The sequence below is a fragment of the Condylura cristata genome, unplaced genomic scaffold (genome assembly GCF_000260355.1).
Source record: "Condylura cristata isolate star-nosed mole 26May11 unplaced genomic scaffold, ConCri1.0 scaffold00014, whole genome shotgun sequence".
NCBI classification, from domain to species: domain Eukaryota; kingdom Metazoa; phylum Chordata; class Mammalia; order Eulipotyphla; family Talpidae; genus Condylura; species Condylura cristata.
This window is the reverse complement of record NW_004567115.1, coordinates 26,935,922-27,001,091: the sequence shown is the minus strand read 5'-3', so window position 1 is coordinate 27,001,091 and position 65,170 is coordinate 26,935,922. Positions and strand designations below refer to the sequence as shown.

Here is a 65,170-nt window from a genome sequence, read left to right as displayed (position 1 = left end):
CAGATCGATGAAGCACACTGCTAAGGGGAGCAGCGGGCGGGGCAGGAGAGGTCTGCCACTCCATGTGTATCTCCTCCAGGGCAGGGATAGAACTCATGCGGAAATGGCTTTAGCTTCTCAGTGCTGTGTTTTAACCCGCTGCACCACCAGGGAGGGCCAATAGTGATATTTTTTTCCCTGTTGCTATACATTCTCCATGCACTTTCTGGAACAGAGACTGGGTTCAGTACAGGTTGTGGTGTATCTCCCCATGTCTACTAGCAACCATGTGGACAATTTAAGAGTAGAGATCATTTTTTTCAGCCATGAACAGTTTTGTTGTTTTTAAAAAAGGAGTCGTATTTATCATATTATTTTCTCAAAGAAAAGAAAACATCAGAGACAATATAATTTCATTTTCTTCTTTTCTCAAAGTACCCACTAACTTTAAACATCTAGAAGATTTTTTCTATCCTTCTCTTTGACACATTAAATAAATTTACATTGGGGATGTCATTAGCTTGAGCTTGTTCGAAAGGGGAGTTACATTTAGAAATGTATTACATTTTTCATATATGCCCTGCACATAAAAATTGGAATATTCTACAAAAGTAAATTTTATCATCAATATAAGGGACATGTGTAGAATGAAGTACTGAAGTGTGTGCATGCTTTTGTCTGTAATTTTAATGTAACCCAGTAATACTTTTCTTTAACAGCAGCCTATAGTTATTGTGTAACTTCATTTTTCGAAAAATTATGGCTTAGCAGCTTTGGAAGTTGGAAGTGGCTAAATGATGTGTTGTTGTTGTTTATGCATTATTTATTTATGCATGCAGGAACTGGGGTACAGGCCAGAGGTGTGAGGGGGTGAAAGTACTCACCAGAGACAAAGTGAGGAACAGAACAGGTGAATTACAAAGAAATACACTACTGCGGGGAGCAGCAGGCAGGACAGGAGAGGTTTGCCACACCACGTGGGTCATTTCCCTGGTTGGGATCGAACTCTTGCTGCAGAGGCTGTTGGTAGTTTCACGGTGCTGTGCTTATCCCCTGCTGTGCCACCAGGGAGGGCCCTGGCCAAATGATATTCTGACTATATCATTACGAAGAAGTTTAACTAACAGTTCTAGATAAATAGTGTACTCCAAGGTTCACAGTTTCTTTTCAGTTTTGCATTCAATCTATTTGCAAACATGAATTTTAAAATAGATGTTTAGAAAAAAAAAGGAAAAATGGAATCACTTTAATCCTTTAAGTTTCTTTCCTAAACTACAATGTTTTTGTAGCAAACAATTCAAGACTATGAAAACATGTCCTTGTCCTTCCACTTTATTTGGTTTTTTGTTTGTTTGTTTGTTTTCTTCTTTATTTTTAGGCTTCAATGCTTTTTATTCTTTTTTTTTTTTAAAGGAAAGTCGCAAGCCCTTCCTGCCTTTCCTTTTTCTTTTCTTTTATTTCTTTCTTTTTTTTTTTTTTTTTAGATTTTTAGAGAGGTAGAGGGGCAGAGAGAGGATTCACTAGAGACAGTGGGGAGCAGAACAGGCAGGTGTACTGAAATACACTGCTGAGGGGAGCAGTGGGTGAGACAGGAGAGGTCTGCTGCGCCGTGTGGGTCACCTCTGGAGCTGGGGATCGAACATAAACTGAAGTGGCGACAGCCAGCTTGCAGGGCTGCGTTCTAACCCACTGCGCCACCAGGGAGGGCCCACTTTTTATTCTTTAATAAAATTACTTCCTCTTAAAATTTCATATTGTACCCCAACCATACTTAATGACAAATTTTAACATTAGAGAAGAACACTTGATTAAATTTATTGGAAGCTCTCTTAATTCCTTGCAGAATGGAACTGGGATTTCCAAAGCAGGTTATCTATCTATCTATTGATCTATCTTTCTATCTATCTATCCATCTATCCATCTATCTATCTGCCTGCCTGCCTGCCTAGCTATCTATCATCTCTCTAGTGTGTGTGTGTGTTTGTGTGTGTGTGTGTGTATGGATATATGCCACAGTAAACAAAACAGGACACAATTTTTGGTCCAGTTCAATTTGCCATTGTTATATAAATATGACCTTAAAATTAGAAGCTTTGAAGTAATTTGATTTTCTGTTTAACATGAGAGCTACCATAATCCTGACTTTTAGCTCCTTGACATTTAAAATGCTTCTTTACAAAGAAAGGAAGGGCCACTGGTGCTGGTTAACCCAGCAGGAACCTGGCAGTGTAACCAAAGGCTCTAAAGCCTCATCTCCCCATGATGCTGGGGCTTGTTGAGCTCTTCAACCTTCACTATCATCTTGCTTTCATCATCTCACTGTTTTTTATATAATATAATGTCCATACATTATATTGATGTAGTAGATAATTTCCTCAGTCAAATGAACACCCATGTCCACTGCTAAGGATATATAGAATTAGCCAATATGAGCACTGCGTTTGACAGATTGTGTTCTGATTTGGGTAAGTGATTCAGAGTTTGCACTTACAAGCCCTAACTAAGGTTCCAGAGGTGAATATTGCTGTTGATCTCAAACATTCACTTCACCCCAGAGGCTAGGCTCAGAATCAACGCGACAGCCCCATCATGCTTGCCTGAGATGAGTTGGGGTTAGACGTGACACTTTTTAAAATTATAATTATTTTTTATTATATGTATATTAATAATATTTAATTATTTTTAAATTATACATCATCCTGCATTTGGAAAATTTTGTCATCTCAGTTGTAATCCTTGTGGACTTCCTACCACTGCTTCACCCAAGTGCCATTGGAAGAGCACATGGATTATGGTGATAGGTGTGGCACATTTATTTCTTTTTTTTAAGATTTATTTATTTGTGCATACAGAACTGGGGTACAAACCAGAGGTGCAGGGTCAATGGGAGGATTCACCAGAGACTGAGTGGGGAGCAGAAAAGGCAGATGGACGAAGTACACTGTGAGGGGAGTAACAGGCGGGTCAGGGGAGGTCTGCCGCACCATGTGGGTCAGCTCGCTGGCTGGGGGTAGAGCTGCTGCTGCTGGTAGAGCTTCGGAGAGCTTCATAATGCTGTGCTTTAACCTGTTGCACACCAGGGGGAGTACACCTTTTAGAAGAGACCAAGTCTCATTTAGTCCTCTATTACCCTTTAGGTTTTGTTTTCTTTTTATTGAAAATGTCTTCATTTCAGCATTTTTGAAAAATAGTTTTATTGAGTTCACCATACTAGGTTGACTTGTTTCCCTTAGGCATTGTGAAGATACTGTTGTAGCACCTTCTCAATTGTGTTGTTGCTATAAATAAATTTATGTCAGTGGATGTCATGCAGTGCTTGTCTTTCTGTCTGACTTATCTCAGATATTATGAGATAATAGATAAAGTTCCATCTGTGTTGTTGCAAATGGTAGTCTATCTTCCTTTCTCCTGACTGAATACTACTCCATTGTATATATATATATGCTACTCTTTTTAAATCCCTTCATCTGTTGATGGGTTTTAAAACACTTCCCATAACTTGACGATTGAGATCATCTCATGATAGCTATAGAAGTGAATATATTTATTTGAAATCCTATCTTCACCTTTTTTTTTTTTTTTTTGCATATACCCAGAAGGAGAATTTGGGTCAAATGGTAGCTCTATATTTATTTTTTTGAGGAAACTCCATATTGCTTTTCACAGAAGTGGAAAAAATTATGTTCTCACCAATTGATTTTTCTTTCTTTCTTTCATCTTTGTGGATACCCTTTCCTGCAAATCCACCCAAGCGTTAAAAAGATTATTAAGCTTTCTAGTACTCTTAATGTGTCATACAGTTAGAAATAAATACTCTGCAATTTCCTCTTATTGATTTTTAAAAACATGGTCACATTTTGAAGAGCAGTAGTGTTAGCCTCCTGATTAACCTTTATTGAGAATAATAAGATCCAAACCCTTCGCTAAGTCATCTTATCCAAGGCACATCTGATTTCACTGATAGTGTGGCTCTAGTCCTGCCATTACAGAGGGAGAAACAGGGTTATTTTCAACATCTGAAATGACTTTTTGGAGAGGAAATTGTGTTTGTGACAGGAGTACCAGTTTGGAGGAGTTAGTGGATTACTTTTATTATGTTCAGGATATGCCTGTGCTGGTAATGGTTTCTATGGAGTGAGGATGATGAGCACTAACATGAAGGGCACTAGAAAAAAAAACAGTGTATTAGGTTGTGAAAGACCCAGACTTGACCTCAGAACAAGTAGGTGTTTTACACACTTATGAATTAGACGTTATTATCTCAACTCGTTACTTAGAAAATAGAAGTTGGCCATTTAGAATACTTTGACCAAGTTGAGCTAGTGAAATTAATGATGTATTTCTGAACCACATTTGAAAAAAAAAAAAAGTGAAGTTGGAAAACCATAGGCCAAGGGAAATTTTATCAACAATCCAAAGTTGATTCATCCTTCTTTTTTATTTTTTTAAAAGATTTATTTATTTATGCATACAGAACTGTGGTATAGGTCAGAGGTGCAGGGGCGGTGAGAGGATTCACTAGAGACAGAGTGGGGAGCAGAACAAGCAGATTGACGAAACACACTGCTGAGGGGAGCAGTGGTCGAGACAGGAGGGGTCTGCTGTGACATGTGGGTCACTCCCTTAGCTGGGGATTGAACCCGTGCGGAGGTGGCTGCAGCCAGCTTTGTAGTGCTGTGCTTTAACCTGTTGCACCACCAGGGAGGTCCCTGATTCTTCCTTCTACCTAGTCTTTTCCTTGAAAGGGCAGTCTGATAATTTCTGGAAGAAACTGAGTAGATCAAATTTACTACTAGTTATGTGAATTCTTCCTTGAACTTCAACCTGTTTTAATTTTCAAACATATTAGTCACTAAAATGCCCTCCCTATAAATCAGTATTTGAGGATGGGTAGCAAGAGAATTCCTGTTTAAGTGCTTGGTGAAAATTAGTATCTCTGGAGTTTAAGATCCTGAACTTTGCATTAATTAAAAGAATCTCCAAATGAATCTTGCACTTCTGAAACTTGAAGAATTGTCTAATTCTTAACATATGTGTAAATAAGGATTGCTATTCTTTATCTCAATAGCCTTTCCAATTCCTTACATGTAAATATGTTTTGTAAATACTTTAAAATGTAAATTGGACGTAAGTATATAGCACCAAACCTATAACAATATGTTCGGCTGAATCATACAAAATTGGTATTTTTGCAAGTGAAAATTATTGAATAGCAGCAATTTCTTTTGGTTCAACCTCACGTTTGTTAGTGCTCATAGAAATTAGCTTTTACAGATGAATTTCAGAGCCCATATAGCAACTTCAGAACAAATGGTATCTACCAGTTTTTTGTGAGGTCCACATTTGTGAGGACATGCCTGTCCCAGAAATGTCTAACTCTATAATATCACAGAAACACACTACAGATACACTGTGTGGAAATCTCACAGCTCTCTGGAGGAACTCCTCAGATATGCCGGGCCTGACCATCTGCATCAGGATCAGTTCCAGAGCTTTAAAAAAAAAAAATACGGGTTCTCAGGTCTCACTCTGGACCTACTATTTCTTAGGATGGGACCTGGAATCTGACCTTTTAAGATCGACTCTCACCCTTGATTCAGGTACTCACTAAAATTTGAGATCTATTAAGTAGAAAACAACGTATAGGTGACTTTTTAGATTTTCTTCCTTGAAAGAACAAGAAATCTGTATCATTTTATGTGAAAGCTGTCATACTTTCTTGGCCTCCCCCAGGTCCCCAAAATCTATTGTGTATATAAAAATACTGATCTCTGGGAAAAGTAAATCAATGTACATTTACAGTAAGACCCCAGGTGCTACATTTACATACATTTCTAATTAAATTCTCCCTGTGATCCTGTGAGATGTGGTATGTGTGAATGGTGGCCCCTCCAGTGATATATCCATGTCCTATCCTTGCCTACCATGGATGTTTGTTGGAGATCAGCTCCAACTATTGAGGTATCTGGAGACAAGACAGGCAGGACCCTAAGGTGGGAAGGCATTGGCGAGCGGAGATTCTTAAAAAGGGGAGAAGGAGAAAAAGGGGAAAGAGGGGTGAGGAAGACACGGGATTCAGAGTTGGGTGCAAGACTTTCTGCTCTGCCTTCAGCGGAGGTTTATTTTATACATTAGGAGCAAGCAGTGGGATGACATCAGCACAGGAACTGGGCTGAGAGATTACAATCATCTTTTTTTCTAAGAACAGTTTAGGGTCGTATTGCCCTTTAGCTGAGATATAACATTCTAAAGTCAATTAAGGTTAAAAACAGGTACATAGGTGCACAAAGTTTATGACTAATATTACTACAGTGGAGATCAACTAAGATAGAAGTCCCTTAAACCTTAGCTACTACTTAATGGGTTTTTGTTTTTCTACCTGAGTCATCCTGGGAGGCAGAAGAGGAAATTCCTTGCTAATCAAATCTCTGAATAGGAGACATAGGTGAATTTCCTTATCTGAAGACTACATGGTAGAATCCTGGAAGACTAGCCAGAAGACTTCTGTGGATTCTTTTAAGGTATAGCAGGTGGAAAACTTGACTAGTTTAAAAACATTCAACCTGGATGAATTTCTACATCTAAAGGCCAGACAGTAGGAAGTTTGAGTAATTCTTTAGAAACTGAATAGAAGGCTAGGTGAGATGATAGAATGATAAGATTTGGGTTTTCCTCCATCCAGCAGTGAGAGAGACTTTGCAAAAACAGCCCTTTTGCTTTTATTTATCAGTCAGTAGTGAAGTCACTTGACTTCAGGGGAATTTTTCACCCTGGTGCTTGCTTGTCAGGGCAGATAGGCCTTATGCGGCTGAGGCAATGCAATTGTAAGCTGAAAGTTGCTCAGAATATTTTGATATTACGATTATACAAAAAAGGGAGGTCATAACATAAGTTAGCATGGAAAGTCTGATTTTTCAGAGCAATTCCCCTCCATCCGTACCGACAGAGGTTGCATAGCTTGTGTCAGATGTTCCCTTTGGAAAAGGGTCTTTGCAGAGGTGATCAAATTAAGGATCCCAAGATGAGTTCATCCTGGATTTCCTTGGGGGGCCTAAAATGAATGACTTATAAGAGACAGAAGAGGAGGAAGCAGAGGCATAAAGACGGTGATGTAGTAAGAGAGGCTGAGTTTTGAGTGGTGCTGCCACGTGCCAAGGATACCTAGAGCCAAGGATACCTAGAGCAGCTGCAAGAAGCAGGGAACAATTCTCTTTTGGAAACTTCAGGGAAAGCATGGCCTTGCTGATACACTGATTTTAGACTTCCAACCTGTAGACTGTAAAGGAATAATTATTGCATTAAGCCACTGTGCTTCTGACAATTTGTTGTAGCAGCTCTAGGAAACTAGTGCAGGAGGAATATTGTTATTCCCACTCACAGAGATCAGGGTCAAGTGTAGTGGAATAATTTTATTACAGTAACTGCTGGGTTCTAGGATAAGGGTAAGCTTGAGTTGATTCCTCTTTTTAGGGGATTTATCATTTTAGCACTTATTTTTATACCTCGAAGAGATAGAAGCTCTGGTATAATTGCTGCTCATTTAGTGAAGTAAAAGGGTTGGAAGGAAGTTTGAGAATTCCCAAAAGTCTGTGTAAGAGACATTCTTGCTGGACAAGCTAGGCCCCCCTCCCCCTTCCCAGGACTTAACCAAGCGATGCTCATGGCACAAGCAGCAGCAGCATCTGAAAGACCTGGATGTGGCTGTCAGTGGTTGCTCCCTCCACATCCCCGATCCCTGCTGGGAACATGCCTGATATCAGGCTGTGCCCTGAGGAGAGTAACCTCCTGGGTTTTGAATTCTGTCTTGTATTATTTCTGCTCTTTCAACTGTCTTTACAAATAAGCCTTGGTCCCTCCGCTTATGTGAGGACTTCATGGTAAATAATAACTAATTTAGTGCCACCACTACCAATTTCAATACAGTCCTCTAAAAAGAGAGTGAGTTTAAAGTTAAAGCATTAACTCTTGATAGACCTAGCTTGGAGTCTTAACTCAGTCTTTTACCAGTTGTGACAACCCTTTAAGTAAGTTACTTAACCTCCCTGCTGGTTGGTGTCCTCTCACTTATAAAACTGAGTCTCACTTCATAGGATTGCTGTGAGGAAGTGCTGAGACACAGCTACCATTGTTATTCAATAGCGTAACAGTTCAACACAGTTTAGCTCTCCCTCTTCACCCATCTCTGGTCTTAAGATTCTTCCCTTTCCTTAAAATGTATGAAGTTGAAAGTTGGACATTGTAAGGATTACTTTGAGCCGCTCTTATATTTGTGGAATAGTCCTCTGTGGTTGAAAATTAGCATTTAAATTGAACACTTACCTAACTGCTGTTTTATTTTTTCTGGTGGGAAATGTCAAGTGGGATGGATGTGAAAGGCTCCTGAGTAGGGATAGTGAACTTGTGAGTGTGATGGTGTTGTTTTTTTTAAAGCAAAATTAAGCATATGGGATCATTAAATTATTGATGATGTTTTGCTACAGAAGATTTATAAATAATACATGTGTGAAGGGTTATTTCCTTTACATTTCTTTAGGGCCAACAAAAGAGCTTCCACCTTTTGAGGTTAAAGAGAACTGACAGTTGGAGAAAGGTCAGCAAAATGTTCATTCATGCAGTTTCTGGGCCACAACCCCCTCAAACTTCAAATAAGAACAAAACCAACTTTATATAACCATATCAAAGCATGTCTCTTATTTTTAGAGCAGAAAGAGGCAGTGAATTTAATTTAAAAACTAGGAGAAAAAGATTAAAATAATATTAATAATCTATAAATTTCATGTTAAATAGTATCACTTTTCCCCCTCAGGAACATCTCCAAATAAAAGTAAGCGTCTGTACATTAAAACAAAAACAGAGCCCAACGCTTAAACTCAGAATCCTGACTATTTTCTGGCACAAAATTCAATGAATTTTTGTTATTTTAAAAAGAGGTAGACTGAAAATAGTTACTGGGGAGATTATGAAGCTAGCAATAGATACCTTCACCCATGGTTGGCTCCCCTACATATAAGTCCAATTTTGTTTGAAATGCCTACGTGGATGAGGGTGAGACAAAGGAGACGTAGTTTTCATCATGTTTATGACCTTGAAGAAAGTCAGAATTTATTGCTTGTTCCTTTTTCTTTTAGAGCTAAAAGGAGAATCTGTTCTCTGAGGTATTTTTTTCCCCAGATTATACATATTAGTGAGATCAGATGGTATTTGTTATTTATTTCTGTCTGGTTTATTTCACTTAGCTCTGTTCATGTTTCATAAAATGGGAAGTTTTGCTTCTTTCTCATGGCTGATTACTTAATATATTAATATGTATAGTTTTCTTTACATATTACATATGTATAGGTTTTCTTTATTCATCCATTGGTAGTTTCCTTATCTTGGCTATTGTAAATAATGTTGCAATAAACATGAGGGTACAGAGATATTGTTTTTGTTTTCTTCAGGAAGAGTGGCCAGAGGGGAAGATTGCTGGATCCTGTAGCCAATTCTATTTTTTTTTTTAATATGGAACACTTCATGGATTTGCATGCCATTCTTGTGCATACTAATCTTCTCTGTATGGTTCCAGTTTTAGTATGTGCACTGCTGAAGTAAATGCTACTTTTTTTAATATTTTGAGGAACCAGTTTAAATTCCCACCAGCAGTACACAGTAACTTCCTTTTCTCTTCCTCCTCACCAACACTTGTTATTTCTTGTCATTTTGATAAAAGTCATTTTAACAGGTGTGAGGGGATATCACATTGTGGATTTGATTTGCATTTCCCTGGTGATAGTGATGCTGAACACCTTTTCTTGTGCAGTCATCTTCTTGAGATAAATGTGTGTTTACTCCCTCATTGAATTATGTGGTAGTTCTATTTTTAATTTTCTGAGGAAGCACCATTTTCCATCATGGCTATCCTAATTTCCATGCCAAACAACAATATGTGAGGGTTTCCTTTTCTCCATATCCTCACAACATTTGTTATCTCTTATCGGTTTGATATTAGCCAACCTACTATGTGTGAGGTGATATCTCATTGAAGCTTTGATTTGCATTTCTCTAATGATTAGTGTTGCCAAAACTATCCTCTATGCCTGTTGTCCATTTGTACATCTTCTTTGGAAAATGTCTACTCAGGTCCTTTGCCTATTTTCTGATTGGATTCTTTAGGATTTTTTTTGGTTTGTTTATTTTACTGTTGAGTTGTATGCATTTTGGCTGTTAACCCCCTTCAGATCTATGGCTTGCAAAAATGTCTCCCATTCCATAGATTGTCTTTTCACTTTGTTAACTGTCTTACTCTTTAACAAACTACAAGATCTGACAGAAGGCCTAATTCATCTTATTGACACTCAACTTATAGGGAAGAGAGAAAATGTAAGAAAACCAATGGGTGTCAAGGATGTTTAAACATAAATACAGACATCCAGATGGTGTCCTGTGTTCAACATTTGGTCCTGTCTTGAAGACATCCGATCTCGGGTCCTCAGGGGTGATCACTGAGCTGGGAGAGACTAAGAACTGGCAAATCTGCCTTTGGATAAAAAACAAATTAGGTCCTCCCTGGTGGCCAAAGGGTTAGAACGCAGCATTGCAAGCTAGTCGCAGCAGATCTCCCCTAATTCATCCACTGCTCCCCTCAGCAGTGTACTTTGTAGATGTACCTGTTCTGCTCTCCATTCTGTTCTGGTGGATCCTCTCACTGCCCCTGCACCTCTGGCTTGTACCCCAGTTCTGTATGCATAGATAAATAAATCTTAAAACACACACACGCACACAAAATCCTGCTTTCTCTCGGCCATACGTAGGAAAACAGGAATGAAGATTTATTTTAGAAAGTTTTCCAACAGCAAGGTTAAGTCTTGATTGACTAGAGAATTTAGAGACTGAGAGTGCATTATTTGCGACCTCGCGTAAGTCTGTCTGCAGTTGAAGCTCGGGGAATGCGTGTTATTCCCCTAAGGGTTATGGCTGAGATTGCGCTGCCCAAAGATGTACGAAGCCAGGGCAGTGTTTTCCTCCTCCCTGAGTCCTGCTGCCTTACAGTCCCTCACTGCTGTTCTTCACTGTCTTGCAGGACAAGAGGTCTAGGGTGACAGGAAATGTGACGGCTCACCTGACACTGTTTTATTGCCTGAGTCCTTCTATTTGCCCTTTATTATGTTGGCCTCCGTCTCTGATGTTGGGAAAAGCCGCGTTCTGTTTGGTGATGTTTTATTTCACAGAACACACACACGGATTGCAGTGGGGCTTGAGGAAGGAAAGGTTTGATGTGTGTGGCTGTCTAGTAGCTCTCCTTTGCACAAGCCTTTGACTACAAAAAGAAATCGAAGTGTGTTAATCATGCTGATCAGCAAGGGCCAGGGGTTCCTTCACCTTGGTGTGTGTCTCTGGTTGTATATTTTCATACCTGTCGTGAAAGGTAGGCTTTTGTTGCTGCTTTATTGCATATTCCTTTTTTAACTACAGGTGTTTATTTTTCTATGTGTGCTTGACTGAATAGCGATGAAATGTTCTATAGGGAAATATGGAGAATTAATGCTGTTAAAACTGTGAATTAATCTGTTTTATTGGTTATGTTTAACATGAAAGGGGGTATTTGGGGAGGAGGGTGGGGAAGACAATGAGACAATAAAACATGTAAGCCATGTTTTATTTCCCTAATTAAAATATGGCAGTAATAATAATGATGTCGTTTTCTTAATAATAATGATGTCGTTTTCTATCCATCTCTGCTATGAATATATTCAGCTTATTTTTTTTGTATTCATTTTTAATGTTGTTTCAAATCTGTGATTTACTTGTTAGTTGATGTTATTACTTAATCTATGAAATCTTCCACTGGTAGGTAATCATCTTTGATTCAGGGACCAGGTCACATTGCTATGCTGAAATGTGTGCTAAGAGTAAGATCATTCATTTTAAAAGTTAAGACATAGACGCACATAACCATTGTCCTGCTGAACAAAAGCCTTTTGTGTGCTGTCAACCTTGCAGGGGACTCAAGAATCATGGAAGGTTTATCTAAATAATCTCAAAGGGGAGAAATGAAGAATTTGTTTCTACTGTCTATTTAAGCTTTAATACTGTCATTATTTAATTCTGATGACAAGAAAACTATTTTATTTTTGAAACTGTTCTTTCCTGCTGATATCTCTGCATTTCAGTGTTTCCAAATGTATGTGTCAAACAACTTTTTATTCAATAATAAATAGTTATCCTTTCAATCATTTTAGTTTTAAGTTTTTAATACCTTGGAATTTTTCTTTCAGGGTGTAAACTCTGAAAATTTTGCAGAATAGTATTGCAGGTGTCAAATTTGAATTCTATAAGGGACAGTGAAGAGGAGAGTATTATGAAATGAGTTATGTCAACTTATGTCAAATATTTCTTGGAAAAATACAAAAAAATATATTAAATTGTTGCCTAAAATCTAATGGCCAGAAGTGCTAATTGCTTTAAGAACTAATTTGGAATTGCATATTGGATTAAAAAAAAAAAGTTAAGGAAATTTGCCTTCAAAACCTTGAACTCTCATAAATCTCTAAAATAATTACCATCACTAGAGGGGGAGTGAGAACAAAGTGGGGAGACTGCCCAGTGGGTACTTTGAAGGTGATGGGGTGATAACTTTCATTTGAAGAGATATGACCCTATTCTCCTAAATCATGTACAATGTTGCCTCAGTAAAGAACAAAATGGAATTTCAAAGTTGATTTTAAAAAGGTATATGATGGCCCTCCCTGATGGCACAGCAGTTTAAAGCCCAGCACTGAGAATCTAAAGCCGCTTCCGCATGAGTTCGATTCCCGCCTGCCCTGGAGGTGACCACATGGCGCGGCAGACCTCTCCTGACCTGCTTGCTGCTCCCCTCAGCAGTGCACTTCGTTGATCTGCCTGTTCTGCTCCCCACTCTGTCTCCGGTGAAGCCTCTCGCCGCCCCTGAGCCTCTGGCCTGTACCCCAGTTTTGTATGCACAAATAAATAAATCTTTATAAAAAAAAAAAAGTATATGGCTCTTAGGACAGCATGAAATTACTAGTTATTTCAATTTGCTAGGTGAAGCCTTCTCTTCCTCAATGCAGAAACGGAGGTCAGTTGAATCCCTATTTTGATAAACAAGGGCAGGACTTTCCCCTAATTAATGGATCAGAAAGTTACATTCAGAGATTGAAGCAAACACCTCCCACAAGCCCTTTCATTTGTGGTGTCTTAGACTTTAAAAGGCTAATCATTTATACAATCTGAAGAGAAATGAGAGGGTTTGTGTCTTAGACTTTAAAAAGTGCCCTTACCAACACTTTTTTATTTGCTGTCACAGCAGTGAGAGACTCAGGCACTAATGCATTTATCTCCATTGCCAAAGTGAACAGAGGAGGCTCAGGGAAGCCACATGAAATGGGCACCTGTGGAATTGTGCATGGGTGACCACAGTGAAGGGCAGAGTGTTCAGTGGGCTTGATGCCACACAGTCCATGTCATCCAGTGATGGAAGCTGCCAGAACCTCCCACCTACTCCACCCTCTCTATTTCTCTAACTCTTGCCTCTGTTTGACGACACAGGTTGCGCATCAGAGGAGAGACTCTTTCACAAACTCTTTTCCCATTATAACCAGTTCATCAGGCCTGTGGAAAATGTTTCAGATCCCGTCACAGTGCATTTTGAATTGGCCATCACACAGCTGGCCAATGTGGTGAGTACCTAGCTTGCCTTGTGCACCTCAGAAGTCCAACTCAGAGGGGTCAGAGTAATTCCCTAACACTCGCATTTATTGCACTGGGTAATTAAGGGAATTAAAAAATGCAAAGAATCGATCTAAGTACTGGTTCTTCAGGTCATTGCCTGGGAAAGGAGACACTTGCCCCACTGGTGCTGTGATTATCCATGATAAGGCTTTGCTTTTCTGGAAATGCATTCAGAACTACTTTATGAAGCAGGCGAAGGGAGAATACAGAAGGAGCTAGCCTCATGGTGTGCCTATTATGCAACCCCACATGGCCTGCGCTGAGTGGGTACCAACTGCATTTTACAGCTTTGGAGACAGAAGCTCAGTTAAGCAACTTTCCCAAAGTCATGCAGTTACAAGTGGTAGAACTGTGTCTGCACAAGCTTATGCTGTTTTCACTGCATCAAAAAAGCACTACTCTAAATTTTCTATGTTATATAAGAAAGACAAAAATTATATTTTTCATATAGAATTTCATTTAGCCCTGAAGAAAACAGATGGGAATTTGGAAGTCTTTTTAAAATTTATTTCTACCATGTTCAAGAGCAAGTTGGACTAGAAGTCTTTTGTTTGAATGATCTTCATGCCCTGGTTGATGGGAATGGAGCTAGTGGGGCCTGGTACTCTGATAGAACAGGGTGCTGGGGTCCGTAGCAAGGGAGGGAGGGAGCAGGCCTGGTTAAGGCAGCATGAATAACTCAGATATGGCTCTTTTCGGTTGTGATTCTTGTTAAAAGATCTTTGTGGCCATCCCTGGTGGCACAGCGGGTTAAAGCACTGCACTGAGAAGCTAAAGCCACTTCCGCATGAGTTCGATTCCCGCCTGCCCCGGAGGAGACCACATGGCGTGGCAGACCTCTCCTGACCCCCCCGCTGCTCCCCTCAGCAGTGTACTTCGTCGATCTGCCTGTTCTGCTCCCCACTCTGTCTCTGGTGAAGCCTCTCACCGCCCCTGAGCCTCTGGCCTGTACCCCAGTTCTGTATGTACAAATAAATAAATCTTTAAAAAAAAAAAAAAGATCTTTGTATATAATAGCAAGTACCTTTAAAAAAAAAAAAAGATTTCTTTATTTATGCCAGAGGTGCATGGGGTAAGAGGATTCACCAGAGACAGAGTGGGGAGCAGAACAGGTGGACTGACTGAAATACACTGCTGAGGGGAGCAGCAGGTGAGACAGAAGAGGTCTGCTGTGCCATGTGGATCAACTCCCTGGCTGGGGATTGATCTTCTGTTTCAGTGGCTGAAGACAGCTTCATAGTGCTGTGCTTAACCTCTTGCGCCATCAGGGAGGCCCTAATAGCAAGTACTTTTGAGGCTAAAAATATTCTTTCTTCTTCCCAGGATGAAGTAAACCAGATCATGGAAACTAATCTATGGCTACGTCACGTACGTGTCTCCATCACTTGTGCTCCTTTTTGGGCCCGTCACTGTGTATCAGCCTAACAATGTAGAATGGATAAAGTGACCAGAATTTCCTCTTGCTCTCTCTAATTTATGACCAAGCATAAAATATTATCTGTCTTCAAAGCTAAAATTAAACTGGTAATGGCTGGCTTGATGCAAGCATCACAGGTGCAGTAATCTAGTGACAATAGCATCTGCCCTTTATGGCTTCTGCTCTCAAGTCTTCTTATTTCTATCTACAACTTGAACTCTAGAGTCTGATGCTTGCCCACTCTTTGATGTGATAGCCTTAGTTTTATAGAAGTCAGCAGGTGAGTGTAAGAATGGGTGCAGATTTCTACTAGCTAGCTTTACCAGTTGTAACATATAGTTCTTTCTTCCTGTTCTAACTTTTGCAGATTTTGTGACAAACTTATCACTATGCACTGGAACTAATTAAAAAAAAAAAGATTATTTATGCATACCTGAACTGGGGTACAGGCTAGAGGTGGAGGGGTGAGAAGACTCACCAGAGTCAGAGTGGGGAGCATAACAGGTAGATTTACTGAAATACCTGCTGAGGGGGGCAGTGGGCCAGACAAGAGAGAGGGTCAACTTTCTGCCAGGTATCAAAGTCTTTGCTGTAGTGGCTGCAGATAGCTTCATAATGTTGCATTTTTAACCCCTTGGGCCACCAGGGAGGCCCTGGAACTATTTTTTAATATTAAAAAGGAGTTGCTGCTCATTTCCATATAGTCTGTGGACCACAGAAGTTGAGTTAGCCTTAGACAGCTAATTAGTAATTGATAGAATTTAATATCTACCAGACAATTCATATTTGCTAAATTCAGCTCAGCTAAGTAAGCCACTCTTCCTCACAGATTTAATCGCTGAACTTTTAATAAAAACAGATACATTCCTTAAGTAAGAATTACTCCTTTTTTCCAAGAAACTTCTCAACCAACTAGATTTAACATTGGAAGAAAGTTATTAAGACATTTTTAGAAACTGCTTTCTATTTCCTCTAGATCTGGAATGATTATAAATTGCGCTGGGACCCAGTGGAATATGACGGCATCGAGATGCTTCGTGTTCCTGCAGACAAGATCTGGAAGCCTGACATTGTTCTCTATAACAAGTATTTGGGTGTCTGACAGCCTTTGTCTCTTTCCAAAGCTGCCTCTGGTAAACCTGCTGACCAATAATAACGGGGGAGGGTACTGCCGCTAATGGTGTCTGCTTTCCTTGCAGTGCTGTTGGTGACTTCCAAGTCGAAAGCAAGACAAAAGCTCTTCTGAAATACAATGGCATGATAACCTGGACTCCACCAGCTATATTTAAAAGTTCCTGTCTTATGGACGTCACCTTTTTCCCTTTTGATCATCAAAATTGTTCCCTGAAATTTGGATCCTGGACATATGACAAAGCTAAAATTGATCTTTTGATTATTGGATCTAAAGTAGATATGAATGATTTTTGGGAAAACAGTGAATGGGAAATTGTTGATGCTTCTGGCTACAAGCATGACATAAAATACAACTGTTGTGAAGAGATGTACACGGATATAACTTATTATTTTTACATCAGAAGACTGCCAATGTTTTATACCATTAATCGGATTATCCCGTGTCTTTTTATTTCATTCCTAACTGTACTGGTCTTTTATCTTCCTTCAGATTGTGGTGAAAAAGTGACGCTTTGCATTTCTGTTCTGCTTTCTCTGACTGTGTTTTTGCTGGTGATCACAGAAACCATCCCGTCGACGTCACTAGTGATCCCCCTGGTTGGGGAGTACTTACTGTTCACCATGATCTTCATCACTCTGTCCATCGTGGTGACTGTGTTTGTGTTGAACATACACTACCGCACCCCCACAACACACACTATGCCCAAGTGGGTGAAGGTGGCTTTCCTCCAATTGTTACCCCAGATCCTGATGATGAGGAGACCTCTGGACAAACTGAGGGAGACAGGTACTGATAAAAAAGCCAAAGGTATTTCCAGTAAACCAGCTAAAGTCAAGTTTGACCATGGTAGAGAGCCCACATTTCTTAAAGAATGCTACTATCATAAGTCAACTGAGCTTGCCACCAGCAAGAGAAGGTTAAGTCATCAGTCTTTACAATGGGTGACAGAAAATGCAGAGCACTCACCGGAAATCGATGATGTCATTAACAGTGTTCAATTCATAGCAGAAAACATAAAGAATCAAAATGAAACCAAGAAGGTAAATGCATGTCTCTACTGACCTGTCTCCCAGCTTCAGGCCTAGAGCGCTGTATAGGCTGGTCAGAGCTTCTGACTGAGGTGTGTTTACAAGAGGGTGGGGTCGCTTTAGAAGCTCCATTTCTGTTACTGTTTGGCTTTGGGTGAACTGCTCTGGAGCTTGAGGTGGGGGTAGGATGTAACCCTAGGCAAATCTCTACTGCCAAAAATGTTATGTAAGTGAAATCTGGTTAAAGGAAACATTTAGAGACATCTTGGTTAATGAACCCAAAATCCCCTGCACAGGCAGAGGCAGAAAGGGAAAATCTGGGTCTGGGCAGGAAGGAGGGGTGATCCCAGAGCAGCTGGTGGCTCAGGAGCCGTGGGTGAGAGGAGGGGCCTTCAGAAGCTCCTCTCCTACTGGTCCTGGTGGGGAGGATCTGAGGGCTGATTGATATTTTAGAATATCAGCCTATTCCGCTACTACTGCCTACGGTCTAACTATAGCAGCATGGGCCTTCCTGTTCCTTCAAAGAGAGTTCAAGAAAAGCATGTCAGGCATATGAAACTCGTGCCAGGAACTGGGTTTGATGCCATTCTGTGACTGCCAGCCATATCCGTGTCTCTTAGTAAAGGACTTGAGATACCTGAAATCTGCCCTGTGGTCAGGGGGCGATGTGAGTGGGAGTGACAGATGCATCACAGGATAAGGGAGCTCAGAACTCACTGTACCGTGAAAGAGATGTTGACTCACTCAGATGTAGGGCTCTCCAGACTCAGCCAGGAGACTTTAGCGGATGTGTGCAGGTCAGGGATTGGCAAGATATTGGAACGGTAGGACAGAAGGTCTGCTCTCGCTCGTACCTCACATCCCATACCTATACCCTCTCCCCATTCCCTAGACTTGCTGGTGGATCAGAATATCCAGTGGTGTCCATAACAAGCAATCTGAGTAGCTGCTTCTTGGGGTTGCCTCTTGTACTCAAGAAAGTCCCCTGAAATTCCCTGTATTCTGCAGAAGACACTGATTACCATTAATCAGAGCAATACCAATATTTGCTTTAAAATTGCTAAGAAAAAATTCCTCTGTAAAGGAAGCAGCTCTTACCTATGAAACAGAACCTATTTTTTATAGTTTTGATTTTTTTTTAAATTGCTTCGTATTTTTGTTTGCTTTTCAGGTGGAAGATGACTGGAAATATGTTGCTATGGTGGTGGATAGAGTATTTCTTTGGATATTTATAATTGTCTGTGTGTTTGGAACAGCAGGACTATTTCTACAGCCACTTCTGGGGAACACAAGAAAATCTTAAGGATGTATTTTCCTTTTATCTTCAGAAATTTCTAGATATTCTATTTGTTCTATGTTCCCTTCCCTAAGGAAGGAGACAGCAAACCTCCCACCCAAATCCCCCATCTACTGTGGTAATGACTAGATGGAGAAAGAACTCTGGCAAATCAGGAGCCAGAATGCCCTTCTCTACAGTACTGAGTACTTCAAGATGTTTTGAACACTGCAGCCCAGGAGTGGCAGGACCCACAGGCTTCTCTTGTCTATACATATTTGGCTTCTGAGGACATGAATGACCTGCAATACAGCCAACTAGTAATGAACATTAAGTCAGACTAGAAAGAGGGTTACGCTACTTATCAGACAATGGCACATGGCAGATGTGAAACTCTGGAACTTGGGCCTTGCTGACATCAGCAAGTGCTTGAGAACTAATTATGCTTGTTTTCTAGTGTGCCCCTCTATGATGTAGCTTATTCCCTTTATCATCATTGAATACATCAAATGGCAAAAAAGAAATAATAGTAGGTAGTGAAAGGCTGTCTCAGCAGGCTATATTGAATAAGCACTCATCTGGCAAGAGAGCAGAGCACAAACCCAACACTGTGCTAGGTATTGTAATGGTTGCAGAAATAGATTCTGTCCCCCAGCATTTAACAGGTTTCAGGAAAAGTCACAAACATAAAACTCTGCAAGACCAGGTGTGTTGGGGGGAAATGTCATTAAGACAATCAAAATAGGAAAATGAGAATGTGATGTGATGTGAAACAAACCTGACTTGATATTTATTGTGTAAAAAAAAAGTGTCCAGGGCCTTCCCTGGTGGCTCAACAAGGTAAAGCACAGCACTATGAAGCTATCCACAGCCAGTGTAGCACATGTTTGGTCCCTGGCAAGGAAGTGACCCACATGGTGCAGCAGACCTCTCCTGACCCACCAGCTGCTCCCCTCAGCAGTGTATTTCAGTAGACCCACCTGTTCTGGTCCCCACTCTGTCTCTGGTGAGTCCTCTTACCCCCTACACCTCCACTTCTGGCCTGTACCCAGTTCTTGTATGCAAAAATAAATAAATACTTTTTAAAAAGTGTTCTTCCAGTCTTTTCTCATCAACAATTTCCATTTGTTCATTGTAGGTGACATTGGAAATAAAACGATTTCATCTCTAAGAAATTCAAAGTTTTGTTGCAATTCCTTTTCTGATGGGGGAACATTGGGTATTCTGTTTTCTTCAATTCCAATGTATCTTCTTATTGCTTGTGCAAACATTATAATAATTTTCAAGATGCACTGTAAAACAGGGAAAATGAATCTACCCTCACAAAGGACTCATTTAATTTTTACCATTTCCATTCTGGTCCTTATCTATACACACACATAATTTCATGTTTCAATTTTACCTGTCGATTTGCCTTGTGCTATTTTCTCCAAACACCGTATTAGTAACATCTCTCCTTGACATTACATAATCTTGAAGTAGGATTTTTTATGATTGCATAATCTGTTATGTTGATACAATATAATTCCTATCACCACATGTCAACTCTCCTTTGTCTCTCTCACAGAGGAACATAGGCAGTCTGTGGTCCACCAGGCAGAGCTCCTGAATTTAAATTACTCTGAAGTATTTTGCCTCAGAAAACACCCTTAGTCTAAAAATTAGGAATAAGTGGAATTAACCAGTAACCAGACTTTTGTATTCCATCTTCAGGACTGTTAACTCCTAAGCTGCATTTCCTGTCTAGGATTAACTGTTAACAGCACTGACTCCTGATCATTAAGGGGAACACAGGTCCGCCTGCATTCTTGGGACTTGGAAAACTAATTGTGTTAAGTAATTAATTTCTCAGTGTCAGAGTCTCTGAGTGGATAGGGACATCAGAAACAAGTATCTGCTGCCATTTGAGAAGACACCCTGCTGGGACAGTCACACCTGTCTCGCTGAGACAGCCACACCTCCTCAGACCTGGAAATGTGAAGTCCGCCCACTCCCTCACGCTCCTTCACCCTTATAAGCCTCAGTCTTAGTTCTCCACCACTTGGGGAACTGGCTGTTCAGATAAAACTCTTTCATGTAGACAGTTCTATGATTCATAGTTTGGCTTTCTGGGTGTGAGCAAAAGACCTGGTTTGATTGGTTACAAAAGGGCAAAAGCTTAGGGGGTGATGAGCTTTTCCTCAATTAGGGAAGGGCAAAGGACTCAGAGGAGGAGGAGAGCTTCTCCTCAGCCTCTAGGGCCTTCTTTACTTAAAATAATCTGTGTTGTTAAGTAACAGTAACCGTTTCTCTGGGAAACACAGGACTTCAATTAACTTTAGTTTAAAAGGCACAGCAGGCAGACCTCTCCTGGCCCGCCCGCTGCTCCCCTCAGCAGTGTACTTCGTTGATCTGCCTGTTCTGCTCCCCACTCTGTCTCTGGTGAAGCCTCTCACCACCCCTGAGCCTCTGGCCTGTACCCCAGTTCTGTATGCACAAATAAATAAATCTTGAAAAAAAAGGCACAGCAGACCTCTTCTGTCCACCCGCTCGCTGCTCCCCGCTCGCTGCTCCCCTCTCGCTGCTCCCCTCAGCAGTGTATTTCTGTCCATCTGCCTGTTCTGCTCCCCACTCTGTCCCTCTCATCCTCAACATGTCTGGCCTATACCCCAGTTCTTGTATGCATAAGTAAATAAATTTTTAAAAGAAATTTCGTTGCACTTATTGGAAATTATTCTTGGAATATTGAGAAAAGCCTATCTTAACTTTTGGGCAGACAAGTCCCACAGGTGCTTGCTTTTCTGATTTTTTAGTGTTAAAAAAAAAAAAAAAAAGGACAGGTCCAAAATGGAACCTTTCATGCCTGGCCCCACCTACCCAACCCTCTCCTGCTCCCCCATCTAGGCTTAATCCCTAAAACTGATCATAGCTTCAGCCACTCCCCAAAGTGGAGTTAAACCCAGTCAATCTGGGGTTTCCAGGGTAGCTCTAGAGAAATATCTACACGATGAAAATACCCCCTACCCCCTTCAGGAATGTGGGTTTCCCAGAAGTAATCCTTTTCTTTTGCTAAAGAACCTGTTCCACATTCTGTTTCATTGTAAAAACCTTGCATTGGTATAACTTTTGGCAGCTCCTTTCTGCTTTCCAGTTGGGATGCTGCCAGACTCAGGAATTATTTAATAAAGCCAATTAGACCTTTAATATGATCTCAGTTGGATTTTTTTTTTTTTTTTTGGTGATTTAACAAAAGGAAACTCAATATTTAGGCTTTTATATAAGCCTCCTTAGCTTGAAAACATGGAAACTAAAAAAACAAACATGAAAACTAAATTAAGAAGCAAAAATAAAATCTCTGTGCTAGCCAAACAAGACCAATGTGCAGGCTGTGGATTTGCAGCCTTTGCCTCAGCAGCCCAGAGCTCGATTCTTCCTGTTGGGTGAGGTCAAACAAGAGGGTGCAAAGAAAATGTTAACCAAGAAATAACTGGACAGTGATTTAATCAAGAGGTTTATTTGAGACTAGGAATCATGATTCAGGTCTCGGACCAAGGGACAGCGCCAAGGTGTATTCCATCAACGTCCAGGTAGAGGGGAGTTTTAAAAGATCAGGCGGGAGATGGTCTTGAAGGAATGGAGGCAGTAACGCAGGCCTGAGCAAAACTAGACTAGCCCAGGCAAGCACCCACCTCCCGCCCTCCCCCAGTGCAGGATAGGTTGAAGAGGGACAATGTCCATTTAAAATTGATTGGATATTGGGAATGGTGTGGCCCAGGCTGATTGGATCTGAGGCACCAGGAAATGAGACATCTATTCCTGGAAACCTGTCATTGGGTGGTTGAACTGTGACCCAGGCTGTGATGCCTGTTAATCTTTGAATCCATTTGCTAAATTGAATCTGCGGGCTCTGACGTATGTAATGGCCAACAAGGCCAATATATTCCCTGACTTCCCTTTGGTTGGAGTCTTGCCTGAATCCTGCGCATCCAGCAGGGAAAGGCTAGACCCTGGCTAGCCAGCCCAATAAACTCTACTTTGCAAATTGCATTCTTGTGTGATGCTCTGTCTTTCGCGCGGTAATCGAGTTCATGGACCCTAACAGTCTGAGATTAGGTCAGTGCAGTGACACTTTTGGATTGATTCTTAAGGCCATTTCTTCTGTCTGATTCATGAGCAAAAGTGCCCAGATTAAAAAAAAAAGTCTCTACTCATGAAGTATCTCACTGTGTGCTGCTGAAAGGGGAGCTCTGGTGATAGTTTTCCCAGAGTGAACTCAAGGACCCCAAACTCAAAAAACAACATCAGTTATGCTGTGTTCTTGCCCCAAAACAGGTACAATATTGCATCAGTGTATATATAGCTGTTCTTATCTGGATTTCTCAAACTCAAGATTAAGAACTAAAGAAATTGTTATTTTTATTTCTGCTATTATTTTTATTGACACAGAACAGTCTAAATGCAAAGAAGGAATACACATCAACTTAACTACAAGTGATAGTTACCAATGCTGTTGATAAATAATAGTAGGTATTTCTGAGGAAGAGTTATAACACAACCAAAAGGTTTTTTTCAACATAAAAATAATACTCTTTGGAAATTAGAGCATTCTAGCATAGCTGTTTAGAGACCACTTAAAAAGTTACTTAGGTCATAGGTAAATTTATCATTGAATATGCAGGGACCAGGCTGTGGTTACATTAATTGAGGGATTAGTCTTAATATAAATGGTGAGACAACAGGTAGTATATCTCCTATAGTACAAGGGACTCATCACCCTCATCTGTGATATATTCTAGCAAAAATACTGAACCAGAATTATACGTATAACCTCCAGTTTACAGGAAATTCAGGAGACAGAGAGAAACAAGCTAAGTGACATCAAAGTAAGCAGCTTGACAATTGTAAAAAATGGTCAATTCTTGGGGAAAACTGATCTAGTTTTTAAACAAATGAATGCCCAGAGAGGGATTAAAATTGATTAAAGAGGCATAATATGATGTGATAAATCTTATTTTAGACAAGTTAAATATAGGATAGTCATAATTAAGAAAACATATATGGAATTATTAATTTTTCTAAGTAAGTCAATATCTCAGAACCTTCTTAATGTAAAGAAAATGAAGGTGATACTGGAAATCACACACACACACACATATACATGCACAGAACTGTTAACATTGGAAGAGTCTGAGCAAGAACACACATTTGTCCTTATTTTAGACAATTAACCCAATCCAAAATTTCTGGTGCCAGTTTAATTAACTAACAAATATTAATCAAGACTTGATTATATACTCAGCTTTATTAGATGCCATAACCATAACAGAGGATAACTTATGATACAGCAGGAAATAAAATTCACTTAATAAAATAGTAGAGAACAATTACATTCTAAATCATATACAACAGAGACTGAAAACACAGGATTTCAGAGACAGGGAGCTTGGGAGACAGAGGGGCAAAGTGTTCTGTGAAGGCTTCATGAGGAGGTAGGTGTGAGCAGAGATGTGAAGAGAGGGATTTATGTGCCTATAGCTATGTGTGTCCTCCCGGTCCACATGTGCAATGGAGAATTGTCTGGGTCTTGCAGGTCCACTGAAATTAGTATGTTTTGCCCACATGTTTTTCCTGCTATACATTTGAAACCAAAATCACTTTGCTTTAAAGTTACCTTTTATAGTTACCTCCTTCAGGTTATTGTGAAATAGAAAGACAGTCTTTTCAGTATTTGAAACATGTGATCCATAATCTCAAAGAGGCTTAAGCTGCTTGCACAGATGTAAATGCCTGACCTTTGCAGTATTTGTGTCTGGTCAGAAAGAGGCTGGCTATGGAAATTATTTCATGTGGTATTTTCCAAAATTCAAAATTGAATTAGAATCCAAATGCATGTTTCTAAGATTAGTACTGTCATTTACCTAGCAAACTGATGAGTTAAATAAAGTTAGGTATTGACTTAAAGTCAATATGTTTTCAACGAAGGAGGAAGAACAGTGATTTGCCCTTTGAATCCACAACCCCAACAGGGATTTAAGGCAGGGAATCCTTGATACTCATTGCAATATATTCCTGCAAATCTTGTCCTATGGTAGTGATAAAACAGATTACTTCCCCAAAGGAGTAAGGCTCTAACTAGAAGTTGTGTGGTTTGCAGTGGACTATGGTAAGGGCTATAAATGATTTGGTGTGTGAGTACTATGGGTCCTTTCAAAACACTAAGAAGGATGCAAAATGATGGTACTTCTGTAAAAAATAAAAACAAAAAACGGTTCTGAACATTTGGGAAGTATTGGAAGAGGCCTACACGGTTCTTGACTGAATAAAACTAAAAACAGAAAATAAAATGTTTATGTGGTTTAAAACTTTGATATAATTCTTCAGAGTATAGAATTTTAGAGTAGGTGAAAGTTGGGATGGTCATGAGGGTTCTCTCAATTTTGAAAAGGAATCCAAAGCTCAGAGTGGGCAAGCAACTTGCCTAAGGTCTCCCAACTCACTTAGCGAGGCAATAGCTGTCCTGAACCCCAAAAGTCCTATTATCCCAGTTTCCACTTCACCATGTTGCCTCACTGTGACGGTCAGTGACATGTGCAGATGACCCTGTGGGTAGGACAAGAAGCTCAGCGTTCCATGAGGTGTGCACAGCTCACAGACATGAAGCTCTATGGCACGAAGTCTGGAGCTGCTGAAAATAGATAGTTGAGCATATTAAATATCACTTAAAACTTTCAATATATTATATGGTTACAGTGATTTTTTTTTTTAAGATTTATTTTACTTACTTGTGCATACAAGAGCTGGGGTGTAGGCCAGAGGTGTGTGGGGAGAGGTGTATGTGTGAGAGGATTCATCAGAGACAGATTGGATGAAGAACAGGCAGATTGACAGAACTACCCTGCTGAGGGGAGCAGTGAGAGAGACAGGAGAGGTCGGCTGCACCATGTGTGACACTTCCTGGCTGAGGATGGAACCCTTGCTGCAGTGGCTGCTGATAGCTTCATAGTTCTGAGACTTAACCTCTTGTGCCACCAGGCAGGCCCCAGAGAGACCATTTTCTAAGGAATGTCAAGGTTGGGGTACAGCGGACACTTTCATTGACCAGCAGAATCTTGCACTCTTTTCAGTAACAAGTGTGTGGTGCCAGTTGCTGCCATATTACTAGACCTCTCAAACAGCTGTTGAGATTTGTTCAACCACTTTGCCACAGAAGCACAAGACACAGCCCTGGTGTGAACCTCAGGCACAATCACCAAAGACACCAGGAAAAGCAGCCAGCCCACACCAGAGTTATCTGGAAATCTAGAATTCTTGATAGGCCTCCTTCATCAGGCCTCTGTCTAGCTTCCAGGGGACATTCCTCCACCATCCAGCACCAGTCCTGCTGCATCCAGGCTTGCGACCCAGGCTTGGCTGTTTGACTCTTCCTCCAACATCCAGATAAACCAAGGCAGAGGCCAGAGGAAAATCTACTTTATTTAAGTCCAACTCACTCTCATGGCGACCACAAATTAACTTGGGCAAACCCACAGTTACCAAGGTTCAATTACCCCAAGGATGAGATAGGCCCTTTCAAATAAGCAGGTGTATTAGGATACATTGCATACACACAAGCTGGGTGTCAGAAGGTGTAATTTTGCCTCTATGGTGTGGATTTTACATTGCTCTGAAGAATTGTTCCTAGTAGTAGCTATGCAACCACATCTTCAAAGCAGGGGTAAAAATCAGAGCAGAGCCTGTAATGGACGCTATGAGAAAGAGCCACAGGAAGATTCGATCGAGAACTTGAGCTACGAATTTCCAATCTTGTACAACCTGCATAAGAGAAAAAGATGACTTTCAGTCAAAATGCTGGGCCATTGTTCTGAATTCATTTTAGAGGATTAAGCAATAGAAATATTCAGACTTATAGCACTTCACATTTCAACATCTCCTGTTACAGAGGTTCAGATCCTTTTTTGTAACTGCACGATCAGTGCCCAAAGAAAACATCCTGTAGATTGAGCTTATGGGAAGCTTTTCACTGACATTAAAGACATAAGATAGAAAGAACAGAATCACTTACATTATGATTCATTTGTAAACACTACTAGTCAAAATGAAGAAAATCTGATTTTTGCACAAATAAAAAGTGAGCATATCTATCTGTGATGCTCTGGATATTACATATAAATAAACCACATATTTATAAATGATTAATTTCCCTGCTGCCACACATGTATTAATAGATTCGACAGCTGTAAGGGACAGAGGAGACCAGTGCCTTTGCAGGAAGGGAATTGGGGCAAAATCAGCAATCGAATCTAGTTTCTAAGAGCAAGGTCAGAGCAGAACTGAGCTACAGGCTAGAGAAGTCTGAAGTTGGGATCAGTTCTCATCTTTCAATGAGGAAGAAATGTTCCAGTTCTACAATGTGGGGATTAGAAAAGGGGAGGCCTATGGTTTAGAGGGACATAGTTGCAAAGTTGGAAAATGAATGTATACAGAGAGATTTAGAAATAAAACATTGGGGCAAAACACAAGGAGAGGTTTAAAAATTTAATGTGTCAATCTTATTTGGTGGGATCATTAATTAATGATTTTAATCTTGTATATATTTGTGTATTTTTCAAATCCCCTACACCGATGTGTTATTTTTTAAGGGGTCAGGGAGCAAGCTAAGTGCTTATTCTATAGCAAGTTTTTGTTTGTTTTTCTCCTAATGTTTTAAATTTTTCTCAGGCCACATGAAATATGACAAATTGTAATAGAAGGTATATAGTAGGCTGTATCTCTCAGAGCAAGATAAAATTTATAAGGATATCCCTTCAAGAAACATTTGATAAATCTTTTCAGAGATCAGGCTCTTTGTTGGGGAGGTGGTGGTGGTGAATCAGGCTCTTGGCAATAATTTTCCCTGATTTTGGAGTAAAATAGCTGAAACATAACATGTTTTAAGTAGCAAAACTGTTTTTACTCCGAGTATTTATATAGCAAACAATATTTCCATTCCATTGGGGAAAATAGATGATGAGAAGATGATAATTAACTTTTATTGACTTTTACAATTTATAATGTTACACAATCACTAGGCTGAGACTAGACTACCTGTGCTGGGCATACCTACATGTTTTATTTACTTATCATTATTTTATTTTTATGTGTATGTTATATTTTAAGTAATTTATTCCTCACAGTAACCCTTGAAGGGAGATTTCTGATAACTGAGCTCAGGTTTACTTGCCTCAAGTCATATAGAAAATGGTAGGACCTGCATCCAGGATGCTTCAGATCTGAAACTCACATTCTTTTTTTTAAAAATTCAACAATAAACAAGTATACCATCTTGCCTTAACAAAATATTTATTGTCATACTGTATTTTATATTAATTAAAAATTTTCTGGCTTTTTATTTCCAAATTCATGGAAAGATATATTCATTACCCATGGTAAAATCAGAGATGAATGAATGACCAGACACTAGAATAGCCAACTTAAAACATCTAACTGAATTATCTTAGATAGAATTAAAGACTAAATTATACAGGAAATAGTGCTTAATCTACAGTTGCTTCACTTTTGCTCATCATGTTTTTGTGATCTTCCTAAAACTTCAAATTTCAGAAGAAAGTCTCTTTTATGTTAGGACTTGTTTTAAATGTCACATGTTTGAAGAAGATAGTTAGCAATGTTACATTTCAAAACAACAGCATTTTGTTTCAAATGGATGTCAAATATTAGACTTTGGACACCTGAGTAGCAGCATTCTTCTGAATATCACTTAACTCACCTGGCTGATGAAATGCTCCTTCTTCACATGCTGTGAAATGTATCTGATGGAATCAGCAGCTTTTTCCAAGAAAGCAACTAAAACCTTTTCTCCCTCACTCATCTGTTTTTGTTTCTTTTTTCCTAGAACTTGACCTTTCACAACAGGTTTGCTCTCATCTTTTTCTAAGAAAGAGTAGCGATCCACGTGGTCTTTCATGCAAAGTAATTTAGGAAGCTTTTGCAGAAATAGTCTCTTAACCCAGGGGGCCATGGGATGGTAAGTTGAAGAAGATCTATGGTGAACATTAATGACAAACACAGTCACAATGATCGACAGGGTAACGAAAATCATAATGAACAAGAGGTACTCGCCAATGAGAGGGATGACCTTGGAAGACGACGGAATTATTTCTTCAATTACTAAGAGAAAAACCGTAAGGGAAACTAAAACAGACGTTGATAAGGAAAGCTTCTCTCCTTCATCCGAAGGTAAATAGAACACCAACACCGTCAGGAAAGACAGCCCTAGGCAAGGGATGATCAGGAAGAGGGTGTAGAACAGGGGCAGGCGACGCAGGACGAAGGAGTAAGTGATGAAAGGGTATGAGTATAATCCATCTCTTCTACTTCCCTTCGTCCCTTTTGCGTTTAGTATTTCCCACTCTCCATTATCGAAGAAGTCTTTTCTGTCCACATTTTCATTTATCAAAATGAGGTCAACCATGGTGCCGTCGTAAGTCCAGGATCCAAACTTCATGGAGCAGTTTTGCCGATCAAATGGGAAAAACGTGACGTCCATGGTGCAGGAGCTTTTATACCTGGCGGGAGGGGTCCAAACGACCGTTCCGTTGGACTTCACGATGACTTTGGTCATGAGGGAGCCTTCGAAACGCCCATCAGCACTGTAGAAAAAGTAGTTTCATTTCAGTGGTTAGGTGAAGCCACCTGGGTATTGTTTGCTTGGTTCACCACTGTACTATTTGTCTTTTATTACTTTCCTACTGCAGTGTCTAACAATATGGTAAAAACAAACAAAACAAGACCAACACATCTTGTTAAAGTTACACATTCCTTTTCATTATTTTGCCCAAACCAGGCTTTTCTGGTTTTAGCCCTAACCTGACCAGATTAGTTTTTCTTCTCAGATACTTACTTTTCAAAGAGAACTATGTCAGGAAGCCAAAGAGATTCGGATGGAACTTTTATTGAACGAATTCCACCATATTCATGGGGATTCCAGCGTAGTTTGTGGTCTGTCCATTCCTGCATAAAATTAGCACACTGTGATTTTATTTTGAAAATGAATGTATTAGGCCTTGGAATCTTTTTTTTTTTTTTTAAAGATTTATTCATTTATTCAGAACTGGGGTAAAGGCCAGAGTTGAGGAGGGTGAGAGGATTCACCAGAGACAGAGCGGGGAGCAGAACAGGCAGATCAACGAAGTACACTGCTGAGAGGAGCAGCGGGCGGGTCAGGAGGGGTCTGCCGCACCATGTGGTCACCTCCGGGGCAGGTGGGGATCGAACTCATGCGGAATTTGGTTTAGCTTCTCAGTGCTGTGTTTTAACCCGCTGCGCCACCAGGGAGGGCCGGCCTTGGAATCTTTAAATGTACGTTAATTACTAATCCAGTGTCTTATTTTAAAAGTGAAATAATGTGCTTTAAATCTTACAATCCTGTTTATGACTGGGTGTATTCAATTGGCAGGACACAGCTCCCTGAGCCTGATGGCCCATTTTGTCCAGATCCATTCACCTGTCCTGCCGGGTGGGGGTGGGGTGGGGGGGTGTCCCCCAACTGCCCTATTGCTGCACAGTGAAAAGATGTAGCAACAAATACCACTGATTCAAAATCTTTTTTTTTTTTTTTTTGGCCTCTTTGCTCTTTCTTCCAACTCATTTTATTCTAGGACAGTTGATCCAGTGATGTTCTAATTTCATGATGATGGGTGCATCATCTCTTAAATAACATTTATGAGTCTTGGACACACATCCACCCAGTACACTAATAGGAAACATCTAGTTCCACTGACTACTTCTGATGACATTATAACTTCTAACCAATGGAAAAGAAAGTCTTTCCAAGAATTTCCCTTTCAGGATCTAATCAGAATTTATTTTGTAAGTACCCAATTACAGTTTTAAATTATGTTCCTAATATTGTTAGTCTTCAGATGCTTACATATTTTTACTCATAATACAATGAAATAATTTAGCATGTTTTACAGGGGCTGATGTTCTAGATTAAGAAATTTGGCCATTCATTGATTGGATTATTTGGTTCAGGAAGTTGGTGTATAGATGACCCAATTACAGCAGAAGTAGATTTCCTTAAAATGATTTTGGATCTAGAAACTTAGGAAATCTGAGCTGAAAATTAAATTCTTCTGTTCTACTGCTCCTCCTATAGACAGCTGATTAATGATGGATAATGTTCCAGAAAATTAGAAGGGTATGCCTATGATAAAGCTTTTTGCAGTACAGTGAGGCCAACTTTGTCATTAAAAAAATTTAAGAGTCAGCAGATGGATGAATTCACTAGAAGGTAAAATATTTAAACGTGCATGATGTCTGAAAAATGGTGGAGAGCTATACATTTCAGAGGAAGTATGGCCTATCTTAGACAATACTTGTATGGCTTGTCCTTGAAAACAATTTTTTAAAAGATCATATAGATCTTTAAAAAGTTAGACTTTAGGGCCCTCCCTGGTGGCGCGGCAGATTAAAACACAGCAGTAAGAAGCTAAAGCCACTTCAGCATGAGTTCAATCCCTACTCCGGAGGTGACCCATGGCCATGGCGCGGCAGACCTCTCCTGGCCTGCCAGACCTCTCCTGGCCTGCCCACTACTACTCCCCTCAGCAGTGTACTTTGTCAGTCAGCCTGTTCTGCTCCCCACTCTGTATCTGGTGAATCTTCTCATCGCCCCTGCACCTCTGGCCTGTCCCCCAGTTCTGTATGCATAAATAAATAAATCTTTATTTAAAAAAAAAAGGTAGACTCTAAAGCACAAAAAAGTTGATGGCTGTTTATAGAAACCATGTATATGAAGACTGACAGTTTAGGAGCCCAAGCCAATAAAATATTTGACATGCTTATTCCAAGATCACACAGCTAGTTGGTAAAGAAAACATGATAATAGCTGGAGGGAGGAGGGATAGCTGCAGGTACAATTCATGTTGTAGGGTCCCATCCATATTGACTACAATGAAAGGGCGTGCCCTGGAGGCGGCAGCCTGGTGAAGGATGGTATTCAGGCCCAGTGCATCTAAAGTCTTATCCTGCACTCTCCCTCTGACTCCCCCAAATTACACCACACTGTTAGAATTAGTGACCTAAAATTGTTTTCTCAGGGAATGTTTGGATCCTGGAGGAAGTTATAAAGAAATAGACATGCATTCTGGTTTCATTCCTGACCGCGAAAGAGAAAGGGACTGGGTAGCACTCTGGGTCAATGCCACTTACTTTGGTGTACCCAGAAGGGAAGGCGCACTGAATTAGGGTCAGGTGCCCTGAGTTACACACCCAACTATCCTTTATGAGCTGAACTTCTTTGCAGAGTTGGGAGAGGCTACATCCTTTACAAATTCAGTGACTTTCTGTAGCTGACCTGGGGATTGGAGGTGTTTCCCTCATATGGTCTTCTAGTAAATTTCCACTGTGATGCTGTCTGAGACCCACACCCGGGATGAAAACGACACATGTCAGCGTCAGCAGCAACAGGATAAAGACTTAGCCAAAACCCTCACTCTTGTTCCTTAGGAGCTATGAGACTTTCAGAGCATGCCTCAGTTCTCTCAAAACCCTAGGAACATCTGGAGATTAACCTCTTGCCTTGCCCTTCTTAGAGGAATGATATCCTGCGTTCAGGTGTCACGTTCTAGTTCTAGCCAAGACTTTCAAAGCCTTTTACAAACATTGGCTCCACCTGCAGCAGTTCTGTGGCTGACTGTCATGTGACTGAAGGAAACAGGAAAACAAGGCTATGTCAGGACCAAAAAGTCAAGTTCATCTAAGACTAAGGAAAACATGGAGAAATATGACATGGCTAGTTTTCTTAATTTTGAAAAATGCAATTCCAAATCTGTGTTAATATATTTGTTTTTTTCTCACGTAGATTACCTGAAGTATCACTCATAAATGTCAAGCCATTGTTAGAATCCAGAGCCAAATTTCACTTAAACCAAAATTACGACTTTTTAAATTACAATTAAAAAATATATTCTTAATTCTAAGCTCAGAAGATAGAAAGGAACAAATATTTCTTGTGATTTCCTCCATTAGCAACCTTTGGGACATTCTGGGACCTTTAGTCAGTATAAACCCAGATGTGAAATTCTTAAAACCAAATTCATGTTGACTAATTTTAACATTAAAGTCAGCAATTTATTCATATTCCTATGTCATATTCATATGATATCACTGAGTTGCTAAGGCTATGAAGTAGGATTTGTCATTAAGGATGAGAAAATCGACATAAGAAGGTACTAGGGAATGACACTGCTGAGTCTCCATGTAAACCAGATAATGGATGAATCACGTTCGCACACATGATCCCATTTCACCTCCCAATGATCCTGTGAGCTAGACATTTGTCTCTGTTTTAGAGAAGCGATTGAGCGTCAGAGAACTGAAATGACTAGCCCAAGTTTATCTAGCAAGCTTTTTGATTCATAGCTCATACTTTTTAATTCTAATCCCTTCTATATTAGGTTTTTCCTTATTTCTCCTCAAAGACAAGCTCAGGGATCTATCCAGTGAGAACTTCATTGTTTCCTGAGTGTGTTGTGGATATTAAATAGGAAGCAGCTGTTGGAGGAATAACACTTCTTTAAGATGTTGGCTTTGGTTGGCATTCAGCAGTCTTATTTTCCTTAGGACCTTAGGAGAGAAAATGCACATCAGTTTCTTAGTGTCTCACTGGTGTTTATGCCAGGCAGTGCCTAGTTCAGAGCCTTAAACTGTAAGTAGGCACTCAGTAGTTGCAGAGTGGGCACTTGGGAGTGGCTTGCTGAGTGTAGATTTGACATCTGTTTCAAAGCAGTTATTCACATGATAACATTTAGGCACAGGGTTCAATCTTATTAAAGAAAGACTGGTTTCATTTCCCAGGTACTTGTGATGCCTTCCAGTCTGAGGCAAGGTAGTTTTCCACACACACACACACACACACCTGAATTCACTTAGCAGTGTGAAACTTTGGCCAAATCACATTAATGCTCCAAATTATTAGAACTTGCCTTATGAGCTAGCATTCTTTCTGAACAGGAAATAATTAAAATAACTGGCATGGCAGATAACAACTCCCAGGTTGATATTTACCTGTTTCAGCCACACATTTGTTGTCATCAGTTGATTCTTTTCATCCTAAGAAATGACAATGAAAAAGATGTAAATTCATCAAATAAAGTTTTTGGGGGTGGGGTGTTGGATTTCTTGTGGTTTTTTTTTTGGCTTGGAAAGAGTAAGGTGTTCAAGCATAAAAGCGTACTCAACTCATAAACAGTAGATGGCATGGAATCTTAAAATATTAAGCTTATTATACTTGAAATGACAAATAATAAGTAGCAGTTCACTGTGCTGATATTTAAATAAAATTGCATAAGCCAGAAGGCATGTTAAGGGTACAAAGTAGAACAAAACATGAACTAAATTGGAGATAGACTGCAGCATTTTCTAAAAAAAGCCAGGGGGTACTGAATCAGCTGGGTGTGTGTGTGTGTAGAGCAGGGGATTTGGCCAACATGGGAGGATTATTCTGAGACTTTGGGAACCATAGCAGGATGATTTTATAGCTTTTGGGGTGTGCAGGTTCAAGGACTCAGCAGGAATGCAAACATGGCAGAAGTCCAAGTCCTGCAGGAAAATTAGTGGAGGGTGCTCAGGCCTGGAGGATCAGGGAAAGCTGTGGGGTGGTAAGGGCATCAGGAGGGTGAGGGGTCGCCTGGTATTCCCTCTGGGAGCTGTCAGGACCTCCCCTTTTTCCTGCAGGGGCCCCACCAGCCTCTGGAGTCCAAAAGACACTGGGCCAGCATTGGGAACTGCGCCCCGCCCCCGCCCCATCCCACTCTTCACTCTGGGGGCTCCAGCCAACTGCCAGGACCAATGATGGTCTCCTATAGCCATCCCTTCCCTGCAAAACAACCGCACATCAATTGTGTTGCCATGAATGTTTACTCCTGTGACACTTTCATTCCTTTTTCGGGCCATTTCACTGACTTCTTGGGGCAGTTTTGTTCCCCCACAGCAAGTTATTTTTAAAACAGAAATGGCAGACCCCAGGACAGAACACAAAATAAAATCTCAGCCTCACAAACAGTTTAAGGAATGTATGTTCTTTTTAAGTGCAGTGCCAAAGATTACTTACCACATCTACAAGCTGAGATATTTTCAATCCAAAATATACTTTTATGGTATCATTAGAATTTAATACCGGGCGAACCCATTTCTGATAGCCTTGGAATAAGTGTCTGAGGAGGGCATCTTCATTTTCTGCTATTGAACTAAGTCCTGCCGCAGCTGTAAGAATCATGAGGAAACCTGAATTAATGGGACAGGCATAATGATGCTTTGGCATCGTATCACCTGGATCTTCATATAGTTCTAAATAACCCACTTCAGCAAAGGCAGCTTTGAGTACACAGGGGTTCACTTTGTTTTCCATGCCCACCCTCAGTGCTCTCCAAAAACATACAAGTAAAAGTAGAATCTGTATTTACCCAAAGATTTACTCTTTGGGGTAGTTTTCCACCACGAGGTCAACACCATAACTCCCAAAGGATCATCTACAGATACCTTCTGACCCTCAACTGGATGACTCACATGAGAGGTCACCTCCTTGCAGACACTGTCTCTGTTCCTCATGTCCCTTATCAGAGTTTGTGGTCTATCTGCTGTCTGCCTTCCTCTTGAGCACCATGATGGTCTAACAATGTCTGCTTCGTGTGATGTCAACTAGCATCTGGAAGAGTGCCAGTGCTGTAGCAGGTATGTGTTGTACACCTCTCCATGAATGACCCAATGCAGGGATGATGTCATGATCACTTACGTACAGTCAGTATCCAGTAGACACATGCCTGTGCCTTCTCCCAAGGTCCTTGTATGGCGACCTGCTCAACAACCAACAACCAGACTCTTACACTCTCCACCTCCACCCGGTGAGAGACTAAGAAACACCCTAACTTTCAACTTTAATTCACAAGCTAAAGAGATGGTTTGGAACGCAATCTAGAGAGAAGTTACATTTCTTTCATTTTTAAAAAGATATATTTATTTATGCATACAGAACTGGAGGACAGGCCAAAGTAGCAGGGGCAGTGAGAGGATTCACCAGAGACAGAATGGGGAGCAGAACAGGCTGACTGATGAAGTACACTGCTGAGGGGGTAAGTGGGCTGGTCAGGAGAGGTCTGCCCACCATGGGGGTCACCTGCGTGGGGGCTTCTGGGAATCAAACTCACACCCTAGCAGCTGCTGATAGCTTTTCACTCCTGAGCTTTAACCCTTTGTACCACCAGGGAGGGTCCAGAAGTTATGTTTCTTTTTAATGTTGTACTATAACATAGTGGGAGGAATTTCATGGGGACTATAATTGGGATGAAACTGTGTTCAGTGTATAAAAATGAAGAATGATATTAAAAATATATAATAATAATACCAACAAATGACACAAGGGCTAGATGGTTTTTAAAAAGGAGCCAGTGCTCAAGTTGAAGGTATTATTTTTTTGCCTTTCCTACATAAAATAATACCAGTAATATTTACAGAGATGAGATAAAAGACATTATCAATTTTTAAAAAAGATTTTTTTTTTATGTATATAAGAACTGGGGTGCAGGCCAGAAGTGCAGGGGAGGATTCACCAAAGACAGAGTGGGGAGCAGAACAGGCAGATCTACTGAAATACACTGTCAGTAGGCCAGACAGGAGAGGTCTGCTGCACTATGTGGGTCAGTTCCATGGCTGGGGATTGAACTCAGTGCTGTAATGGTTGCAGATAGCTTCGTAGTGCTGTGCTTTAATCCCGCAATACCAGGGAGGGCCCTGTTTTCAATGTTTATCTCATTTAGGCCTCTTGTTTTGTGTGTGTGTGTGTGTACACATATATGACAACATTTGAAACACATATATGGTTATATATATGTAATATATATGTAATATATATTTTTTCCAAGCTTGATTAGCTTGAAAAAAATTTTTTTAAATAAAACAAGGCTTTAAAAAAAAGTTTATTTTTACATCATTTTGTGCCTTTTCCATCTCAGTTATAATCCCCATGTAAAACAAGGTTTTTAACATAGCTGCTCTCTTTTATATTTTGCACAGAGGTGGGGTTCTCTGGGCTGCACACGCTGGTATCCCCACACTTCTCTCTTCTACTCTAGAAAGTATATTATGTAAATGAGTGCAAGAGAAAGGTGTGATCCTGTGCTAGCATTCACTGACGTAAAAAGCTAGCTTGTCTCCAACTTGGATACTTAACTCTTCTTAGCAGGCAGGGCTGCATTAAGGAACAGTTAGCTGGACGACTGCCAAGGCTGCACTCTGGAAGGGGGCCCTTAAAACTTACTGGAAATATGGGGGGCAGGAGGGAATTGAAATTCCCAGAAGCCTGCTAAGGAAAGATGTTTGCTTGCTTCAGCTGACCTTGGAGAATTTCCCTACCCTGCACCCAGGCTTCACTTCCTTCAAAGTGCATCCAAGCACTCCCCGCCCTCTCCCCTGGCGCCACCCTCCTCAGACTCAAGACTTCTCTCTTGTATCCACTGGCTACTTCCTATAGCCCCTACTCTGGCCCCTTCTATCACACTTCCCATTTTCTACTCAATGGCTTGAGCCGTCTCTTAACAGCAGAAGATTGGGCTCCCTGCTCAAATTCTCCAAAGGCTTCCATCAAATTTAGAAAAAACACTTCAAGCCATTTTTGTGGGTAAATGTCCTCCTCCTACCTGCTTGGTGGAATGGCACGTTGGGAGGGGCCGTCTTAAATGATGACCTTGATGTCCCGCAACATTTGCACCCTGCCCACACCATTTCCTCTGTGAATGGAATCTGAATTTCTAGCCTCCAGAAATAGGAGAAGACAAATTTGTCTGTGTAAACCACCCATCTGTGGCTTTGCGCAAAGGTGTCCCAAGCTGACTGGTTCAAACTTGTGCTGACCTAAACATAACCCCGCAAACTGCCCCCCAAAAAAAGAAGAAAAGAAAAGGAAAGTTCAAAGGATTAGTGCTTTCTGCTTCATATCTACAAATTTCCGAGCCTTCCCCAAACAGAAGCTGAAGTCAGGGTTGTTATTAGAGCCGAGGTGGAGGATAGGCCTGGAAATGAGATTTGTCCTTCTCTGTAAAATAGCATGCTATGAGGAAGGGCAAGAGCTTCCACCGTTGTGTCTTTAAGGCCAAGGCTTCAATAAATATTTGATGATGTTTGGCAAATGAACAAATTAATGAGTAAGCACGTAACAGGCCATGGTGGTGCTCCCTGAGCTTGGGGGTGGGGGATGCTGGGCTCTCTGCTCTATAGGACATTGACTCTTCTGTGTTCAGGACAAGAGGCCTCTGTTTTGAGGAATAAATGGATTCCTGGAAAGTTGTGTTTAACCAAACTTCTGCAAGTGTGCTGATTTTTAAAATTAATTATGCAAGACCAGAGTTCTAAGACAGATTTCAGCATCAGCAGTTCACTGAAAAGTCAAGGCACTGCTCTGGAGGATGACTTACCACTTGCAGGGAGTGCTTGGATTTCTCAAAATCAGCCTCCTGGAGGTGTGGCAGAACGCTTGCATTCATTTCAGCATTAATTAAAGAGGAAGGGAAGGTGACATGAGACTGAGACGGAGCAAAGCAGTACAGCTGGGAAGGACCTCCAAAGTCACCTACACCCCTCATCTACCAGGTGAAGGTCCTGGGGGTACAGACCTTGCTCAGGGACTCTCAGCAGATAAACTGATTCTTCAAGAATAAAGGGGTCAAAAAGCTGTTCCTTCCACTACGGTCTTATTGCCACATAAAAACTGTTCCAATCATTGACTTCTATGAGCATATATTTGTGTTAGAGCTACATTTGTCACTCTGTTGAGGTTAACATTACATTTTCTACAATACTTGAGTGTTATTTAAAGCAACCAATTGCCCAGAGGAGTGATATTCCAAATCACGTCATGCCTAATGTATGTTTGGTCACAGGGAGGCGCTCAACACTGATGGTGGAGCTGTCTTCTGGGGTCCCACCGAATGGTCATCTGTGGCAGCTGGCACCTGGCAAGACTGCTTTACCTGGTGCCTCTTTGGTGACACCAGTGTGTGGTCACTCCACTCTTCTTGGAGGTGAGCACCCAAAACTTTACAGCAAGACGGCTCTCCTGCTTCAGACATGAGAATCGCCCTATATTCCCTCACTTGAGTCTTGCTCTGCAGCACCCCTGCCATCTATGCAGTATCTTTGGAGCTTCACAGCTTTTCACTATCTCTTTTGAGAAAAAGGAATTTGATTTCTCTCCTAAACCCCAATCCTCCGCTTTCCCAATTAATCTTTGTCTCTTTTTTCCTTGGCAAAATAATTCCCTTGGGATTAGACAAGCTACTCCACAGACCAAAGGCAAGAGGAAAAGAACCAAAGAGAGCACATTTGGGTGACTGGGACAGTAGATGGAGCTGGAGAGGGTTCTGCCTGATTCCAGTTATTTCCCCACCATGAACTCAGACTGGAAAGGGCTGCTCTTGGCTCAGGAGTCTGGGTCTTTGGCCAAACGAATCACTTGTTCAAACCAGAATCCAACAATATTTATCTGATACTGGACTCAGATACAGAGATGTGAATTATGTTCCTGATTCCAAGCTGTCAGAATGTAAAAAGGGTATTTCACCTCTTTCAATAAAAACAGGGAGTGAATGATTGCTAAGGCCCCTCTTAACTCCTATGTCTGTACTTCAAGGATCTTTATGTCCATGAAATAGTCACAAAAATACTTGGCTTACTAATGCCAAGTATTTTGTTCTTCCAAACATTCCAAGGAGAGTCAACATTTCAAATGTGCCCTTGATTGGGGGCCAGGCTTCACTCTATTTATTGCAATAGAGAAAGCACTCAGGTAAAGACCACTAGACCCCCAAAGGACAGAGCACTCTCAGGATAATAAGTAGAAGCATGAGATTTGGATGAAGTCCTTGTATCAGCTTAGCTAAGAAATTTTCCTTGGAACCCATGACTGACCTTCTAACCTCTGTATTCTTTTTGATCATATTTCCTTTTTATCCCAGACTCACAGATCTTCTTCTGTCTTCTCACCCACTTGCAGCAACATTTTAACAAACTCACTTACACTAAGGTATAAATAATCGATAAGACTAAATAGATGAAATGGTCCACGATTGTGACACTATTGAAGACCACGCCTTTCTTTCCTCCAGGAGAGGAAAGAAACAATTTTAAATCTCAGCAAGCTTGGTAAGGAGAGGCATATTTTTTGTTTTGACACCTTTTGGCATGTTTTGACTATGTCTCTCATTACCACCACCAAGTCCAAAAAAAAATCATACCAAAATATGGTAACTTCTATCAACACATTTCACCTTCAGGGTGAAATCAAATAATAATATTTAGTGGATGCTTGCTAGCATGAGAGTTTGCCAGGATCGATTAGACTTTGTTTTATTTTCTCTTATATCTCCACATGCTACATCCACCCTGGGATACAGTAGATCCTCAATAAATATTTACAAATGAACACACAGCCTCATGTGGTAAGTCCCTAGTTTTCCAGAGAAAAATCACTGATACCAAAGTATGAATCGGCAACACAGACAGGCCACATGGCCAGACACCATGATCCTTTTCACCAGAGTTAGGAGAATGTACAGTTGGAACAAGAGGGTTTATACTAACTGCCATTGCCAACCAGTGAGGTGATTTCCAGGGGAGAGGGTGGTAAAATCAGTTCTTTCATGGTAAATGGAATACTTTAGTAAATTAGGGCAGAAATATATTAGACACAGATGTTAATTGTATGCTAAAACACAAAGGCGTTCATTGTACTTTTTATGACTGACAAATTGTATTTAAGAATTTGTAGAGGGCAAAGGGGATTGGATGATTTCCTCACTTAAAGATGACAGTTTTGAGTCCCCTGTATGAGGAAAGACTGTTTCTGCCATGATAAAGTTCAAGGGTATGTGCACCTCACGGCCCTATGACTTTTAAATCCCAGATTTCTGGACTTGGGCAAATTGACCTCAGCACCTCTGGCTTTCCACCTGAAAACTGCAATAATCATATGTAACAAAAACACTAGTTACAAATAAATACTAATGGAATTGTTAATGGAATGAATTTTTCACTGTTCGACTCCTAGTTCTAGGTGATTCCTGTTGCAAGAGGGAGGGTTTCCTGTTCTTTAGTGACAAAAACTGAAATGACTGCAGTTAGAAAATTAGCATATGACAGTGACTTTTTTTCCTAAACTTTTAATTGCCCCCCCTTTTTTCTCTTTATGTTCTCTTTTCTTTTCCTTGTCCTGTCTGACTTGTTTCTTTAAGAATTCCCTTATTCTCAGTTGGATAGTCATAGAGAACTCATGTATGTTTATAGACATTTGGTATATACGTTTTTTTAGTCATCATAAGTAAACACATTCAATAACATCCACAAGTTTACTAAAGTGATTGTGTAGTTCTATAGGATATATTGGACAAAGTGAATTGATCTACAAAGTGATTATTAGTAGATATGATATAAAAATATTGATACAGTATATTTCTGTGCCAAATATTTTGACAACTCCAACATCACATTTTTTTTCCTGTTTTTTATATCTTTCTGCCAAACTCGGAATAATTCAAAAGGAATAAGACAGTAAACAGCAAAAGCATATAAACACTGTGGACTCATAAATATGACTTCTTCAGCAATTTGCAGATTTCACAGATCTGTTCAACAGTCACATCTTAAAGGTTCTCCTAAAGACATCTATATATCTTGTAATTCTATCAAATCAACACACCGTTTTGCCTCCTTTCCTTAAATAACTTTACAAATCATAAAATGTTAACATAGTTTAACTTGAGCTTACCTGAGTGCGTGACACCAAGGATGATGCATACCAGAGTAAAACCTGCCAGGGTCATGATGTCAGTTTTGGTGGATAATTTATTCCCTTTCATCAGAAAGGGGAGTCTTGAAAAGAAAACGCAGGTTTTCAAAGTCTGAAGTGGACGAGACGGGGCAAGTGAACACCTGAAGTGTCCTGAGCCAGTCTCCGTCCAGGGTGATGTTGCTTCAAGCACATACACTCCATTGATTTCCAGTCAGCTGTCAGAGCATGTAAGTCTAACAAATATCTCTGGGTCCTAACTCCTGACTGATTAATTTACTCTCTTGCAAAGAGATGCAGGGTGACAGAGAAAGGACAAAGCGAGACTGCTTCTGAATATTCTGTGCTATTTTTCTCCTAGTTGAAGATCTGTGCAAAGGAGAAAAACTTGCATTTTATAAAATGCAACAAGGAACTTAATGGAAAGTTTCTCATACACATTATTCCTCTATTATTTTTTCATTGTGAACTCGGAGCTTAAGAACAATGAAATGTGTCCTTGGGTTCCCGGGTCTGATGGCTCTGATTTACTGTCAGAGCATCCTCTGCAGTCCCTGGGGCCCACCAGACCCTGCTTACTCTTCCTCACGGAGGAAGTTGGGGGAGTTTAGTCTTATTTTGCTTCCTTAATGGGAATTAGATTGAAAATCTCACCCTTCCTCAGCGCTGATGGGATTGCATCTATCTAGTGCTGTCCATGCACAGCGGACCCTCATAAAGCAAATCTAACGAGTGGGTAAGTGAACATTAAGGGCTAGCAGAGCACAGGCGCTGGGTGGGGGCAGCTGCTTAGACAGAGACCGGGTGCTGCGGCAATGGACATGCTTTCCAATTTATTTTATGCACACAGGAACTGGGGTACAGACCAGAGGTGTGGGGATGTGAGAGAACTCACCAGACACAGAGTAGGGAGCAGAACAAGCAAATAGAAAATACACTGCTGAAGGCAGCAGTGGGTAAGACAGGAGAGGTCTGCTATGTCACGTGGAGCACCTCCCTGGCCTGGGATTGAACTCCTAGGAGTTGCAGTGGCCATGGATAACTTCATGGTGCTGCATTTTAACCCCTTCGCCACCAGGGAGGCCCTGTGCTCCAACTTTTAAATTTCTTCATGAGATCTCATTAAACATCGTTGGGTGCCACCAGAAAATTTCAAATACCCAGACCCTTTGGAAGCACTGACAGTAACTGAGAAATGCCGCGGCCTTGTTAAACTCTGCTCTCCGGACGCATGTGACAGCCTGCTGCCTCTCTCCTTTGTGAGAGAGTCTAGTGGGTCTGTGTTCTTTCACCCCTATTTTTCCATCTGCTGGTCTCACATATCAAGACGTTAAGAATGTTACTTAACAAAAATAAATAAATGGGACCACATCAAAACAAAAAGTTTTTGTATATGTAAAGAAACCAACCAAAAGCAAAAAGGCAGGTCCTCGTTGGTGGTGCAATGGGTTAAAACACAGCAATATAAAGCCAGCTGCAGGCTTTTCAGCATGAGTTCGATCCCCGGCCAGGGAGGTGATCTACACAGTGCAGCAGACCTCTCCTGTCTTGCCTGCTGCTTCCCTCAGCTGTGTACTTCGTCAGTCTGCCTGACCTGCTCCCCAGTCTGTCTCTGGTGAATCCTCTCACTGGTCCTGAGTCTCTGGACTGTACCCCAGTTCTGTATGCATACATAGGTAAATCTTTAAAAAAAAAAGACAAACCACTGACTGAGAGAGAAGATATTGCACATCATTCTTCTGACAAGAGCTTAATATCCAGGAGCACTCAGGCCTCAACAATGACCAAAATGGGGCAGTTTTAAATAGGCAATTCACCAAAGAAGGCATGGATGACCAACAGGCATGTAAAAATATGTTCAGCTTTAGTTATTATTAGGGAAATGCAAATCAAAACCACATGAGAGCTATCCTACACCTGTGAGAATGGCCAATATCAAGAAACTGGAAACAACATGTTTTGGTGAGGATGCAAAGCACTGCACTGTCTTGTTCTGCTGGTGGGAATGTAACTTGGTGCAGCCTCTATGGAAGACATGGAGGTTCTGTATAAAACTAAAGGATAAACACCATAGCAATACCACACCTAAGTGTTTCTTTAAACATAAAAACACCATATTTAAACACTTTAAATATAAAAACACTATTTAAAAGAGATATTTGCACCCCTACATTAATAGCACAACTATTTACAATAACATGAAAACAAGACATGAAAGCAACTGAAATGCCTCAAGTTCAGAATATGCCACCAAGCTGAATCCACCATGAGGTCAAGATGGCAACTGCCATAGTCTTGAGAGTCACTTGTCAAAGTGCTGAAAATGTAAAAAGAACTGCTGGCAGAAGGCAGCTGAAGGGGCTCACACGGACCTGAGCAGGAGACCGTCTCCCAAAAAGCACCTGTTAAAGTCGGTGCAGAAATGAGAGGCCCCACCTCTGAAAGCCCGAAAGCCTTATCCTTGAAAGTCTACCTCCAACCCCCAGTCATGCTCTGCCCCTTGGGTCCAGAGATGCCCATTCAAGAAGTCAAAGAGTGGAGCTGAGAGACTCAGCACTTGCTTTCAGTGTTCCCCATCAGTCTCTACTTGGGAAGTCACAGGTCTTTCTGTTCTCTCTTCTTCTTCATCTCTTACAGGATGATAGTGAAAACAGCACACTCCTGCTTCTGAAGGGTACCCCATTGCTAACCTGCAGAACTGAGCCCTTCACCTGTGGGATGTGACCCTACATCTGGGTCGACAGAATCAGAATAGAGTAGAATTGTAGGATGCTCGGCTGGTGTTCAAGAATGGCTTAGTGGCGTGGAGGAGAAACCCATACTCTTTGGAATCGGGTTCAGGACTTTTAATGACTGAGGAAGGTGCAAGCTGAACGTTCAGAAGGTGGGGTCTGTGCTCTCCCCACGGTCTTGGCCTAAAAGCACGCATTGCCTCCCCCACTCCACCTCTGCAACTTACCAAATGTGACAGCTGGAACCTGGAAGACAGTCTTGAGTTTCTCAGCACTGCCTGCTGGTTGGAGGATTCTATGAGCCCTCGTTGGGTTTGAATATGCTGGAGCAGATCACAGAACTCAGAGAGACGTTTTACTATACAGTTTATGATACATGGATCTAACTCAGGAACAGTCAGACGGAAGAGAAACACAGGGTAACGTTGGGGAAACTGAGGGGGCCCTCACCCCCTCTGCAAACTATCAGTCCCCTGAAACAGCCTTGTGGTCACCGACCCAGAAGCTCCCTAAACCTTGGCTTTTTTCCTATTCATGTCGAATTCATTAGACAGGTGTGAATCTGGATCCCTCTCCTTGCATTCAAGGTTTAGGGAAGGACTGAAAGTTCCAAGCTCCTCACTTCAGGGTTGGTCTCTCTGGCATCAGCAATCACCCCCAAGTGCTTTCCAACAGCCACCATTAGCATAGAGGCACCTTTGTTACTTCACCATAAGAAACTCCCATTTTGGAGCTTTGCTAGGAAGAGACAAAACCCCAAATCATATGTCCATGATTAATTACTATAGCACAGCTACGCAGTGGGGATTTACAAACTTCTGTTCTCATTGGCCCTTCTTTGTGTCTCATCTCAGTGATTCTTGCTTCAGTCAGCCTCGATGTCTCGTCAATAATGTTATGATTTCAAATACAACTTCTTACCATGAGTGAGGAATTTTTTCAGGGGGGATGAACAAATGGGTGTTCATATTTAGAGTTCACAGGAACTTCAGGGACTGAAACTGACCCTTTCATGATTCTCCAACATAGTCTGTAACGGCTAAAATTTCAGTCGAAAGATAATTCTTAATTTGACTTAAAATTAATTTTAATACATTAAATCAAGTTAATTTTAATAGTTTAACTGAATGCTCTGATTTGAGTGAACGCTTGTAAAATCCAAAGACCCTGGATAAGAGGGCACTTAGTCCAAAGGATTTCAATCTTTGTTCTTCCGCCCTTATTCAATTCTACCACCCCATGGACATCCTTCCAACAGTAACATTTCTCATTAAAAGGAAAGGTTTGAAAAGCATGACTTGTAAATAAGAGATTTGATTTCCTGAGATCAAACAGTGGAAGTCGAGGACCCCTGGGAAGGCTTTGCAATTTCTCCAGGTTTGGCATTAAGGCAGACTACGACTCAGAAAATGGGTTAAACGATGCTGAAAGTGCAGCACAGGTCTTGGGGGCCCCCTGTTGGACAGTAGGCCTCACTGCAGATGCTCTTTGAAAGGTTGCATGCTTTAGATATTATTTATTCCTTCGTTAAATTTTAGATTACAAAGAAAGCAAAACCTAGCCTGCCTACATCCAAAATTAAGCACTAAATGGCAATGTACTGTTGGTCTGATAGCTGCAGTCGTCCCACACATAGCTATCAAGGGCGTGCACACTAGAAGAACTCTCCATGCACAATCTAGAGAACTTACTAAATAGGTGGTTGGGTTGGGACCTGTCGCTGCACGAGAATCAGGCAGGTTATGGAGCCTGAAGTGCTGTCACCTGGAACTGTTAGGGGAACAGTGAGGAGCAAACTGAGTCACTGAGTGCTGTCCATCCTCTGCCACCTCCCCGGTCCCCATCTCCCTGCCATTGACATCTGAGATGCCCAGGACACCACTTCCATGGCAAGTCGCTGTGAAATGCGCTTCCTGAACTGGGGGGGAAGAGAGGGGTGGAGTCTAGAAAGGTGCTGGGCAGCCATGAGGAACAAATAAAAAGGACTGAAGCCTTTCTGGAGGATGCTTCTCCTGGTCTTTCTGTTCTCTCTTCTTTCTTTTTAAAGATTTATTTATTTATGCAACAGTACTGGGGTACAGGCCAGAGGTGCAGGGACAGTGAGAGGCTTCACCAGAGACAGAGCAGGGAGCAGATAGGGAAGCAGCAGGCAGGTCAGGAGAGGTCTGCTGTGCCATGTGGGCCACCTCTGGGGCTGTGGATCTAACATGCACTGAGTTGGCTGTGGCCAGCTTGCAGTGCTAACCCATTGGGCCACCAGGAAGGGCCCACTGTTGTCTTATCTGACCTCAAGGATTTGGTAGACAGTTCAAATCCTCTCTCTTGAGAGACTATGGCTGTCATCATCTCGACCTCCTAGTGGATTTGTTACAGGGCACCTCAATATGGATTGGGTTGCCTGTCTGTGGGTCTTCACCCGTGCGCTTACGATTCAATCCTATTATGGACACACTCAAAAGGTTAAATAATGGATTTATTTATAAGGAGAAAGGTAAAGGAATAACCCAGGGAAAGAGGGAGAGAAACACAGGTTAACTAGGATGTTCTACCAGTTCTGCTCACTTGGACTCCACCGGCACGCTGAAAACCGATTGAGCGCCAAAACGATCAGCTGCGAACCACCAGGTCAGGCCCCCCCAGAGCCCACATGTCCGGTTTTATCCCAACCTGGCTGCTCCGCCCTCACGTCCCAGCGTGCTTCTCCTTGGTACTGATGGGATTTGGAGTTCCAGCATCTGGAGTAGGGGCGGAGTCCATGAAACCTGTACCTGTTACAGATTCAGCTTGCTGGAACACTGTGAACTTGGGTTTTCCCTTCTGTCCCCGCCGTTTGAGCCCTACCCAAACTCTTGCTAGGTTTCTTGACAGAGGTGCCTTGGCTTCGTTCTCCTGGCAGCTCTGCTTTTGGGCATTGGCTACTCTGTTTTGGGTCCTGCTTGTTTAGCTGAACGTCTGTCCACAAGGAGATGGCTGATTTTGGAGTTTGAATGAGATCTGTATTTTGAAATCCTTCTCTCTATTACTCGTCTTTTCCCCTCTCTTTATTTCTTTTGAACCTCTCACCAGTGAAGAATCTTTGACCATTCAAGAGTTAGATCACTTTTATTTCATGTGCATGGTAGGCCCAAACTGTTGCAAAGGGCATCATGGGTTTTTCTCCTTAACAACTGTGGTCTCTCGGCACCCCTTTGTTTTGCCTGATATCAGTTTTGGTTCCCTGCAATTTTGCCTTGTATCAGAACTGTTTTGTCCCAACTTCTGTGACTGGCTGCAAGAAAGGAAGGTGGGAGGCAGAAAGGCTGAGCAAGCAGAGTTTATTGCTCTAGGACAGCAGCTGAGACTGAGCCCCTAGGGTGGGGTCCGCAGCTACTGCCAACTCAATAAGGGGGAAGGGTCTCTTATATAGATTCTAAACTCAGATTCCAAAGGGGGTGACTCATGGCTGTGTCCTTGATGTGAGACCCAGTTCACTGTCACCTTCAGCTAGTCCCATCCAGGGTCTCAAGGTCAGTTTACTATCACTTTATCAAGCTTGGATGCAAGTCTCAATTCTTTACCACCCTAATTCAGTCCTTGTCAGTAAATCTTTGGTCACTCCCAACAAGAACCTTGTGCTGGAGGGAAGGAGGATTTGAAAAGTAAATAATTGTGTCTAAACTTACCCCCCATTCAATGGAGCTTCTCAAACCTACCTGTGCATCCTACTAATATGGATAGCTTTTGAGAAAGAAAAATCCCTGGGTAGATTGCCCAGAAATTCCGGGTCAGTAGGTCTGGAATAGGGCCCATGTGGTTTTAAAGAGAAGCCAGACTTACCGACCACAAACCACTCACTTGCATGAATGAGTGGAACTTCTCTTCCAAGTTAAGTCACGGCAGGGCCAGGAGAAAACCTCAATGACAGTGGAGCAAACCAGAAGAAACCACTGCAGACAAGGAGGGGGGCTCTTAGGGTGTTCTTGAGGCCCCCCCCCACACCCCAGGAGGCCCTAGAAAATATCTGTGACCTTGAAAGGTAGGGGTGTGGAGCCCAGCAGGGAGCCCCCTGATTGGAGAGGGATTTCTCATTGTTCACATTCCATTCCTCCAGGGTTCTTTTCCTGTTTCTTTTAGGAGGTTTTACTTCATCCTATTTGAATGATAAAACTTCCTTCACCATGCCATTATCACCACCACCCTTTTCAGTATTTTCCCGGGCCAGTAGCCTTGATGCTGTTCCTATTCAGAAATATCAGCCTGAGTACTGGGTTTCCAAACTTAACCCTTCAGAGGAGTTTTATTTTGTTTCCACGCTATGCCTCTGCAGTGACGCGTGTTCAGTGCTTTGTAGCGAGGGTCACTCCAGCAGGATCCCCGTCACAGAAAATGGGGAAGAGAAAAATTCCCCGCTCCTCTGGGTTCTTCTAAGGCTTGACGAACAAACAAATTAACATCAGACAGATTGGTAGGAGAAGAAGTACAAAATTAATGACATATATACAAATATATGGTTGGAAATTCTAAAGTTAAAAATGATGTAAACTGACCCTGTGCTAAGGGGCTCAGGGCAGGAAAAGAGAGGAGGTTTTATATGGTGAGGAGGGGATGACTTTAAGGGCAAAAAGAATAATTTTTCAGAAAGTACATGTTCATTGACGAATCTATACCTGGTTACTAGTTCTTCTAGGTCATTAAAAGAAGGATCACTTTTTTTTTTTTTTAAAGATTTATTTATTTATGCATACAGAACTAGAGTGCAGGCAGAGGTGTGCAGGGACAGGGAGAGGATTCCCCAGAGACAGAGAGGGCAGAACAGGCGGACCCACTAAAATACTGGCGGGTCAGGAGAGTTCTGTCTTGCCATCTCCGGGGCTTGGGATCGAACTCTCATTGAAGTGGCTGCTGCTAGTCTGTAGTGCTGTGGCATAACCCGATGAACCACCAGGGAGGACCCAGAATCACTTCTTTCATAAGGGTAAGGCAAAAGCTTATAGGAAGGACAAGTTTTTTCCTGTTTCTGTTGAGAGCTCCTCCTTCAGGCCTTCCTGTCTCCAATTTGAACTAGCTTTGCTTTAGTCACGTTCACATTGGCTTATTTCAGTTAGTACAATGTCTTCATCACCTTCCTGATGCCTGGCTCCATGCTGTGGTTTGTGTCAGAATGTCCTTCCTTTTTAAGGCTGGGTAATATCTCACTATTGTATGCATCTGAGAGATGCTGCTACCAACAGTGTGCACGTAGCTCTGAGTCCCTGCTTGCCACTCTTCTTGGCTTATGTCCAGAAGTGGAATTGCTGGATCATCTGGTTATTCCATTTTATTTTTTGGTAATTCTATTTTCATTTCTTTGGGGCATCATCACTCTTTTTATCCACAGCTATGACATCATTTTAAATTTCCATCTGTACTCCACATTCTCATATTCTCTACCTCTCACCATACTGGGAGTTTTTTCATTGACAGTCATGGTGGATTGTGGGAATTTTTTAAATTAAGATTTATTTATTCATTCATACAGAACTGGGGTACAGGCCAGAGGTGCAGGGGCAGTGACAGGATTCACCAGAGACAGAGTGGGGAGCAGAACAGGCCGACTGATGAAGTACGCTGCTGAGGGGAGCAGGAGAGGTCTGCTGTGCCAAGTGGATCTCCTCTGGGGCAGGCGGGAGTGGCTTTAGCTTCTTGGTGCTGTGCTTTAACCCGTTGTGCCACCAGGGAGGGGCCAGATTGTGGGACTTTTAAGATTCCATAGTAAAGGAATTTTGCATAGGTTTTTGAAAATCCTTATAGGGAAATTACTGGGCAAGAGAAGATACATGTACTTTGAGACACAAATCTGCTGACTTACGTTTTGATGAGATTCTTTCATCTACTCCCTTTACCTATGCTCACCTTGATTATTTTTCTTCCTTTTTCCTGCTCTTGACACCGTGCATTCCTTATGAAGTGTCACTGAACTCTCCAAGTTATGGACCAATCATCTCACCCACCTGACATGCTGTTTCCTACTCAAGACAATGGGATCTTGCAAGCTTAGAGCCAAGTTACAGGTGTTCCCTAAAACAGACATCTTTTTCCAGAATGACAAAGCAGTTGCACTTGGCTTTATAGAAGGAGAAAAGAGGCCTGAATATCTGGGAGTCCAGGGTGTTCTTTGCAAATGCAAAGAGAGAAGTTAGTTGGATTTTTTTCTTATGTGAATAGCATTGTTTGAATGCAGATCTGACATGGTCTTTCTATAAAGACCATAGTTTTGATTTTGTATTTTGTTGGTTTGTTTGCCAATAGCATAAACCCAAGTGTTTCTCTATTTTGTCCTGTATATTTCTGAACTAGCAGAGGCCTAAAAGCAGTTATGAGAGTTAAATGAAGCCTTATGTTAGTCAGTGCCTGAGACTGCCCTTAATATGGGCTTGCCAAAAATATATAACATCTGTCACCCTACATGATTTCCCTACTCAAAGCTCATCAAGACCAGTGCTGATGGCACCTGGCTGCGCCCGCTGACTCCTTAGCAGATATGACATTTGCAACCTTGCTTACTGCTTTCCAGGAACTTTAATGCTGCTCTGTTTGCTCCTGACTGGCCATATCTTGCTGCTCTTAGATTAGAGTTTGGCTGGTTCATGGAAAGCTCTTAAAATATTTGTTGAAAGAATGGAGCAAATCTCAGCTGCTATATATCTGCATACCAGTTCAGTTAACTTTTTAAGTGCCTGGGAATGTGAGTACCTTTTTCTTGATAAGTGTCCCCTAAAAGAAGTGAACCCACAGCGTCATGCTTATTTGGACTTAACTCTGATATTTAAAATTACCCTGCTCTGACTCCATTCCCAGGTCAACATGCTCTTTTCCCACATGTACGGTCACACAGAGGGATAACTTAGTTCATCATGAATCTTTAATTTCATTCTGCTACTTAATGTTTGGGAGAATTGCCAACCACGCCTTAGGTTACTTGCTTTTCCTGCTGGGAGGGAAAGGGGAGTGGGAATATTGATGGACTCGGGCATTTCCCTGAGATGTTCCCCTCAATTTTGGCTCCTGGAATCTATAGATACAACTTGTAGATGTTCTGCATTGCTGTTAAAGAGTGCTGCAAAATAAAGTTCAACCGAGTGAATTTTACAGATTTTATTTGGTTTATTCAACTATTCACGAATTGAGAAACATTCCACCTATCAGGCAGAAAGGAGCTCCGAAGTGCTATACAGAATTAAAGACTTTCATAGTCAGAGGGAGTGAGAAGAAGGACATTATATTCAGCCCAAAAGCACATTCTCTATTTGAAGGTCAATTTCCTTTAGGGCATGGCAGGGGTCTAACAGGCAAATTGCCTGACTAAATGCTGGTGGGGATTGCTGATTGACAGGCTTAAGATTATATTTCTGCGGGAACTGAAATTCAAAACTGTGATTAAGTCTTGATTTAGTGACATGAAGCTTAGCATAAGTGTATCCATTTCGGGGCCGGCGTCTTGTTTTTAACAAGTCACTGGTGGGAAAGAGGACTGTAGTTACCAGGATGTTGGATTTGATTCTACAAGAAACAGAGAAATGCTGAGAGTGTTGTGAAATACAGAGAAGACCCTTCCTCCATCTCCTGCTTTTTCCTTGGTCCTCAGTTGATACCTTATATTAAGGAAGGTCACTTTTAGGTTTTTTAAATTGAAGGTAGTTATCTTCTCAACAGCTTATCAGAGATCTTTTAGAAATGATTTTAAACTCTCTGGAGAGTGTTCTAATATTGGAAGTAATCCATTTCCTTGTTTGTTGAAATTATCACACTTTCAGCTTGTGTTAAGCTTTATTTTAATTTTACTTGTATTCATTGGGCTTTTATCAGAAGCAGTCAGTAATATAAAACTTCCATTGTAATGGTTGAGGAAAGTTTTCTTAAATGTATCCATTGATCTTGCCAACTCTGCAATCCTGTGTGAGTTCTCTGTGCCTGCTTCTAGGCAGATGAAGTCCTGGACACAAAATATTGCCATAACATTTGCATTTTGTTTCTTTTTTTTTTTTTAAGACTTATTTATTTATGTACACAGAAATGGGGTACAGGCCAGAGGTGTAGGGGGGGGAGAGGATTCACCAGAGACAGAGTGGGGAGCAGAACAGGCAGATCTACGAAGTACACTGCTGAGGGGAGCAGCAGGTGGGTCAGGAGAGGTCTGCCACGCCATGTGGTCACCTCCGGGGCAGGCGGGGATTGAACTCATGCAGAAGTGGCTTTAGCTTCTCAGTGCAGCACTTAACCCATTGCGCCACCAGGGAGGGCCAACTTTCTTTTCTTATATTCATATTCGATAGTCCCCTACTCCCATCCCACCCAGTCTTTCTTAGGGGGGTGGTGGGGTTATGTCTCACTGCTTACTTCCACAGGGCTTGTCAGTCACTGCAGGTTGTACAAGATAGAAACAAGTGGGAGCTGGGTTCTGGGCTTTGAGTGTGGGGCCCCCCCGCCCCCATAGCTGATCATTTAACCCATTATTTCTCAACTACGGGTCATTTTACTTCCTTCAGGGGATATCTGGCAATTCTCAGACATTCTGGTTATCATACTAGGAAAAGGAGGGCTACTGTGTCCAGCAGATAGAGACCAGGGATGCCTCCAACACCCTGCAGTGTATAGGAGAGCCTCACATACAAAAAATTACCCTACTTGGGCCTTCCATGGTGGTGCAACAAACGGGTTAAAGTGCAGCACTATGAAGCTCTCCACAACCACTGCAACATGAGTTCTATCCCCAGTCAGGGAAGTGATCCACATGGCTCAGCAGACCTCTCCTGACTCCCCCGCTGCTCCCCTCAGCAGTGTACTTCATCAGTCTGCCTGTTCTACTCCACACTCTGTCTCTGGTGCGTCCTCTCACCTCCTGTACCTCTAATCTATACCCAAGTTCTTGTAATATTTACCTTGTAAATAAATATTAGAAAACATTACTCTACCCAAAATATTAAGGTGCCAAGGGTAAGTCCTGGTTCTAATTCAACATACGGAGGGAGTCCAGTTCTCTGAAGAGCTAAGGATAGGGGAAGGGTAAAGTGGGAGGAATGTTCTAGGGAGTGGCAGAGAGAAGTTACACACTGACCTTCTCAATTTGAGGCCTGAGGACAGAAGCAGCATTTGTAGGGGTAGAATGGTGTCTTCACAAACACTCTTGTTTTAATAAACATCACAGACACAGCACTCAGTAGCAGCAGAAATAGCCTCAGTTTAAATAATTCTTAACAACAGTCCCAGACTGAGCTTCTACTAGCTTGGAGGAAAACCTTCCTGTTAACCTTCCTATATGAAAGGAACTCAGCTTGCCAATGGCTGGGGTGGCTTGTCAGTTTGACATTACATTGAGCCTTTGGTGAGAAGTTCCATTATCCATGTATTTTGTGTATTTTAAACTCACTGGACTCTAATTGTTAATGTTGTCAATTCCCATGAGAAGAAAACGTCAGATTATAAGCCAGTACTTATACTGGAAAATTTCACCATGGGGCACTCCACATGAGAACAGGGTGTATTTCAGTAAGAGGGAACACTGAGAAAAGTAGCAGTTAAATGTAATTGTATTTCGTAAAAGACACAATTAGATTGGAGAGGAGGAGATGAGGGAAGCTTCTTCTAAACATGAAACTCTGAAGAGAACTTACCACAGAGCAAACATTTAAGAATAATTAAACCATGTTCCTGAGATGTAATTTCTCCCCAATCCATCCATTCACCATTTATTGATTCATGGTGATGTCTATTCTCTTCAGAAAAGAAACAGTGCTATAGGCTGGCTCAAAGGATAAAGCATGGCTGGAGTGATTCCCCACCCTTAAAGAATTAACAATTTGGTGACTGCTAGTTGTGTGTTTGCCATGAGAACGTCTATTTCCTTTATGGGAGCTCCAGTCTCATTCTCCCATGTTCTTGTCCATAAATTGTTCCAGATTCCCCTCGCTCATGTGGTGCTTGAAAAAGGCTGAGAAATTCCTTTTCCACTGAACCTAAGATACAGATCTGTTTGTGCTCCAGGGGGCACCATTTCATAGAATAAACCTAGATCCGGGACTGCAGTCTTGTACAATAACATGGCTTTTCCTGTGCCAGATCTTTGAGGTTCAGGGAATCTTTGGGGTTTTAGAGAAGTTTGTTCTCCTTTGGGATTCAGGAAGGGAAATTTTATGAGGTTTTTAAATTTGTTATTAAAGCATAGCACACATGAAGGGAAGCTCACAGATCTTAAATATATAGATCAATGAATTTTTGCATAACTATACAGTAAGATATAAATTACATTCAGCTCCTCCTTCCCCTAGTGTTCTGCTTCCCATGTCATATCCCCCGCCCCATAGTCATTATCTCACTGTATCATCACAGGTGGTTTTGCCTATCTTGGACTTTATTAGAATGGAAATAGATATATTTTTTCTTTGGTCTTCTTATTTGGCCAATGATTATGTCTGCAAGTCATACATATTGACATTCTTAGAGTTGTGCCATCATTATACTGCTGTGTCATGTTCTGAAATAACACTCCAATTTATTTCCTCATTCTCTTGCTGGTGGACATTTAGGATGCTTGCAATTGGAGTTGTTATGAAAAAAGTCGCTATGAATACTTTCATACATGTCTTTTGGTGGACATGTGTGCTTATTATTGTTATATATCTAAGAGAATTGGATAGTATTTTTAGATCCCCAAAATATTTTTAGATCAAATATGCTTACTTTTTATCTCTGAATATGTGTACAGATATTTATTAAAGAGAGCTTTATCTGCAGCACACAGAAAGCTTTTGATTTTGACTGGTTGCAATCTGAAGAAAGCACACTGTTTTGTTCTAAAGTCATACAACAAACATAAATGTTTCTGCTCTGTAGGGAACAGACAGGACCATGAGGCTAATTTGTGTACATTGCTCCCTAAAGTTAATTGGTTAGGAGAGCAAGTGTGAGGGGGGGATGGAAGTGGATATAGAAAGTGGGGTTCTTTGGGAAATCACATCTGGGCACCAGGGGACCACATGGCTAGAGCCTTGAAGTCCTAGTCTGTTATCCTGGAAAGCATGAAGAACATGGAGGTGAAGACCACATTCCTGGATGAGACGGGGTGAAGGGCAGGATGCAAGATAACCTTGAAGTTTCACATCCCAATGCAAAGGAAGTGGTTAAGTTACTAGAAGTAAGAAAATCATGAGAAAGAGAAGCAACGTCACAAATTTACTCCAACTACCATGCACATATGTAAAGAAAATGTAAACTGTTTATTTAATCAAAACCTGTTAAAATATTGGAAAGTTTCTTGTGGTTAAAAAACTAACAGGATATTGTCCAAGGCCCTGGATGTTATCAGAAGCCCAGGCACCAGCAGGACATTGCTTGAAAACTAACTGGATGTTATCGGAGGCCCTGGATGTTATCAGAAACCCAGGCACCAGCAGGACATTACTTACCATTACCACCTGCATGAAGAAGGATCCGAGAGTGACTCATCCTAAAGGACTACATACTTTGGAAATTTCCCAGCCCACAAATTTTGCTATATAAGACCCTCTATTCAGGGGCTCGGGGTCCATCCTGTCTAGGTGAGACCGGTATACTCCGAGGATCGGACCTAGCCCGGGCTAGCAATAAAGGCTTGTACTTGGGCAGTGGCATCTCTACCTCCTTTGAATGAGTAAACGCTCAGTTTCTATTTTCCATGTCCCTGCTGTCTTTTTCCCAAATGAGGTGATGGAATTGGCTGAATTTTCAGGAGTCTTGATGATCTCCTGGAGGTCACGTCAATTACAAGGTTTATAATCATTTCAATTGTAGAAAGAATGAATATTTTATTAGAAGAACATAAAGGCAAAATGAGTCAAGAAGTCCTGAAAAAGAACAATAGGGGTAAGAGAGATAGGAAAATATTTAAAAATCTCTATAGTTAAATCAATGTGTTATTGGCACATAAACACAGAGATGAGGAAAAGAGGCTAGAAAAAGATCCAAGTGCATATGGGAATTTAGCATATGATAAAGGAGCTATCTCAAATCAGTTGGGGAAAGATAGACATGTTAATAAGTGGTTCTAAGATACCGGATAGCCATGTAGAAAAAGGCAAAATTGAATCCATTCTTCACATGGAAAAATACAATGAGAAAATTTTTCAAAGGCTGATATTCCAAGGGAAAAGATAAATCAATCTGAGTACATTTTAAAAAGCTTGCATAGAAAAAACACCTGTAAGTCAGATATAACAAAAGGGAAAAATATAAACAAAAGGTTGTTATTCTAATACGTAAATAGCTTCTAAATTAAAAAACAAAAAAGCCAATAAATCTAGAGAAGTCAGAGAAATGGACAAGTTGCAGAAAGTGAAACCCAAATAACCCTTTGCATGGATTCCATGGCCATATGAAAAGATACTCAACTTTGCCCCAAGTAAGACTGTAAATGAAAACTCAGTGAGATTGACAAAACCCGAAAATGTTTGACAACATATTCTGTTGGCCAAGCTGTAGAGAAATGGCCATTTCTATACTTCTCTGGTGGGAATACAAAATAGTATAATTTCTGTGGATGGGTATTTGGCAATAGCTAACATAATTACATATGCTTTTGTTCACTGAACTGCATTTTGTGCTTTTGGTATGAATCCCAAAGATGAAAGTAGCACTACTTATAAACCAACTGTCCAACAGGGGTCTGGTTAAATTTAAGACTTATGTTTGCAAATGAAGAGGTATTCAACTAAAACCAAAAGTAAAAAAAGAGAGAAAGAACTCTTTTTACAGTCTGCTACTGCATATTTATTTCTTTATTATATTGATGAGTGGAAAAACAAGTGGATGGATTTAATATACTATTTATGTGATAAAGGGGAGGGATGTAAATACATCACACACAAATATATTATTCTACAAAAACATCTAAAGTGATCTTTTATAAATTAAAAGAAATGCCCTAAATGGTGGTGGGAGCATCCCGGAGGGACTGGGGTGGGGGAACAGTGAGTTACTAAAAACAGAGTAATAAGAGAGTACAGGTATAGATAGAACCTAGACATCTCTGACTGTATCTTGTCTGACAGATTTGATTTTGAAACCAGTTAAATATTTTATAATTACATTTAAAAAACAAAATTAAATTTAGGAAGACAAAAACAAATGCCTAGAATTGGAAAACAATGAAAGAAATGAATTTCACTGCATATCAACTTAGTGGCATAACGCATAGAAATGAGATATTTCAAGAGACTTTAATTCATATAATTTAACTCTGTGTTCATGGACAGACTCTAAGGACAAAGAGAAGCACAAAACAAGCAAACCAACCAACCTGTCTTCAGTCAGCCCATTGTTGATGATAGTGCTGGAGTCCTTACTTAGAGATCGCTATGTATGGATTGTGAGATGAAACAAACCAGTAATTACTGGAGTGTTCTGAGAACCAGGATTTGAGCATGGGAAAAGGAGGTACAGATATAAGATTGCAAAAAATATTAAATAAAAACAATGAAGTCCTGAATGTAATTTGAGTGTATAAATCCAAATTCTTCATGTATTTTATCTTTATAAAAGGCCTAGAAACAACCATCATTCCACTAGGAGTAAACACTCGCAGTACCCAGACTGTGGTGTTTAACTACAATTTCCTACTAATGGACCCCCAGGAGAACTCACTTATTCCGTGTTGCCTAATCAAAGTGTGCTTCTTCCTAAACAAATAGTTCATGAGTACTTTCTCTTTAATGAAATAGTCTGGCTAATAAGTGAAGGAATAATAAAACATCACCATTCTTTAATGCCTAGATAATGGTTCTAGACTGCTAGCATTACCAAAGAGTGTCCTTCTTTGCCAAAACTCCAAACCTGAATCTGAACAAGTTCTAGGTTATTCTGTATTAGTAAATACAGAGGGACATGTTTATCCTCTCCTTAGAGGTATGGAACAGCAAAAGACATTACAGGGAGTTTTCAATAAATATACCACAAGGGGGCCCTCCCTGGTGGCACAATGGTTAAAGCACAGCACTGCAAAGCTAATTGCAGCTCAGTGTTCCTCCCCAGCCAGGGAGGTGACCCACGTGGCATGGGAGACCTATCCTGGCCTCTCCTGACCCGCCCGCCGCTCCCCTCAGCAGTGTACTTCATCAATCTGCCTTTTCTGCTCCCTACTCTTTCTCTGGTGAATCCCATCACCAATCCTGCCCCTCTGGCCTCTACCCCCAGTTCTGTAGGCATAAATAAATAAATATTAAACAAATATATATATACCACAAAGGGGGGAAGTAATAATTGGGAACAAAAATAGGAGCTAGCAACTAATTGCAATGCATGAATCTTAAAAAATAGTTAATGTTTTTTTACATCATTCTTCATTTTTATACAATGTACGCTTTATCACCTTGTGTATGGTCCCCAAGAAATTCCTGCCACCAAACTGGATCATGATTTGGACTAACACAATAAGGACAATCAGGAAAACCTTTACACTGGTCGCTTTATTCTCAAAACGATTTTAGAAGTTAATACTTATCTTAAGGACTAAGTGTTAGTCCATGGAACCTAGAATTCATGGGTGACATTAAGCACAGTACTCAAAAAAGGACCAACTATTAGAATTCATTTAACAAAAGTATTGAATAACGATGCTCCATGTGAGAATAACACTGGCAGATACATGGGATACTTGTTTTCACGAAGCTGTTAATAGTGTTGCCAAGGAAATGATAAATGCCACTTGTGAGGGTCCCTCCTGGGGATGTATGACTGCAGAGTTTAGTGAACCCATAAAGCCAGAGTGACACTTTAAGTTTGTATGGAACTATGGGCCCTACACCTGAGAGAAAAGACCAATTATAAAAATGAACAGCAATGTAGAGGAAAATTGAAAAAAAATGTATATAGAGAAACATCACTATCAAGGGAGAGACCCATGTAGCCAGTTCTCCAACAAAATCAGAGCAAAGGGAGGGGAGGAGAAATTACCAAGAGGGGAGGGACACAATGGACTCTGGGGACCATGGGTGATTTGGTGGTGGGAGCACTACAGTGGTAATACCTGATAGGGGTGTCCAGATTTACTACCATGAAAAACAAATGAACAAACGAATTTTTGAAAAGTAAAGAAACAAAACATTGAGAGCAAGTCTTGGTCAATGTGGAATCAGGTCAGTGTCTCTTGCCCTATACCCATTCTCCCTCCCCCCAACTCATATCTGCCCAGAACCTCAGGACCTGATCTTATTTGGAAATAGAATCTTTCCAGATATAATTAGTTAAGTTAAAATGAGGTTATATTGGGTTAGGTTGGACCCGAAATCCAATATGTGTGTCTTTATCGAAAAAGGAGAGGTCACACAGAAAAACAAAAGAAACAGGGTAGAGACAGAGGGCGGAGGGGAGCAGCCTCCAACCAAGGGACAGCTGAACCTCTCAGAAACTGGAAGAGACAAGGGAGGAGTCTCTCCTAGAGCCTTCAGAGGGAGCACAGTCCTGCTGACACCTCGATGTTGGATTTTTAGACTCCTGAACTGTGAGAATAAGTTTCTGCTGTTCTAAGTCATCTGGCTTGCTTGTGATACTTTGTTTTGGCAATCACAGGAAACGAACACACAAGGCGAGTCAAGTCTACCCAGTGTGAATGGTCTGTGCGTCCTCTTCTGGAAGCCCTACTTGTCGGTCCCCGTTCTGTGGTTCTGGGCACTGTGCTGCTCTTGTGACCCCGTGCTGATTGTGACCCTTCTCCCTGTACAGAGCTGGAGTCTCAACCCTCTCTTTGCGGCCTTCAGGCTGCCCCATTCCCTCCCCCACAACCCTTTTATTATAGAGTTCAAAACAATCAATGTGCTTTCACTGACTCTTCCCAGTCATGCATTCCCAGAACATGCTATCTCTGGAGTCTGTGAGATGGAAACGCTTACTGATTGCATCTAGATTCTTCTTTATTTCACTCTCAGAATTCTGGGGGTTCCCACATATCCTCTTGCATGGGTTCTGTGTGCTTCAATCATACAACAGGTGCCTTTCAGAAGAAAAGGATTTCAGAGAGAGGGTGGCTGATGGCCAGTCAGGACAAGGTGACTGGAGACCCAAGCTTGCCATCCCTCTTTCCTCGGCCAGGGAGAAGAAATTTCTCCTTTCCACTCTTGGTTCTTTTGACTGCTAGAACAATTAAAATAACATTAGACAAATTAATAGCAGAAAAGCACATTTAATTACACATGTGTGCAGGGCCCCTATTGAGATGAGAGACCCAAAGACATTCACATAAAGTGAGGCATATATGACATCCTGGACTGCAGAGAAGGGCTGACAGCCTGGAACTTCCAAGGGAAGGGGAAGAAGTTCACAGGAAGATGAGAAGTGCAAATGTTTGGCAAACAAATGCTTGCTGGGACATGCAGAAACAACAGAACACAAGGAATTTTAACAGGCTGCTCTGAGTCTTGATTTTTGATCTTCCGCTTGGAATATTGAAGTGGAATCCAGTGTCAGAGTGGTGCCTCCTGGGGCGGGCTAAGGAACCCAGTGCCTGTGCTTAGTTCGCTTCAGCCTTCATGCTATGACGGGACTCCATCAGTAACGATTCTCCTGATTCTTCTCCTCATACTGCATCCTTTGGATTTAAAAAGAAATTGTGTCACCAAAATGTTGGGGTCAATCAACAATGACCTTGTTAGAACTATATTGAGCCTCCAGAAGTGTCTCATTTCTTCTTGTTCTTGAGCTTGCCAAAGGCCTGTTTATAAGAATAGGAACTTGGTCTTCTATTATTTGTGAAACAACAGCAAGTGATAAAATAAACACAAGTGTAGCATACTTGCAAATAGCAGGACAGACAGTAAATAGTTGACAGAAGCCTGAACTGTCTCTCCCTGACTGCATTCCCCCTTGTCAGAGCACACTCTCATTGCCAACACACCCTGGCAAGAGGTGTGAGCCTCGACTGCCAACCGTCCTCTGGGTCAACCTAGAGATAGGTTTTCCTTCTTTAGGGTAGCAGCTCCAGGGGGCAAACCCACAAGATGGTGGTGGGGTAGAGAGGAAATTTCCCCCTACTCACTGGGTTCTTCTCAAGCATCTAACTAATATCAGATAAATTAATGGGAGTTTGGAGAATCTACATACATGCAAGTTTCAAAGCAAAGGGGGCAAATTGAGGCTAGGTATACTGAACTAAGGGGTCTGAGGCTTCAAGGAACAAAGAGGGATGCTCACATGATGACTGTGATTTTACTGATATATATAGAGAAAAGATATAGAGAATAGTTAGCTTCTCTGATAAAAATTGTATTACTGGAGATAACTCTAAGGCTGGGTAATACCCCCAATTTTCATTCTTCTCGATACTTAAGGACGTAGCAGAACTTTCTCTCGAGCCTGGAGGGCCTGGATTGACGTTAGCAGGACATAATCCACACACTGAACTGACATGTCTTGTGAAGGCCTGTACTGAACATGTTGAGGAGGCCTGTGCATCAACATCAATGTTTCTAGTCCCATGACCATGCTTTGCCCACAGCAAGCTCTCAGTAAATCCCTTCTGTTCACTGAGTGCTACTTCCACTGTGCTTGATTTTTGGTGTTAAGCTCTACACACATTTATCATTATATTACAACCTTTTGTTAACTGCTGATATCTGGGGTGTACTCAAAACAAACTTAGTTTTCTCACCTGTTGTCTTTTTTTTCATTTGTTTGTTTATTTTTAGATAACTACTTTTTTTTTTTTAATCATTGTCAAGCCTTGGGCAGTATTTGATTTCTCCCATCCAGCACTCTCTCTGTAGTTCTCCTGCTTAGCCCCATCTCTTCCATGACCCATCACGGTAGTCCCTTGTGCTCTTCCTCGCCTGTTCTGACCTCTCTGGCTCTCTCACCCCTGAGGTAAGCCTTGGTCCTATGGGCAGCTCGTTTTGCCTTTTTTCCTGATTCTTTGCTTGGTTTCTCTGTATCCCACAGTAAATGAAGCCACCACTATTTATCTTTTTCCTTCTGATTTATTCCACTGAACATAATCCCTTCCAGCTCCATCCATGTTGCCTCCAGTGGTATGAATTTATTTATTTATTTTTGATCACTGAGTTGTATTCCATTGTGTATATATACCACACCTTCTTGATTTACTCATCTGTTTGAGGGCATTTAGGTTGTTTCCATATCTTGGCTATGTAAATAGTGCTGCCATAAATATAGAACTGTAGGTTTCCATTCAAATTAGTGTTTATGTGTCCTTTGGGTAGATTCCTGGGACTAGAATTGCTGAATCATAAGGTAGATTTAATATTAAGTGTTTTAGGAGACCTCCACACAGCTTTCCATAGTGGCTGGACCAGTTCACATTCATGTATCCATTTGAAAGTCATCTTCCCCAGCCTTGGATGGAATATTAGGCAGACCCTGATTTCTCTGCTCAGTTTTAGATAAAAGACAGTCTTGTAGTCACTTGAGCAGCTCAGAGTGAGTGTCAGCCCAGTAAACTAATCAAGCACTTTAGCTTTCACTTGAAGTTAAGTTATCCTCTTACACCCCTATTCCTATGCTCCAAAAACATGAGCAGGGGAAGGCTTTCTGAAGGTGAGGGCACAGGATTTCCTTACTTGGCTGTGAAGACATTGCTGTAAGCTGCACCCAGGAATGGGGGTGGGGAGCCAGGAAAGACAGTCTCAGGGCCCTCTGCTGTGTCCCTCTGGCCTCCAGAAGGAAGCCCTGTGTCTTGTAGCACGTAAATTGGGCTGAATCACAGTGCCAGCACCACCCTGCTCAGCCCCAAAGGCAGAGCAGATGGTGACAGAAAGAGCAGCAGGGAAAGATTCCTTCCGCCACCTGTGTCCAGCAGGTCAGCACTGGGCACTAGCTCAGGACATTTTTTCTCCACAGAGCTGCATTCCACTCGGCACAAATTCTCAGGCACTCTTTAGAACTCAGCAATCAAGACAAATAAGCTTTTAATGTGATATTTTTAAAAGTCAAAATTGATGGGAAAAAAAAATCCATGATGAGCAAAATGTTACTTAGCTTTCTTTTTGCCTCAGGGTCCAAATTGGCTAGCTGAGCTTTTATTCATTCTGTCTTTTTTTCATATGCTAATATTTTGCTCATCATGAGTTTTTGGTGTTCCTTTTGATCATAGGGATTATTGCACTAAATAATTATTCATCTTAAATTGCACTCAGCTATACACATAAACACACATACGATGATAGGCTGAAACAATGGCCATCTCTAGTTTAGCTAGCAGTGCTATTCAGAGGTTGATTTCCTGGTTTTTATATTGTTCTATAACAAAATATGATGTCAACATCGGGAGAATTTGGCTGTATCCTTGCTGCAACTTTTTGTGAGTCGATAATGAATTCATAATGAAAAGTTTTGGAAATTCATTATTTTTAATAACTGCAGAATTCTTGGCACTGGGTGCACTTAGAACCTCATGGCTCCTCTTCACTTGTCTTTGGTATTCGCCCTGCCTTTTTGCAGTAACCATTGTTCTCCAAATGGTGGGGAACATCAGTCCTGAACCTCACCTCATCCGATGAATTTTTAGAAGCTTCAGCTTTCCCTCTGGGCTGGCCTTAGACGCTGTAGACCACAAACACATTTGCAGACCCTAGATATCCTTGTTTTTACTATCCTCAAATCACTCTCTTTCTTCCCAGCTCAAGTCTTTGTCTCAGTAAACATCCTGTGTGTGTGTGTGCAATATTCATGAACAATAACGGGGTAAGATTTTCTTTTCTTTTTTTTGCATTTGTTCTTTCACTAGTCCCTTTCAGTCCTGATGTATATACAAAATACCATGCCCCACTTTCAATTGTAGTTATAAGTCAAGGTTTATAGCTAAAACAGGTGCCCAGGTGATTCCCATGTGAACTACCATGCGATGGCAGTTCTCCTCTACGTCAGAATCTTCTAGATCAGCATTACCTGGGGACTTGTTAGACATGCCAATTCTTAAACCCCACCCTGGACCTATTGAGTAAGAGGCCATGAAGTGGGTCAGCCATCTGTGTTGAAAGCTCTGCAGGTGATTCTGATGCAGGCTGGAGATTGAGAGCCACTGATCTGGAATTTAAAAAAAAAAAAAAAAAAGAATAGGATGCTTGGGCACACCAGGCACTCAGACTTCACTGGTAAGAGATAAAGTCCTGGAATGGTGAGCCAGTGCTCTGGTCCTCCTTTAGGTCAGGCGGAGAGTCCCTGTGCTGCTATCTTACATGTGCTCAGCGCATTTCCCTTCCTGGTGCTCCAGCAAGATTTTCTCTGGGGTTTTGAGAAACTAAACATCCTCCTGTAGCAATAATCTACTGAGTTAAGAGGAAATAAGTTGCATTCAAAACAATTATGCCAATCTAAGTACCTTTCCAGGAAGGCTCCTCTGATTTGTTTATATTTTTGTTTGCATGATCATTTTCTTTCTCCTCCATTCTGTGACTAAAACCTCACAAGAGTAAAAGAAAAAACTGTTCTCAACCTGATCTAGAAGAGGTATAACTCACATTGAGAATTTCATGCTTAAGTAATTTTCTCATTCCCTTTAGAAAGATTCAGACATGTTCTGAGCAGCCTGGCGCACATTCAGCCGGCAGCCATGCGTCCAGTGTTTTCAGCCACACACCCTGACCTTCCTGAATCTTGCCTGATGTTGATGGCCTTAACATTTCCTCATGGGTAACACACCAACACGTGTGAGCTGTGGCTGCCAGGTAGCTTCCCTTTCACAGCGAAACTGTAATAAAATGCTTATATGTGCTCGTCAATTACAATCTGGAAGTTTTCAACACAAACTACATAAATATTGTAAATACAAGTTTATGCAATGCAAACAATACAGAAATATAAGTAGCAGTGATAGTTCCACACAGAATTGCCAAACCAATTCTAGTAAGTCTTGTGTCCTTCTGGTTATTTCAGATGTCATTTTTTTTCATTCTTCTGGTATTTATGAACCACCTATATTATCTTAAGTTGAATGCAGGAGATACTATTATGAATGATAAAAACATGGGTCTTTGTTACATGGGTCTTATATAAGTTTAGGTACAAAAGCTCACACACTACTTGCTGAATTATTAAGAAACTAACATCGATTTCAGCTTTCTTTT

At 41.2% G+C, this 65,170-nt stretch overlaps 2 protein-coding genes across 2 annotated transcripts; one reads left to right on the top strand and one right to left on the bottom strand.

Moving 5' to 3' along the window:
- The first annotated feature begins 11,007 nt into the window (after nucleotides 1-11,007).
- On the top strand, nucleotides 11,008-19,507 carry CHRNA6 (cholinergic receptor, nicotinic, alpha 6 (neuronal)). Its single transcript, XM_012724815.1, has 6 exons — nucleotides 11,008-11,383; nucleotides 13,525-13,655; nucleotides 15,031-15,075; nucleotides 16,101-16,210; nucleotides 16,324-17,299; nucleotides 18,459-19,507. Exons 1-6 carry the CDS (start codon nucleotides 11,305-11,307, stop codon nucleotides 18,588-18,590), a joined length of 1,473 nt encoding a protein of 490 aa, XP_012580269.1. The 5' UTR covers nucleotides 11,008-11,304; the 3' UTR covers nucleotides 18,591-19,507.
- Nucleotides 19,508-25,519: 6,012 nt separating this feature from the next.
- Nucleotides 25,520-41,667, bottom strand: CHRNB3 (cholinergic receptor, nicotinic, beta 3 (neuronal)). The gene is made up of 6 exons (XM_004682475.2): nucleotides 41,359-41,667; nucleotides 34,657-34,808; nucleotides 33,612-33,656; nucleotides 29,443-29,552; nucleotides 28,309-29,191; nucleotides 25,520-26,354 (listed from the first exon to the last, which is right to left on the bottom strand). Exons 1-6 carry the CDS (start codon nucleotides 41,447-41,449, stop codon nucleotides 26,220-26,222), a joined length of 1,416 nt encoding a protein of 471 aa, XP_004682532.2. The 5' UTR covers nucleotides 41,450-41,667; the 3' UTR covers nucleotides 25,520-26,219.
- Nucleotides 41,668-65,170: the final 23,503 nt, after the last annotated feature.

Coding starts and splice junctions, on each gene's coding strand:
- CHRNA6 (XM_012724815.1), top strand. CDS start 11,305: ATGCTGATCAGCAAGGGCCAGGGGTTCCTTCACCTTGGTGTGTGTCTC. Junction 13,656..15,030: donor TCACACAGCTGGCCAATGTG/GTGAGTACCTAG, acceptor TCTTCTTCCCAG/GATGAAGTAAACCAGATCAT. Junction 16,211..16,323: donor GACATTGTTCTCTATAACAA/GTATTTGGGTGT, acceptor CTTTCCTTGCAG/TGCTGTTGGTGACTTCCAAG.
- CHRNB3 (XM_004682475.2), bottom strand. CDS start 41,449: ATGAAAGGGAATAAATTATCCACCAAAACTGACATCATGACCCTGGCA. Junction 29,192..29,442: donor GACATAGTTCTCTTTGAAAA/GTAAGTATCTGA, acceptor CTTTTTCTACAG/TGCTGATGGGCGTTTCGAAG. Junction 26,355..28,308: donor AGGAGCATTTCATCAGCCAG/GTGAGTTAAGTG, acceptor TCTCTTATGCAG/GTTGTACAAGATTGGAAATT.